Below are 62,221 nucleotides of genomic sequence, written 5' to 3'. Positions count from 1 at the left end.
GGTCACCTGAGTGGTGCAAATGGTTCCTGTAGTCTGCAATTTTTTCCTCTGGAAATTCATTCCTATTCCCACACCATTCGAAGTCTGTTCATCCCAAATTCTATAGCTAAACATCTGTAGAGATTCTCCATCATCCAGGTCATGGTTATCCCAATAGTGCTTTTTCAGGAGGCAACTGGACTTCCTTCTTTGTTCTTCTTTTGAAGATGTTTCGCTTCTCATCCAAGAAGCTTCTTTAGCTCTGACTGGATGGTGGGGAATGGAAGGATTTCTATTCTTTGCAGACAGCTGGTCATTGGCATCCTTTTAGAACATCTTCAAAGAAAACGTTCAAAAAAATCCAGTGGCCTCCTGAAAAAGCACCTTTGGGAATTTCTAGGATACTCACAGTTTTCTAGTTGAAGCTACGGTTAAATTTGTCCACGTGTTGTGAAATTAAAGAGTTTCCATCTTGTCTTCTGCCTGCTAGTTGGTGCTCATGGATGCGCTTAGCTAATCTTCTGTCTGTTTGTCCTACGTAGTGGCTGTTAGAGTCCTCACACTGTGTGTTGTAAATGACTACATTTTCTTCTTCTGGGGCTGCTGAGTCTTTTATGATAGATAAGGGCTGGTTCGTCTCTCCATTACATGTGTTACTTTCTCCTTTGGGACTTCCATGGAGGGCTCAAGAGAGAAAAATATCCCTTCCCTCAGCAGGGGAGGGTCTGTGTGCAAAGAAAGGCGTTGTGTTTTTGTGTACGTGTGTACACAAGGCTTCTCAGCGTTGGGAACAATAGTTTTCTTGAAAGGAAATCCCTTTCCACTGAAACCACAAGAACGCATCAAGAGTTTGCAGAAGTGCAAGTCTCCAGTGGCTTAATCACTTGGTGGTGCAACATTGCATAACATCTGCATGACTATGACAACCAAGCATGTTCTCCTACTGTGTCCAGACCGCACAACACCACAATCTTAGCCCCCCGGTTTGCTCAATCTCCTCACTAACCAAATGCACCTGGGGCCAAGCCATAAAATACTGAGCCAAGGTCCACACCAACTGAAGTTAGCATGTTGTGTTATGGTAGCCTCTACGTTTACCACCAACATAAGCGAGGTTAAGCATGGTACGGATTAACAGGGTTGGAAGGGACCTTGTAGGTCATCTAGTCCAACCCCCCCACGAAAGCAGGAGACCCTACACTATTTCTGATGAATGACAGTCCAGTCTCTTCTTGAAAGCCTCCAGTGATGAAGCTCCAACAACTTCTGAAGGCAATTGGTTGATTGTTCTCATTGTCAGAAAATTTCTCCTTATTTCCAAGTTGAATCTCTCCTTGGTCAGTTTCCATCGATTATTCCTTGTCTGGCCTTCAGGTGCTTTGGAGAATAGCTTGACACCCTCCTCTCTGTGGCAGCCCCTCAAGTATTGGAAGATGCTCCCATGTCTCCCCGGTCCTTTTCTTCACTAGACTAGCCAGGCCCAGTTCCTGCAACCGTTCATCGTATCTTTTAGCCTCCAGTCCCCTCATCATCCTGGCTGCTCTTCTCTGCACTCTTTCTAGAGTCACCACATCTTTTTTTACAGTGTGGTGACCAACACTGGACGCAGGATTCTAGATGGGGTTTTCCTAAGGCTTTATAGAGTGGTATTAGGACCTCCCTTGATCTTGATTGTATCCCTCTGTAAATGCAATTTAGGATTGCATCGGCTTTTTTGGCTGCCACTGCACACTGTTCGCTGTGAATGTAGCCATGTGAATGTGCATGAATGCAGCCACAAGTCCTCATTTCACACACACACACACACACACACACACACACACACACCATTGTGTGTGTGGTCATCCCGATGCAACAACATGCACCCTTTTGCCAAAGAAGTTGTGATGTTTTGTTCCAGCATCTCTACAAGATGCAACTCGTCCAGCAACATCTGCAGGGCACATTCCAGAATTCACAGGTCGATGAGTTATTTATGGGTTCCTTGTAGGGAAACAGCCAGATGAAACCAACTTTTCTCTCTTGACGTTTCTTGCACTTTCCTCCTTCCCTGCAGATTTTTTTTTTGCTGGAGGGGTCTATTTGGGAGCTCCTCTCCCCACTTTCTGAAAATCAGAGGTCCCATTTCCAATGCGTCATCTGAAACACGCCTGTGTTGGGTGCGGTTGACTTCGATCCTTCAACGGATATGTTGCAATATTTTCAGGATCAGACTCAATAATGATAATAAGAGTTAGAGGTTTAAATATATTTCTCTTTAATTATAACAGGCATTCTATATTCACTGAATATTCACAGATAGAAGCAAGGAAAATGGTGAAGGTGGCTCCTTATATATACAAAGGGTGGAGCCAAGAATGGGAGTGGTGAATTATGAATACATTAGGAACCAAAGAATAAGTTAACCCCCGATGTCCCATATATACATTATTTACACATTAGGGAATAAGGCATTTACATCTCACAAATCCCCCTCTAAATGCCGGTTCGCTATACAACACCAATTACATTCAGATTCAGGACAATATAAGACATATAATTTAGAGGTTAAATATTTGTGCTGTTTAGAAGGTAAAGGCTTCGTCAATATGTCAGCTAATTGTTCAGAGGTATCACAATGCACTGCTTTGATAAATCCATCTTGAGACAATTGTCTCACATGCTTAAATTTTATATCTATATGCCTGGACCTTTGTCCAATGGCATCGGATCTGGATATTTCAATGGCTGCTTTATTATCTTCATGCATAACAAAAGGCAAAGCAGGTTTTTTCCAAACATCTGAAATCAAATCATTAAACCATACAAGGTTATTTGCAGCTTTGGACAAACAAACATATTCCGCTTCTGTGGTTGAAGTGGCTACCAGTTCTTGTTTACCAGTGTACCAGTAAACTGGACAGTCATTTAATAGAAAAATATAACCAGAAGTGCTCTTTCTGCATGATATATCTCCAGCCCAATCCGCATCTGCGTAACATGTAAGTTTTGGTTCTTTATCATTACTAGGTTCTAATACTAAGCAAAAGTCTAATGTACTTTTCAGATATCTTAGAATTCTTTTGACAGCTTCCCAATGATACATTGTTGGTTTGCTAACATGTCTTGACAATAAGTTGAGTGGTAATGCAATATCTGGCCTGGTCCAATTAGATATATAAAGAAGTGAACCTATGACTGATCTATAAAATGTATTATCCTTGAATTCAGGGGAAGATTCATCAGTGTTTCTAAGGAAATCAGTTTGCATAGGAGTGTCACAGGGTTTGGCATTGTTTAAATTGCATTTGTTTAGAAGTTCAATGATCTTATCTTTCTGAGTAAGTTTGAATCCCCTTCTAGTTTTGTTAATTTGTACACCAAGGTATTTGTTTACTTTACCTAGAGATTTCAACGAGAAATGTTCGTTTAGCTTATTTACAAAGGTTTCTCTTCTCTCCTTGTGTTTTCCTATATATAAAATATCATCTACATAAATTAATACAAATTCAATGTGATCATCACTCTTTTTTACAAAGAAACAGTTATCAGCAGTGGTAGCGTTGAAATCCATGGTCTTAAGTACTTTTACCAAGCAATCGTACCATCTTTTGCCAGATTGCTTTAATCCGTATAGACTCTTGTTCAATAGCCAAATTTCATTCTTATTAGTGTATTGACTGTGTGGTGCTCTTACATATATTTCCTTATCTAGTTTTGCGTGTAAATACGCAGTCTGTATGTCATATTGAAATACATCAAGATTGAGTGCAGATGCCACTACTAGAGCTGTTTTAACACTCTCTGTTCTCACTGTGGGGGAGTATGTGTCAGTGTAGTCCTCCGGATATTTTTGTGCATAACCTTGTGCAACCAATCTAGCTTTGTATAGAGTATTGCCTCCTTCTAGATTCTTAATTTTATAAATCCACCTGGTACCTATAATTGTTTTATCTTTAGGTGCAATCGCAGGTGTAAACACATTTAATCCTTGCAAACTTTCCATCTCTTTTTTCATAGCTAGTTCCCATTTTTCCTTTTCTTCACGAGGGAGTTTTAATACTTCCTCATATGTATTAGGTGTCATTTGTTCACCATCCATATGCATTATGTAATCTCTGTATTTATTTGGTATTTGATTTCTATTGTTTCTAATAGCTCTTTCAGGTTTGCTATGGTTATCATGCAAATATCTTGCTTCCTTTTTTGTTAATGTGTCTGTCTTTATTTTGTGCTGACTATTTGTCCAAGTTTTGGTTTTGTTTTTATTTTTGTTGATATTTTGATTTTCTATTGTCCCTTCCTCACAAGATTTTGTATCTTTGCATTTATTTGGAAATATTTCATTAAGATGTAATTTAGACCAATTGGCCTGTTCATGGAACACAGCTGTTCTGGAGACTATAAATTTGTTATTATTATCAATGAATCTGTACCCTTTGGTGCCAGTTTCATATCCCATAAATCTTAATCTTCTGGATACGTTTTCTCCCTTTCTTCTCAACTGCTTAGGTATGTGTACGTCTGCAGTGACTCCAAATATGTGCATGTGTGCTAATTTGGGTTTCCTATTATACATCACCTCATATGGTGTTTTATTCACAATACTGGACCAGGTTCTATTTTGAGTGTAATTTGAATAATGTAAGGCTTCTGACCAAAATTGTTTGCCTAAACCAGCATCCTCTAATGTGCACCTAATCATGGTTTGTAGTGTGGAATTCTTTCTCTCTGCAATCCCGTTTTGGAACGCAGAAAATGGACTAGACGTGAAATGTAGCATTCCTCTATCCTTTAACCATTGGGAGAATTCTTTAGACATGAATTCACATCCCCTATCTGTCATAATTTGTTTTATTCTGATATTATGTTGTGTTTCTATGCGTTTGTAGAATTCCTTAAATTTCTGAAAGGTTTCATCCTTGTGTTTTAATGTGTAAACAAAACCATAGCGACTGTAATCGTCTACTATTGTTAGGAAGTAACGTTTTCTATAAGTGATTGATGGAGTTAATGGACCAACTAAGTCCATATGTACTAAGTCAAAAATTTTGTTAGTTGATCTGTTGGATTTTTTTGGTCTGGGACTAGTTTTTAGTTTAGTGGATTTACATACTGAGCATTCCAAATAATTTTCACAATTTTTTATTTTGACACCTTCTGCGTGTTCAGTCATTTTTTGTACTACAGGAAAACTTGCATGTCCTAACTTCCTATGCAAGATGTGAGCACACTCATCATGAATTGGTTTACCTATTCTTGGTTTCTTCTCATTGTGTGTATTTGCGTGATCATGAGATATTTTACATTCATCATTGTCACTGTTACTAACATTTTCATCATCTGCCTCAATATAATCTTCCATATTTGAATCAATGTTATGTAACCATCTTTCTTTTGTTATTAGATAGGGTAGGCCTCCTTTAATCATCACAGTGCCTACATTTGTTTTGTCCTTCTCTAAAGTTGCTTTCCCCTTTGAGAAAACTATATTGATGTCAGAATCTCTGCTTAGTTTTATGGCACTTAGTATGTTATGAGGTATTTCTGGAATTAACAATACCCCCTCTATTTTTCCTAGGCCAGGCAAGGTCACATTTCCTCTGCCTAATACTTGAACCTTTTCTTGATTAGCTACCTTTATTACAAATTTATCTTCTGTAAATGAAGACAATATATTTTTGTTATTAGTGGTGTGGTTGGTTGCCCCAGAATCAATAAGCCAATTATTGTTCTCATTTTGTTGTGTTTTAGTGCTGTCTTGTTTATTTAGTCCATTCAGTGAACCAGATTTTCTCTCTTTTGAATTTTCTCTACCCCCTCTACTTTCTCTGTAATTTGGTGGGCTTCTATATTTATGTCTATCTGTGGAAGACTGTCTATAATTGTATTTGCTCCTATACTCTGACCTATGTCTCTCCTTTGAGATTTTGGGACAGTCTCTTCTATTGTGTTCCCTGGACCCACAATTATGGCATTTAAAAGCTTCATTATATTTTTCTTGGAAAGCTACCTTCCTAAAAGATTTGTGTTCTGTGTGATTGCTGGAACGATTTTTTCTAGAATTGTCTTCTGCTATCAATTTGTTAGATAGACTTTCTATGGATAAATATCCTAGATTGATGGTGTCTAAGTGTGACATAAAACTATCCCATGATGAATCAAGTGAATTGATAATAACACTTTTCATTGTTTGATCTGAAATCACTTCCCCCCTCAAATGCAGCTCAGCTCTTATTTTGTTTAGAGATATCAAATGCTCACTTATGGAAACCCCTGGTTTTACTCTGGAAGAAAAGAAATCCTTAGACATTCTTGTAGTGGTAGCTACACTATCGCTGTGAAACAGATTAAACATGCATTGAATTATTTCTGAAACAGTTAGGTTTGGTTTGATGCTATGATACATTGCAGGAGACACGCTAGATATTATTAAGAAAAATGCTCTATGATGTAAACAATCTATTTTTAAAGTCCAAGGTCTTCTTGGAGGACTAGTGATAAAGAATAGTAAATTTTCTTTCATAAAGACAACCTGGAGCTGTTGATACCATTCTTGCAAATTAATGCCATCAACTCTAAGTTTTGGGAAGTCACTGGGTAAGTTTCCCACATTATTTTGTCCATTACTTACAACCTGAGGTAGTCCGTGGTCTCGCAAGTGCAGGAAATTGCAAAACGGCATGGGGATGCTCGCAACGAGTCTGCGCGGTTCTCTGGCCAGTTCAAGTCTTTCCGGACCGTCTACGTAGTTTCGCACATGCGCGTTGCTCATTTTTTCTTTGGCGTCGTCGTGGAAGGTTCTCTCCATTGCAGCTCGCTCGCTCCGCTCCTCTTCAGACGAGTCGGTTTCTGGCTCGGTTTTAGGAGTTTTGATGGCGGCGACTGCTCTTCTCTTTCTTTTGTGTGCGTTGGTACTTGATCCGGTCTGCGGTGTAGGGCGGAATCGACATGGCTCTCTGGGCTCGGGCGTCGTCGCTCTCGAAGTCAGGATGGGAGCGTGCAGGTCTTGAGGTATCGGCTTGTTCTCTAGCTTCTTCGTTGGCGCTTTGGAAATTTTTAATTTTGGCCCAAATGCAGCAAAAAGCGTCTTCATTGCTGACTTTACTTGGGATTTCGTTAAGTCGTCTTCGCTTTCTGATTCTGGTTCTTCTGAAGAGTTTGAATCTTCCTTTTCACTTTCGTTGTCTGATAACGTTTTTCGCGCCAGAAATTTTGAACTGAGCATTTTGATTGGCTCTGCTTCGCTCACTTTGGAGGCTTGTTGAAACCAAGATGGCTGCCATTCAAAATTTCGCGCGGGATCACATCTTTTCTTTTTCATAACGACTTTCTCTGTAGTCATATCACTCACAGTTTTTTGGTCTTTGGGTTTCTCTTTAGCGATGTTTTTCTCTCTCGCTGCTCCGCTGTTTTTCAGCATTTCTTGGAGATTCGCGATGAGGCTTTCATCATTCTTCTGGCTTTTTAATAGTTTTAATATCTCTGACCTGAGTTCGTTATTTTCTATTTCGATTTCCTCCTGGTCATTATTTTCATTTATTAGTTCTTCTTCTTCAGTGGTGTATTCTTCGGATTCTCTCGAAATCGCGTTTGTGGATTCGTTGATTATTTCTTGTTCAGTTTCTATTTCTTTGCTGTAGGCCCTGGTGTTGGGCCTATCTTTCTTAGACATTTTTAAGTATTTATTGAGTCAATTAACCATCCTCTGCTACCAGCTTGTTGCAATATTTTCAGGATCAGACTCAATAATGATAATAAGAGTTAGAGGTTTAAATATATTTCTCTTTAATTATAACAGGCATTCTATATTCACTGAATATTCACAGATAGAAGCAAGGAAAATGGTGAAGGTGGCTCCTTATATATACAAAGGGTGGAGCCAAGAATGGGAGTGGTGAATTATGAATACATTAGGAACCAAAGAATAAGTTAACCCCCGATGTCCCATATATACATTATTTACACATTAGGGAATAAGGCATTTACATCTCACAGGATAGAAGGGGCTGTCACAGGCTGGAGGGGGTTAACCTGTTTTCCAAAGTACCTGAAGGCCAGACAAGGAATAATGGATGGAAACTTATCAAGATCAGTTTCAATTGACCAGAACTGATCAATACCACTCTATAAAGCCTTGGTAAGGCCACACGTGGAATCCTGCATCCAGTTTTGGTCGCCATGATGTAAAAAAGATGTTGAGACTCTAGAAAAAGTACAGAGAAGAGCAACCAAGATTATGAGGGGACTGGAGGCTGAAATATATGAATAACGGTTGCAGGAACTGGGCATGGCTGGTCTAGTGAAGAGAAGGATTATATGTGACATGATAGCAGTCTTCCAATATTTGAGGGGCTGCCCCAGAGAGGAGGAGGGGGGTCAAGCTATTTTCCAAAGCACCCGAAGGCCAGACAAGGAATAAAGGATGGAAACTGAACAAGGAGAGATTCAACCTGGAAATAAAGAGAAATTTCCTGACAGGGAGAACAATCAATCGATGGAACAGAAGTTGCCTTCGGATGTTGGAAGCTTCATCACTAGAGGCTTTCAAGAAGAGACTGGACTGCCATCTGTCAGAAATAGTGTAGGGTCTCCTGCTTGGGGAGGGGGTTGGACTAAATGACCTACAAGGAGGTCTTGGTAGCACAGTGGTTTAATGCACCTTGTTATTAACACAGCTGCCTGCAATTTCTGCAGGTTCGAATCTTACCAGGCTCAAGGTTGACTCAGCCTTCCATCCTTTCTAAGGTAGGTGAAATGAGGACCCAGTTTGTGGGGGCAATAAGCTGACTTTGTATAAATATACCAAAGTATGAAGGCTGTTGCTTAACGCATTGTAAGCTGCCCTGAGTCTCTGGAGAAGGGCGGCATATAAATCAAATTTAAAAAAAAAAAAAAAAGGTCCCTTCCAACTCTGTTAATCTGTTAAAGGCTAGGACCTCTGGATGAGTCCATTCTCTCCCGATGGAACCAGCTCCAAAAATCTAGTCGGCCTTTTCCAGCTGAGTATCATTTGGCAAATTCTAGAGATGTTTGAAAGTTTGAAAGTTTGAAAGTTTATTAGATTTCTATACCGCCCTTCTCCCGAAGGATTCAGGGCAGTGTACAGCCATATTAAAAACACATAGATTTATAAAATTTAAAACCAATTAAAATCAAATATATAAAATTGGCCCTCAATTTAAAAACACACACATACACCCGTTTAATGTTACTTGACCTCTTCCTGCTCCTGTCCAAAGTTGGAGGTGACTGGAAGCAAGTTGAGATGAGAGGCTCCTGAAGGACTAGGGAGTTGGGTGGGGAGGATTTACAGAAGGAAGTTCCAGGTGTTACGACATGGTCAACCTGGGTCACCACCAGTCATTTAACACAATAACAGAGTTGGAAGTGACCTTGGAGGACTTCTAGTCCACACCCTGCTCAGACAGGAAGCCCTATACTATTTCAGACAATTGATGTCCAATCTCTTCTTGAAAACCTCAAGCGATGGAGCACCCAGAACTTCTGGAGGCAACTTCTGTTCCACTGGTGAATTGTCCTCACTGTTAGGAAGCTTTTCCTTAATTCCAGGTTGCTTCTCTCCTTGGTTAGTTTCCATCCGTTGCTTCTTCTCCTGCCTTCAGGTGCTTTGGAGAACAGGTTGACTCCCCTCTTCTTTGTGGCAGCCCCTCAAATACTGGAAGGCTGCTATCATGTCACCCCTGGTCCTTCTTTTCATTGGACTACTAGACATACCCAATTCCTGCAACCATACTTCGTATGTTTTAGCCTCCAGGCCGCTAAGAAACAGTTCTTGAGGACTGGTGTTTATTTCCGCGTGTTTGTATGTGTCTTTCATTCTCCAATCACGTGGAGTCTCCATGGGAGAATGCTCCTCTCTGAAAGAAAAATAGCACCAAAATCATCTTGTGAGCCAAGATGTCCTTGCACAATGTATTGTGTGCAACAAACACTAATCCCAACGTTTCCAAAGGATGACAAGGAACTCAGGTTTCCTTGGAGAAACTCTGTGAACTTTTGCAAGGGGTTTTCCAGGAAAGTGTCAATCACAAAACCATTCTGGAGTTGGCCGTTGGACAACCTCTTTGTGACTTGAGGGAGGTTAATGCAATCGTGACTGAAGAAATACTACAGTAGTAGGGCAGGGTGACATGATTAGAATGGAATGGTGGACACCCACAACCGCTCTTAAGGGTTTGAAGTCGTTTTTGAAGTTGTCACCAGATGCTTTAAGTCTGTAGAGATTCTCCGTCCTCCAGGGCCTGGTTGTCCCAAAGGCGCTTTTTTTTTCTGGAGGCAACTGGGTTTTTCTTTTGAAGACGTTTCGCTTCTCGTCCGAGAAGCTTCTTCAACTCTGACAGGATACCTGAAGACACAGATAAACCTCCAAGTGCTTCAAAGCAGGGGTGAAATCTAAAATTTGGTACTACCGGTTCTGTGGGCATGGCTTGGTGGGGGGGGGGGGGGGTAATGTGACTGGGTGGGCGTGTCCAACTTTTTTTTTTTTTACTTCTAAAGGCATTTTTTTTCCTACTCTTCGGCTGAGAGGTTGCAGGAAAAAAAATGCTTTTAGAAGCTTCTGACGATCGGGCAAGTCAGCTGGGATCGCCAGAGGCTTTTAAAGGCATTTTTTTTTTCCTACAGCCTCTTCGGCCCGAAGGGGTTGCAGAAAAAAATGCTTTGAAAAGCCTCTGACGATCCCAGCTGAGCCACGCGATCATCAGAGGCTGTTTTTTTTTTTTTTTACTTTTAAAAGCATTTTTTTTTTTTTTTGGCCGAAGCGGTTGTAGAAAAAATGCTTTTAAAAGTAAAAAAAAAAAAAACAGCCTCTGATGATCGCGTGGCTCAGCTGGCCATGGGGGGGGGGGGCAGGGATTTTTGCTACCGGTTCTCCGAACCACCCACCGCCATCACTACTGGATCGGGCGATCCGGTCTGAACCGGGAGCATTTCACCCCTGCTTCAAAGAGCCGCTAAAACAGAGATGTCAAGCCACAGATAGGCGTCACATACTGTAACAACCAGTTCGCCCAGCACCAGAAATGTGAGCGCAGGCGCATGCGTGCAGCATCAAAAACCACAGCGATTCACTCACGCATGGCCTCCGCGCATGCATGCGGAGTCAAAAACCACAGCGATATAGGATGGGATTGCGCCCAGGTGTGTGGGCAAGGGTGGGCACACCCACAGCTCCAACTACCGGTTCTCCCGAACCGGTCGGAACCCAGCAGCAGCCCACCATTGTGTCAAACTTAATTTCATTGAGGGCTGCATCAGGGTTGTGTTTGACCTCAGGATGGGAGGGTGGGTGAATGGGTGTGGCCAGCTCGATGTCACTCATCAAGGCTCCATTCTCAGCCACGACGGCCTCCCGCAGCCCTCTGCCAGTGAAAACAGAGCTCAGGGAGGCCGCTCGTGGGGCGCGATGTGAACCAGTAGTAAAGGTAAGTAGTTAGTCCTGGTTGTAACTTTGAACGGTCACTAAACGAACTCGATAGGTAATCTTCAACTTACGAGTGTAATCAGTTACAATGTCCGTCGTAAGTCAGAGGCAGAACGGACGGAAAAAGGGTGAGAAACGATGCCAAAACGAGGTTGAGGGAGGTCAGTCCCTTGGATGGAACCAGGCAGAGAAGGCAGAAGATTTGACTTCGTCCATCTTGGAAGCCTTTCGGAGCCTGAAACTCTCCTCCTTGTAGGGCTGAACTACAACGCCCATCATCCCCAGCCAGGATAGTCCTCAGATAAGGTGGCTGTGGCAACCGGATCCTCCTCTCCTTTTGTTTGCTGTGGGATTTTAATGTGTTTTCCCAACAGGGCAGCTCCCTGGCGACATGGCCACGCCTGGCGGTTTATGGGTTTCCCCAGTGGCCGTAAGCAGCCAGGGAATGGGCCAGAGGGCAGGGGAGGGGTGGGGGGCCACGGAGGGGCAAAGAGGCATTTCTGAGGGGAGGGGTCACCTGTATAATCCTCCCCCCTGCCTTAGGGCTGCCAGGGCTAGTTCTGCCTTTTAAGAATTCCTTGCGCTTGGAAAGTGGGTTGGTCGAGGAGAAATGTAGCCCAACTTTCTGTTTTCTGCAGTTAAAAACTCAGTTGCACGACTCCTGTCCAGAAGCTTTCCCTTTGCAGCTAGGATTGGGGGTTTATTGGAGGGAGGGAGGGAGGGAGGGAGGGAGGAAATGAGAGGAGGGAGGGAGGAGGAAGGAAATGGAAAGGAGGGAAGGAAGGAAAGAAGGGCGGAAGGAAGGAAGGAAGGAAGGAAAGAGAAGGGAGGGAGGGAGGGAGGAAGGAAGGAATGAAATGAGAGAAGGGAGGGAGGAAGGAGGAAGGAGATGGAAAGGAGGGAAGGAAGGAAAGAAGGGAGGAAGGAAGGAAGGAAAGAGAAGGGAGGAAAGAAGGGAGGAAAGGAGGGGGGAGGGAGGAAGGTGATGGAAATGAGAGAAGGGAGGGAGGGAGGAAGGAGATGGGAAGGAGGGAAGAAAGGAAAGGAGGAAGGAAGGAGATGGGAAGGAGGAAAGGAAAGAAGGGAGGGAGGAGGAGGGAGGAAGGAAAGAAGGGAGGGAGGAGGGAGGAAGGAGGAAGGAGATGGGAAGGAGGGAAGGAAGGAAAGGAGGAAGGAAGGAGATGGGAAGGAGGGAAGGAAAGAAGGGAGGGAGGGAGGGAGGAGGAAGGAAGGAAGGAAGGAAGGAGACGGGAATGACCTTTTTATGATATGACTTTTCTTGTCACATTCACTTGTCACAAGTGAATCCCTGCAGTTCTTCAGTTAGTAACCTGGTTGTTAAGTGAATCTGGCTTCCCCGTGGACTTTGTCAGAAGGTCGCAAAAGGGGATCCCGTGACCCTGGGACACTGCCACCATCCTAAATGCGAACCTATTGTCAAGCATCCGGATGTAAATCACCAGGCCACAGGGATTGTGCAACGGCCGTAAGTGTGAAAAACAGTCGTCAGTCCCATTTTTCAGTGCCGTTGTAATAACTTCGAACGGTCACACTCAGTGAACCATCGTAAGTGGAGGACCCCCCGTATTTAATGAGTGGCATAAACGTGGCAACCGAGGCCAGGGCTTGGAAGGGTGGAGGGAGTAACAGCCGTTGTGATCGAGACGTTTCCTTGCAAGGAACGGACACAAACCTTGTGGGCCAGACCGGAGGGCTTGAGATGGTGTAAGACAGAAAACGCCTCCGTTAATGTCGAGAGGGAAAACAGGGGCAGAGGTTGGGTGAACATCTGGCCAGGGGTGCATTGAGGACAACTTGACATGTTCTTGCCTTCCGGCCATAGTAAGTGGGTGGTGTTTGTACAGCTCCTCTGACACAACTGTTCAAGGAAAAAGTTGTGTATCTTTACGAAGAGACTAAAGGTAAAGGTTCCCCTTGCACATATGTGCTAGTCGTTCCTGCCTCTAGGGGGCAGTGCTCATCTCCGTTTCAAAGCCAAAGAGCCAGCGCTGTCCGAAGACGTCTCCGTGGTCATGTGGCCGGCATGAATCAACACCAAAGGTGCACGGAACGCTGTTACCTTCCCACCAAAGGTGGTCCCTATTTTTCTACTTGCATTTTTTTACCTGCTTTCGAACGGCTAGGTTGGCAGAAGTAAGTTGGACAAGGAGCCTGGTGGCGCAGCAGACTAATAGCCTGTTATTAACATTCAGCTGCCTGCAATTACTGTGAGTTCGAATCTCCCCAGGCTCAAGGTTGACTCAGCCTTCCATCCTTTCTAAGGTAGGTAAAATGAGGACCCAGTTTGTGGGGGCAATAAGCTGACTTTGTATAAAATATACAAAAGAATGAAGGCTATTGCTTAACGCACTGTAAGCCGCCCTGAGTCTCCGGAGAAGGGCGGCATATAAATCAAATTAAAAAAAAAAAAGTCACGGGAGCTCACTAGGGATTCGAACCACTTGCCTGCAGCTTCCAGGTGCTGCATTGCTTGCCGCATCCCACTACCTTCTAGCACTGATGATGTTACCTAGTGGGGTCATGAAATGTCTGTGTCTGCAAGAAAATAATAAAGATCAGAGAGCACCAAGGACCCCACAAATCTGAAAGCGTACCTTATCTATTTATTTATTATCTCTCTCTATCTCTCATATATCTGTCTGTATGTCTGTATCTCTCTCTCTTCCTCCCTATCTCTCTATCTATCTTTTTTTTTTTTTAATTTGATTTATATGCCGCCCTTCTCCGGAGACTCAGGGCGGCTTACAATGTGCTAAGCAATAGCCTTCATACTTTTGTATATTTATACAAAGTCAGCTTATTGCCCCCACAAACTGGGTCCTCAATTTACCTACCTTAGAAAGGATGGAAGGCTGAGTCAACCTTGAGCCTTGGAGAGATTCGAACCAGCAGAAATTGCAGGCAGCTGTGTTAATGACAGGGTGCACTAAACCACTGTACTATCAAGGCTCTATCTATCTATCTATCTATCTATCTATCTATCTATCTATCTATCTATCTATCTATCTATCTAATCTATCTACTATCTCTCTCTGTCTGTCTGTCTGTCTGTCTCTCTCATCTATCTACCATCTTTAATCTGTCTAAACACCTACCCTCTGTCTATCATATCTATCTATCTATCTATCTATCTATCTATCTATCTATCTATCTATCTATCTATGTACCTATTCTCTCTCTCTCTCTCATCTATGCACCTATTTGCGCTCTCTCTCTCTATCTATCATCTATGTACCTATTCTCTCCCTCTCTCTCTCTCGATCATCTGTCCAATCACCTACCTTCTGTCTATCTATCTATCTATCTATCTATCTATCTATCTATCTATCTACTATCTCTCTCTCTTTGTCTGTCTGTCTGTCTCTCTCATCTATCTACCATCTTTAATCTGTCTAAACACCTACCCTCTGTCTATCATATCTATCTATCTATCTATCTATCTATCTATCTATCTATCTATCTATGTACCTATTCTCTCTCTCTCTCTCATCTATGCACCTATTTGCGCTCTCTCTCTCTATCTATCATCTATGTACCTATTCTCTCCCTCTCTCTCTCTCAATCATCTGTCCAATCACCTACCTTCTGTCTGTCTATCTATCTATCTATCTATCTATCTATCTATCTATCTACTATCTATCTATCTATCTATCTATCTATCTATCTATCTATCTACTATCTCTCTCTCTTTGTCTGTCTGTCTCTTTCTCTCATCTATCTACCATCTTTAATCTGTCTAATCACCTACCCTCTACCCTATCTATCTATCATCTATCTATCTACCTATTCTCTCTCTCTATCTATCTATCATCTGTCCAATCTCCTGTCTATCATCTCTATCTATCAAACCTCTCTCTGTCTCTGTCTCTGTTTCTGAGAGAGATGGAGAGAAACCATTAGCAATTAGTGTAGCCATTATTATAGTTGGTGAGCTCCATTTTTGCATGCTCGGTTGATTTTGGATAAAGCTAAGCAAGATTGAACCTCTCTGGAACTTGGGTTGGGAGATAACCCGGATCTCCCAGGCTTGTTGTCTGTGTAAAGCTATTCAGGAAGAAGGAAGAAAACTGTGTTGTAACACTGCCAAGAATCCATGGAAGGCTTCCAGGGGAGTCAAGTTGAACAGGTTCATCTGAATGACTTTTATATGGTTTCACGTCCTGGAATATATATTTACTGGATTGCACAATGCACCGTGAGAGTTCCTTTTACAGGCTGGTATAAAAGTATAGCAAACACATCACTTGGTTTTTGTTTCTTTTTGTTTTTAAATCTCCTGACATTCTTAAAGCACAAAGCTGTTGTTGGTGAATTAAATGGATTTTTTTTTTTTTTTGCAAAGTTACCCAGTATAGAGGTCCCGAGAGGCAACAACGAAGAGCAAGAGGGCTGAGGAAATTACCCACAGGGAAGGGAACGGTTAAAAAAGTCAAGATGACAACCACAGATGTCACCCCTACGAAAGGGTGAAGGCTGTGATAATGAGGTTACTGCTACAATCTTGACTCTGGTGTAGAATTAATCTGTCAATTGCTCTGCATAAGTGTGCAATTTTTCTCAACCTGCAGCACTTAAAAGCCCTCTGGACTTCAACTCCCAAAATTCCCTACTCAGCCATGCTGGCTGGGGAATTCTGGGAGCTGAAGTCCACAGATGCTGGCTGAGGAATTCTGGGAATTAAAATCCATAGATGGTGGCTGGGGAATTCTGGGAATTGAAGTCCATGGATGCTGGCTGGAGAATTCTGGGAATTAAAATCCATAGATGGTGGCTGGGGAATTCTGGGAATTGAAGTCCATGGATGCTGGCTGGAGAATACTGGGAGTGGAAGTCCACTTATTCTGGCTGGAGAATTCTGGGAGTTGGTCCATAGATGGTGGCTGAGGAATTCTGGGAATTGAAGTCCATAGATGCTGGCTAGGGAAATCTGGGAGTTGATCCACAGATGGTGGCTGGAGACTTCTGGGAGTTGAAGTCCACAGCAGGGGTGGGTTCTACTTACCTTTACTACCGGTTCTCAATGGGGCTGCGCGTGCATGCAAGTGCAGAAGCTTCTGTGCATGCGCAGAAGCATTTGATGACATCCGGGTCAGTGGGCAGAGCCTCCCGCCGGTTTTACTATCGGTTCTATAGAACTGGTGCGAACCGGGAGCAACCCACCACTGATCCACAGGTCTTCACATACCCAAGCCTGAGAAACACTGCTCTAGTAACTCAAACATAAATCCACCCTTCTACAGTCTATTCCGGTCCAAGGCTGACACTCGTCTCTTGAATGGGCATCAACATGCCCTCTCTCAGTCCTCCGCCTATCTTGACAGCCTGTATATATTTATTTTACGTATTAATCAAATTGATAGAGCCGCCCATCTCACAGTACATGACTCTGGGCGGTGTCCAGTGATTACCGATGTCAAAATATCTGTCACGTTCAGATTGCCCTATTTCCGAACCGATTCCAAGCAAGCCTCGTCTTGCAAAACGCCTCCTGGGAACACGAGAGACGACCACGAAGGAGATGTTTCACCACCTGAATGTTCACGCTGTTTGGGTTGCTCTCGAGATCAGGCCAACTGGACGAGGGAAGAACAGAAGGAGCCACTTTCTCAGTGTTGGGAGGAGAGTTGTGCGGATGCAACGCAAGAGACACAGCAAAAGATGTTCAGATACTAACTAACAGAGGGATGGACTGGCTATAGCATTCAGCTGTGATTGGCGTAGCTGTCTGGCCTGCATTCATTGATTGAGTAGTATATCCTTATGCACAGTCACTCATGCCCTCGTCACATCTTGCCTGGACTACTGCAACGCTCTCTACATGGGGCTCCCCTTGAGGAGCACCCGGAGGCTCCAACTGGTCTAGAATGCGGTCGCGCGGGTGATGGGAGCAACGTGGTGCTCCCATGTAACACCTCTCCTGCGCGAGCTGCACTGGCTCCCGGTGGTCTTCCGGGTGTGCTTTAAGGTGTTGGTTCTCACCTTTAAAGCGCTCCATGGCTTAAGGCCAGGGTATTTACGAGACCGCCTGCTGCTACCGATAACCTCCCACCGGCCAATACGCTCTCACAGAGAGGGCCTCCTCAGGGTGCCGTCGGTCAAGCAATGTCGGCTGGCGGCCCCCAGGGGGAGAGCCTTCTCTGTGGGGGCACCCGCCCTCTGGAATGAGCTTCCTCCCGGAATACGGCTGATCCCAGATCTCCGCACTTTCCATAAGGCCCTGAAGATGTTTTTATTTTAGCAAGCCAGCCTAGCCTAAATGGTTTTTAATGGGATTTTTAAATTTTATAGACTCGGGGTTTTAAATTGGGAGGCCGATTGATTTAATCTCTTTTAATTATTTTAACTTCTGTATTGTATGTACTTTAATTTTGGCTGTTCACCCCCCTGAGTCCCTTTTGGGAGAAGGGCGGTATACAAATAAAATAAAATAAATACATAAATCTTAGGTAGCCATCATTAAGCCGACCTGGGGAACCTTGGCTGCCACACATCAGAGGACAGAAGAACAGTCGTAGCGCAAGAGAAGCGAGCGCTCCGCAAAGGCAGAGTTGCCAATGTTGCAACAATGGTGCCCATACGTGTCGGCCCAACATGTGGCAGAAGATTTTGTGCCCTTATAGGCCTTACCAGCCACCTGCGGACACATCGTGGATAGCCCACAACCTGTTAGACGTCCAGGGCCTCTTTGAACACGATGGACGAATATCATCAGGTAGCCATCCTATAGCTTCTTGGGCTGTATGAAGAGGCTGTTCTCTCCTGTGGCCGAGATATTACAACCCTCCATTTAGTGACTGTTCAAAATTACAATGGCATTGGAAAAAAAAATGACTCGTGACCATTTTCCATACTTACAACCGTTGCATGTGTGTGGATCCAACTTCCCCAATTTTCTCCATCCCCAGCCATTACTGCCAGTAATAGACCCAGAAAATTGTACTCAAGGAAGGAAGGAAGGAAGGAAGGAAGGAAGGAAGGAAGGAAGGAAGGAAGGAGAGAAAGAGTGAAGAAGGGAGGGAGGGAGGAAGATAGGAGGATGAGAGAGAGGGAGGAAAGGAGGAAGGAAGGAAGGAAGGAAGGAAGGAAGGAAGGAAGGAAGGAAGGAAGGAAGGAAGGAAGGAAGGAAGAGAAAGACAGAGAAAGGGAGACAGGGAGACAGGGTGGGAGGGAGGGAGGGAGGAAGAAAGGAAGGAAGGAAGGAAGGAAGGAAGGAAGGAAGGAAGGAAGGAGAGAAAGAATGAGGAAAGGAGGAAGGAAGGAAGGAAGGAAGGAGAAAGGGAGAGAGAGGGAGGGAGGGAAGATGATGAGAGGGAGGGAAGGAAAGAAAGAAGGAGGGAGGGAGGGAAGGAAGGAAGGCGGGAAGGAGAGAGGGAGGAAGATGAGAGGGTAGAAGAATAGAATAGAATAGAATAGAATAGAATAGAATAGAATAGAATAGAATAGAATAGAATAGAATAGAATAATAACTTTATTGTCACTTTGAATGTGCACTAATTGGCATCCATTAAAAATGAAATTTTAATTTTAATTGCACACAGCTCTCAAAGGGTCACCAATACGCTTCTTGCCCTCCGGTTCCTGTCACTCCTTCCCTCCAGCCCACGGCTGAAGGTGCAGGGCAAGAGGGAGCCAGAGAGACCCCTTGGGCTTAAAGGCCCCTCTCCCATTTCTCCACCCATTGTTGAGGACAGCTGACCTCCATGACCCAGGACCACAATAGCCGGACATTCCCTTCCCATAAGAATCCGGGAGGGATCAAAGGAAGCCACCGAGTTGACCTCTGCTGGCAAAAATAAACTTGTCCTAACCCGAAGAGGATCTGGTAATCCCTGTTGGCAAAACTATTGAACGGGGAAGGAAGCTTGGGGAGAGCACGTTTCAAGTCGCTTGTTTTCTTTCTGTCTTTTGATTTATCTCGCTATAGGAACTTGGGAGTTGTTTACAACACACTCCGTTCTCCAGCAGTTTCCCACAACGACAAGCCCTCTGAGATGGAAGAACTGGGTTAGTCCGGGGTCGGAACGGGTCAACTTGCCGTGGCCAATTCACCACCGATCAACTCTCTGCAGGCCACTTGAACAATTGACTTTCCAAAGTCTCAACCTCTTTTTTTATAATGCGGGGACCAAAAGTGGGTGCAGTATTCCAGGTGTGGCCTTACGAAGACTTTATCAAGCAGTACTAATACTTGACATGATTTTGATTCCGTGCCTCTGTTTAGACGATACCAGACCTCCGGACTTTTCGTCGGGCCCTGAAAACACATTTATTTCATCTAGCCAGGCTGGCTTGATCCCATCCTTTCGGTTTTAATTTGAAATGGGTTTTAACTGGGTTGTTTTAAATTGAGGGCCAAAATTATTTAATGTCTTCGACTTACGACCATTCATTTAGTGACCGTTCAAAGTTACAACTTACTTTTGCACTGAAAAAAAAGGTGACTTATGACTGTTTTTCACACTTTGGGCCATTGCAGTGTCCCCATAGTCATGTGAGGTTTGGTAACTGACTCGTATTTATGACAGTCACAGTGTCCTGTGTTGCTAAGTGAACAGCTGCAGTGATTCACTTAACAACTGTGGCAAGAAAGGTCCTAAAACAGGTCAAAAGCCAAGTAAGAACTGTCTCACTTAGCAATGGAAATTTTGGGCTCTATGGGGGCGTCGTAAGTTGAGAACTACCCATATGTGTGAAAGCTTTGTTTGACTAAATTCAGGATGGGCAGCGTGGAGATCAGTCCCAATGACCTCATTCGGTTATAATTCATAGCAAATTAAAAATTGGAATTTAAGAGGTGTAAAGGGTGAAGGGTGTGAAGGAAAAACAAATGAAAGTAGATAAGAAAAGCTGAAAGGTAGTGACAGGACTAAAAGAATGTAATCAGTCAATAAATGAAGTGGCCTGACCTTGTGGGGGAGAATTGATGAATGCCTGCAGGGAGGCAGAGCTGTAGATACCTGTTAGGAATGAAAGAGCTAAAATGTATGTTGGAAAATAGGAATTGTATTCTAGGTTGGTAGGTATGAACTAAGGAACTGTGGGGTCCTTGTTGCTCTCTGAGCAGGTTGTTTTCTTGCAGATATTTCGTGATCCAACTAGGTAACAACTTCAGGGATAGAAAGGAGGGAGGTTTGCAGAGTGGAGAAGAAGGTGAAAGACGGGAGGAAGAGGAGGAGAGAGGAGGGGGAGGACTTCATACTCTCTGAACCTGGTTGTTTTCTTGCAGACATTTTATGATCAAATTAGATAACATCTTCAGGGATAGAAAGGAGTGAGGTTTGTGGAGAGGAGGAGGACAAGGAGGAGGAGGAGGAGAAGGAGGAGGGAGGGGAGGGAGGGAGGGAGGGAGGAGGGGGAGGACTATGTAGTCCTTGTTACTCTCTGAACCTGGTTGTTTATTTGCAAACATTTCGTGACCCAACTAGGTAACATCTTCAGGGGTAGAAAGGAGAGAGGTTTGCAGAGTGGAGAAGAAGGTGAAGGACAGGAGTGTCAAAGCGTGAATCGGCCTCGTTCCCCCCCCTGGGGAAACTGTAATTAATTGGAGGTGAATGGATCTTGTTTTCCATGGTGTATACTTTCAAAGAAAGAAAACCCGAATGTATTCTAAGAAACATTTTATTATAAAAGTACAAAACTAGCTAACTACATCTTACCGGCAGTCTTATCACACAGACATAAATCAGGAAGTTGGAAAAGAAAGAACGTAGACATGTGCAGTAGCTCAGAAATCACAAGACAATCTTATCTCAGTTGCTACAGATAAGTTCTCTGGCAAGCTACCGTAAGTCTTAGGATGGAAGCTCAGCTGGCAAACACTTAATGCAGTGACAAGGAGGAGGAGGAGGAGGGAGGGAGGAGGAAGGAGGAAGAGGAGGAGGGAGGGAGGGAGGGAGGGAGGAGGGGGAGGACTTCATACTTTCTGAACCTGGTTGTTTTCTTGCAGACATTTCATGATCAAATTAGATAACATCTTCAGGGGTAGAAAGGAGTGAGGTTTGTGGAGAGGAGGAGGACAAGGAGCAGGAGGAGGGAGGGAGGGAGGGAGGGAGGGAGGAGGGGGAGGACTAGGTAGTCCTTGTTACTCTCTGAACCTGGTTGTTTACTTGCAGACATTTCGTGACCCAACTAGGTAACATCTTCAGGGGTAGAAAGGAGTGAGGTTTGAGTAGTGGAGAAGAAGGTGAAGGGAGAAAGGAGGAGGAGGACTGTGGGGTCCTTAATGCTCTCTGAGCTTCCCTGTTTTCTTGCAGACATTTCATGACCCAACTAGGTAACATCTTCACTACGAGAAGGAAGTGGGGTTTCCTCTCTGTTTATATACAAGCGGCTTCCCTGGTCAGCAAGTTTATATACAAGTATTTTACCCTCCCACATCTGGAGGGTATCCATTTTGACCAATAGAAGAGAATGTTTGATTGTGGTAATACGATATCCACAATCTATCAAAAACAAAAGGCTAATATATTACTGAATGGAGAACTAACTAAGGCTTTTCAAATTAGAAAAGGGGTCCGACAAGGATGCCCCCTATCCCCACTTCTATTTATTTTAGCACTAGAAGTATTCTTGAGAAAGATTAGGAACAATAATGAAATAAAGGGTCTGACAGTCAGAAAAGAGATATATAAGACACAGGCATTTGCAGATGATGTGGTATTAATCATGGAAGAACCATTAGAATCAGGCACTAAAATTCTGGAAGAATTGGGCAATTACGGGGAGGTAGCAGGCCTTAAATTAAATAAATCCAAAACTAAATTATTAACAAAAAATATGACGGAGGCAAGGAAAAAAGTACTGGAAGAATCAATGGAGATCCAAATCGCTAAGAAGGTAAAATACCTGGGGGTCTGGATTTCATCAAGGTGCTCGGCCCTCAGAGAGGATAATTATTTACCATTGATTAGAAATATTAAACAGGATCTGGAAAAGTGGGGAAGACTACAGATATCATTATTAGGCAGAATTGCGGCAATAAAAATGAGCATATTACCCAAGTTATTGTATCTATTCCGAACGGTCCCTGTTAAATTAGATAAAAAATTCTTTCTGGAGCTCAATAGCATCATCAGGAAATTTATTTGGGAGGGAAAGAAACCAAGGATAGCAATTAGGAATTTACAGGACAAGAAGGAAAGAGGGGGTTTCAGATTACCTAAATGGGAGTTATATCAAAAAGCTGCAAACCTAGTATGGCTGAAAGAATGGGCAACCCTAAGAAATAAAAGACTGTTAACTCTAGAAGGGTATGATCTCCAGAAGGGTTGGCATGCATATCTCTGGGATACTGGGAAGAAGATAAAAACTTACTTCCATAGACATAAAATAAGGGAGATCTTGATACAAATATGGGGAGAGATGAGACAGAAGCACTATAGGAAAATTCCGAGATGGCTTTCCACCATGGAGGCTATAATATATCCAAATGTATTAGAAATGGGTAAAACATTCAGATACAATGAATTATTAGATGGGGGAGGGAACCTTAAAACAAGGGAAGAATTGATGGAACAAGGTATTTCTATAGACTGGTGGCCATATAACCAAATTAAATCCAGATATAAAAAAGATAAGGAGGAATTTGGCATTGAAATGAGCATAAATGGATTTGACAAGATATGGATGGGTACGGACGACAAAATTTTAGCTAAATTATATAATTACTTATTGGAGTACGATATGGCAGAGGAAGTAGTTAAAGAACCGATGTTAGCATGGGCCAAAAATATAGGACAGAATATAAATTTGAACGAATGGGATTCAATATGGAATAATAACCTTAAAATGACAAAGGCGACGGCTTATAAGGAAAACCAATACAAGCTGTTTTATAGATGGCATATGGCCCCAGCCAGGATAGCGAAGATCTACCCCAATTCGAGCCCTAAATGTTGGAAATGTGACCATCAGCAGGGTACTTTTTATCATTGCTGGTGGACATGTAATCAGGCACAAAAATTCTGGAGGATGATATGGGTGTGGATTAGAGAAATAATAAAAGAAAATTTTGATTTTGACCCAAAAGCTTTTCTCCTGGGAATTTTGAAAACTGAATATGCAAAAAAGAAAAAGTATTTAATTATACATATTCTGACAGCCGCTAGAATTTCCTTTGCCCAGTATTGGAAAGAAAAACAAATACCACCTCAAGAACATGTTATTGGAAAAATATTGGAGTGCGCCGAAATGAACAAATTGACTTCAGAAATTAATGACAGAGAAGATTCAGAAGTTTATAGCGTGTGGGACATGTGGTACGAATGGATGGGGGAAAGAAATAAAGAAGGTAATAGAGATTAAATTTTAACTAATTAACAAAATCTATATGAATAGTATTAGATTTAGTCTTAGGGAGTTGAGCACTATTATTTTTAAGTGTTTGAAATTAAATCTAGCTTCAAGAAACAATATCAACAAAAGACAAGCAATAATGTATGTAGATGTATATATGTATATAACTGCACCAATGAACCGAAAATGTACCGATTGTATCACTATATGTTATAATAAAATCAAATTTAAAAAAAAAAAAAAAAAAAGAAGAGAATGTTTGAACTGTGGGGTCCTTGGTGCTCTCTGACTTTGGTATTTTTCTTGCAGATATTTTATGAGCCAACTAGGTAACATCATCAGTACTAGCTGCCCTGAGTCTCTGGAGAAAGGTGGCATATAAATTGAACGAATAAATAATAAAATAGAAGGGAGGAGGAGGAGGAGGAGGAGGAGGAGGAGGAGGAGGAGGAGGAGGAGGAGGAGGAGGAGGAGGAGGAGAGGAGGACAATGACTGTGGGATATTTAGTGCTCTTCAAGCTTGGTCATTTTCTTGCAGATGTTTCATGACCCAACTACCTAATGCCATCAGTGCTGGAAGGAAATGAGATTTGCTTCTGCTTATATAGAAACTGTCATTGTTGGTGAGAATGGCCTTGATAGTTCCTTTATTGGGGTGCAATTTACTTCTTGATTGCTTGTTTAGAATGAATCTTAGTGTTCCTTTGTGCTTATCTGGGTGTGGTTTGCTGGTGATGAAGTGTTTTGGTCTTTTAGCTTTTTTTGATTGACTCTTTCCAATGGTATGTAGATGTTGCTTATCTCAATTTGCCTGTCAATGGCCAATTTGTCAGAGTGCCAGGCTTCCAGGAATCCTCTGGCATGCTTGGACTTGGCTAGGTCTAGGATGCTCATAGTTTCCCAGTTGAAACTATGGGGAAGTCTGTCCTTGTGTTGTGAAATTAAAGAGGTTTCATCATGTCTTCTGACTGGTAGCTGGTGTTCATGGATGTGTTTTTATTTCTACCCAGAGGATTCCCTTCGCAGGTCAAGTATATTGTGGAAACACAGCCAGTGTTGAGTCAGAAGTAGGAAAAAGCAAAGCCAGTCACCTACCTGTTGAGTTGCAAAGTGGTGCTTAATAAATGGAGTCCTTGTTGCTCACTGAGCTTGGTGGTTTTCCTGCAGACCTTTAATTATCAAACTAGATAGCTAGATTAGTGTACTGATAAAGTTACCTAGTTGGGTAATGAAAGGTCTGCAGGAAAAAAAAAACATTAAGGGCCCCAGTCATTATTGTCTTTCTCCTCTGTATTCGTATTATTAGTATTATTATCTCTTCCTCTTCTTCTTCGTCTTCCTCTCCTCCTCCTCCTCCTCCTCCTCCATATTCGTATTATTATTATCTCTTCTTCTTCTTCTTCTTCTTCTTCTTCTTCTTCTTCTTCTTCTTCTTCTTCTTCTTCTTCTTCTTCTTCTTCTTCTTCTTCTTCTTCTTCTTCTTCTCCTTCTCCTTCTCTTTCTCCTTCTCCTTCTTCATTTATTTATTTATTTATTTATTTATTGGTTCGATTTATATGCCACCCTTTTCTGGAGACTCAGGGCGGCTTACAATGCGTTAAACAATAGCCTTCATACTTTTGTATATACCTGCTTTGTAGGGCTTTCGGGCTCCCCCTAAGCGGTGTTCTTTTTTATACAAAAGTCAGCTTATTGCCCCCACAATCCGGGTCCTCATTTTACCTACCTCGAAAGGATGGAAGGCTGAGTGAGCCTGGTGAGATTTGAACTTGCAGTAACTGCAGGCAGCTGGTGTTACTTAACAGTGCTTTAGTCTGCTGCGCTACCAAGGCTCTCTTCTTCTTCTTCTTCTTCTTCTTCTTCTTCTTCTTCTTCTTCTTCTTCTTCTTCTCTTCTTCTTCTTCTTCTTCTTCTTCTTCCTCTTCTTCCCCTTCCCCTTCCCCTTCTCTTTCTTCTCCACAAACCCCACTTCCTTCTAGCACTGATGATATTACCTAGCTTGGTCGTGAAATGTTTCCAAGAAAACCCCCAAGCTCACAAAAATAGAAATACAAAGGATTCCATTTAATTCGTTCGTATCAAAGTGGCAATTTCAATGCCAGCCTATTTATTACAGACCAGTTTACAAATACTGCAGAACAATAACAGCAATTATACAAGAGATGTATTAATTTCATTTTTTAAAAAAAAAAATACCTGGAAATACAGTACAAATGTTAAACATTACAGATTGTTCAGGAAATCCATAATTTAAGGAAGCTGGCATCACATTGGCAATATAAAGGTTTGTCTGTCTCTGTATGTGTCTTACCTAACTTCAGTGAAAGTGCTTTTTTTTTTTTTTTGAAAGGATGGGTCCAGATAAATTTTTACTGATTTTATTTGTATTCTGCCTTTATTATTTTTACAAACAATTCAAGTTAGCGAATATATCTAATACTCCTTCCTCCTCCTACTTTCCCCACAACAACCCTGTGAGGTGGCTTGGGCTGAAACAGAATGACTGGCCCAAGGTCACTCAATCAGCTTCTGTATCTAAAGTGGAAACTAGAACTCACCGTCTCCTGGTGATTGACCCAAAATCACCCACTCAAATTTCATGCTTAAGGCTGGACTAGAACTCCCAGTCTCCTGGTGATTGGCCCATAGTCACCCAGCTGGCTTTCATAGCTAAGGCCGGACTAGAACTCCCCATCTCCTGGTTTCTAGCCTGGTGCCTTCACCTCTAGACTAAACTGGCTCTCAAATAACTGGAGGTATTGCATGATATTAGTAATCTATGCTTTCTTCCCAGCTCTACCCACTAGGCATTAAAAATAGCCTAGTGTACGTAAGAGACCTGGGCCAAAATTCAACACTCAATCCTGCCACACCAGGATCTGCTTAAGATCTCAACCCTTTGGGTGTGAAGGACACATGGTTGCAGTAACCATCTGAAGATCTTTTCATAAATGCATGTTTAAAACAATGAAGAAATACAAGTTAAAGCAAGCATTAAATGTACGCAGTGGTTTTTCAGAAAGCAAAAGAGGTAAATAATTGGGATGGAGGTTATTTGTCTGCAATAATCTAGACAAATTAGTAGTTGGTCTAGGAAGACAGAATGTGACCCAACTTTTTCGACAATGTTTGGCTTAAGGTCGATCACATTTTCCTCTTGACTGGATTTTTCCCCGTCTATCCATACTCCTGAATTCAATTAATATGGTCAGAGGTTTCCTTTCCTTGCAACTAACGAAGAGAGAAAAGTTGGCGAGATTTAGGTCTTCACCCTGGTTTGCCTCCAGAAGTTGTGATGGCTCCATCAATGGAGGTTTTCAACAAGATATTGGATAACCATTTTTTTCTGGAATGGTGTAGGGTCTCCTGCTTGAGCAGGGGGTTGGACCAGAAGACCTCCAAGGTCCCTTCCACCTCTCTTATTCTGTAACGTTGGCCTTCACCCAAAATGTCTTGCAGAAAATCCAGCCCTATAAATGAGAGGATTGGGACGATCCAGCTGTGCACCACAGCTGCAATAGCTTTTTCCCCCGTCCTTCTCTCAAACCGTGGCCCCAAATTTATTTACAACGATGAATCCATACCCTCCAAACCCATCTCATGCCAAAAGAAGAAGAAGCAACAGACAGGACCCAAGCAGCAAACCTGTTAGGACTTAGTGAAAGGGGAGCCCCAGGTAGCCAAAATATCCCACCTGGGAGCAGAACAATGGGACAGGTGGTCCTTCAAAACAAGCCAAGTTAGATCGTAATCCCCCAACAAGATATGCATATACACAGGCAGTTTCCTCCATCTGGTGACCCCCAGATCTGTTGGCACTGTAATTCTCATTCTTCCCAACCAACATGGTCAAAGAGGAACCTGGGAATTCTAGTTCCAAAACATCTGGAGGGAACTTGATGGGAGAAAACTACCTTACTAGGAACATCAACATGTGTATTCACAGGCAAATTCCCTTCACCTGGTAACCTCCAGATCTGCAATTCCCATTCTCCCCAGCCAACATGATCAAGAAAGGAACCTGGGAATTCTAGTTCCAGAAAGAACTTGATGGGAGAAAGCCGCCTTAGGAAATGTAGACATGGAAATTCCCATGCAGTTCCCTCCATCTGGTGGCCTCCAGATTTGGTGGGCCTCCAATTCCCATCAACCCCAACCAGCATGTTGAAAGAGGAACCTGGGAATTCTAGTTCCAAAACATCTGGAGGGAACCTGATGGGAGAAAGCTGCCTTAACAAAAAAAGAAAACAACCCTATCAAGAGTAGACAAAGAAGTAAGCATGACGAAGACTTCAAAATCCTGTTGTGTGAACATTTTGCTTTCTTCTTCAGTTTTTTTTTTTTCAATTTTTTATCTTTTTTCTTTAAAAAAAATTGTCCAGGGGGCAAGTGCGTAGCTTCAGACATTGTCCCTCTGCTTCACATTGGACAGCTTGACGCTCTCCTCATCGCTGGATTCGGGAGGTGGTTCATCATGGCATCCTATCATCAGCTGGTAGACCAGAACACCTGCGATGGCACCCAAGAAGGGGGCAACGATAGGGATCCACCACCAGTGTCCAGCAGCCCTGTAAGATACAAGAAAGAAGAAACGGTGGGATGAAATGCAGTTGGCCGGGTCAAGAGGAGAGAATATTGCTAGCTCAGGGGTGACTTGTAAGATCCTGGGTAATCTCTGAGCTGGGTGGTTTTCTTGCAGATGTTGCATGACCCAACTATGTAACATCATCAGGGCTAGAAGGGAGTGGAGAGGAGGAGGGGGGAGGAGGAGGAGGAAAACTGTGGGGTCCTTGTTGCTCTCTGAGCTTGATTGTTCATTTAGAGACATTTCATGACCCAACATGGTAACATCATCAGTGCTAGAAGGGAGTAGGGTTTGTGGAAAGAGGAGGGGAGGAGGAGGAGGAGGAGGAGGAGGAGGAGGAGGAGGAGGAGGAGGAGGAGGAGGAGGAGGAAGAAGAGGACGAAGAGGAGGAGGACTGTGAGGTCCTTGGTGCTCTCCAAGCTTGGTTGTTTTCTTGCAGACATTTCACGACCCAACAAGGTCACATCATCAGTGCTACCAGTATCAGTAGTACTACTATCAGTAGCACTGAAGATATTCCCTAGTTGGGTCATGAAATGTCTACAAACCAATCACCAAGCTCAGAGAGCACCAAGGACCCCACAGTTTCCCTCCCCTTTCTCCTCCTCCTCATATAACCACGGCAGGTTAGAGAGCACCAAGGAATTCACAGTTTTGTCTCCTCTCCTCTGAACTCCCTCAATGACTTAATTTCTCTTCATGCTTTTTAAGATCATAGGGGATCAACTTTCCCTTTTTTTTTTCTCGTGTCTTTGGACCATCTCCTCTTTCCACCGAACTGTACAAGTAAAATTGAATTTTAGGATCCCTGCCTATTAACTTTTGGCTGGAATCCAGCAAAACTGAACATCTATGATTCATTGGGCGATCATTATCAATGGAATTGTTCCTCGACTCCACACCCCAGTTCCACACCCCATCTCACTGACTGTGCCTTCTAGAAATTTTCCTTGGCACCAAACATCAATCTATCGATGTCAATCAATCAGAATAGAATTGGGGGGGGACCTTGGAGGTCTTCTAGTCCAACCCCCTGCTCAGGCAGGAGACCCTATGCCATTTCAGACAAAGAGCTGTCCAGTCTCTTCTTAAAAACTTCCTCCAGTGATGGAGCACCCACAACCTCTGGACTACAAGTTGTTCTACTAATTAATTGTTAATTGTCAGGAAAGTTCTCCTTAGTTCTAAGTTGCTTCTCTCCTTGGGTAGTTTCCATCCATTGTTTCTTGTCCTGCCTTCAGGTGCTTTGGAGAATAGAATAGAGTAGAGTAGAGTAGAGTAGAGTAGAGTAGAGTAGAGTAGAGTAGAGTAGAGTAGAGTAGAGTAGAAATATGGAAATAGAATAGAATAGAATAGAATAGAATAGAATAGAATAGAATAGAATAGAATAGAGTAAAGTAGAGTAGAGTAGAGTAGAGTAGAGTAGAGTAGAGTAGAGTAGAGTAGAGTAGAGTAGAGTAGAAATATGGAATTAGAATAGAATAGAATAGAATAGAATAGAATAGAATAGAATAGAATAGAATAGAATAGAATAGAAATATGTAATAGAGTAGAGTAGAGCAGAGTAGAGTAGAGTAGAGTAGAGTAGAAATATGGAATTAGAATAGAATAGAATAGAATAGAATAGAATAGAATAGAATAGAATAGAATAGAATAGAATAGAATAGAATAGAATAGAATAAAATAGAATTATGGAATAGAGTAGAGTAGAGTAGAGTAGAGCAGAGCAGAGCAGAGCAGAGCAGAGTAGAGTAGAGTAGAGTAGGAGTTGGAAGGGACCTTGGAGGTCTTCTAGTTCAACCCCCAGCTTAGGCAGGAAACCCTATACCATATAAGACAAATGGTTAACCAATCTCTTCTTAAAAACTTCCAGTGTTGGAGCATTTACAACTTCTGGTGGCAAGCTGTCCCACTGGTTAATTGTCCTCACTGTTAGGAAGTTTCTCCTTCATTCCAGGTTGCTTCTCTCTTTCATGAGTTTCCATCCATTGTTTCTTGTCAAATTCTGAGAATAACTTGTCCCTCCTGTTCTTCTCTGTGGCAGCCCCTCAAATCCTGAAACCCTGCTATCATGCCCCCCCCCTCTAGTCCTTCTATTCATTAGACTAGCCAAACCCAATCCCTGCAACCATTCTTCACATCTTTTAATGAAGAAGAGAAGAGTTGAAAGGGCACTTTCAACTTTGGAAGTCTTCTTCTCCAACCCCCATTCAAAGTTCGGTCACAGAGACAAAAGCCACTTACGTGAAAACTTCGGTACCCCAGCCAGCAATGGCGGTGAAGAGACGGGGCCCAAAGTCTCGGGCTGGGTTGACGGCATAACCAGAATTGAAGCCCATGGAGGTCCCAATGACCAGGATGACGAAGCCAACTGTGAAGGCCTCCAAACCTCTCGGCACAGGGTTGTTGTACGGATCCACAATGGCCAGCACACAAACAATCAGCGCCGCAGTGCCGATGAACTGAGAAGAAAGAAGATTCAAAGGTGTGTTCCTCAAAGAAATAGGAAGGTATTCTGAGAGTGTCTTCACAACTCCCGTGAGCATCTTGACAATGACACAAAAGCGGTTTGCCATTCCCTTTCCGGGTGGGGGGTGGGGTGGGGGCATTGTTTTTGACTTCCCTGTCTAGTCTGCAGCCCTGGAATTTTGCCTCAAAATGCTAAAAAGACTTAACTGGGCTTAACTTCTCATCCTGGGGAGCTACTGTTGAGATATGCAATCCCAGAATCAAAGGATTGGAAGGGACCTTGGAGGTCTTCTAGTCCAACCTACTGGCAGGCGACCTTATACCACGCAGTTAGACCCTCTGCAGAATGATCTGTCCCCAACCTGCCTTTTAGGAGTCCCGTCTATCACCATCCATCCACCATGATGCTGTTGTGGCTCCGTTACCGGAGCCTGTGTCATTGGCAGGAGAGGACTCCAAGAGTGAAGGAGAGGAGTTGGCAAGGCCTCCCTCTCCAGGACCCTCCTCTCTGGCAATGCCTTCGGTGTCCGCCGAAGGTCAGGAGATAGGGCCGGAGCCAAGCATGTCCACGCAGCCACAGGTGGACAGTAATGAGGGAGATGAGTCTTGGCTGGATCCTCGGCAGCGTCGCAGAGATAAGCACGCGCAACAGAAGAAGAGGCGTGCCAGAGATTAAGCTGAGTCACTGGACCACACCCCACAGGGTATAAAAGGGGGTGAGGTGGCCATTCAGACTCTGTAACGGACAAAACTAACTACTATCAAGTCACATTGCATCTTTGGAAACAACATTATCGGCCTTGGATTTATTTTACGAACTGGACAATTCTTGAACTGTGTGTATTTTGTTTATGAGTAAAGTTCTTGGCAAGCAGCTTATCGGATAAGCTGCCAAGCCTCTTATTGGAAGAATTGGTTGTCTGCCAGTTTATTTAACCCCCAGCTGTCTGTTTGTGTGCGTATGTGAGACAGGGACAGAACAGATGCTATTTGCCTTCTTCTTCTCTTACATTCCACCTTTCCCAATATTATGGTCATCTCAGGAGGCTAAACAGAATAACAAGAGTTGGGAGGGACCTTGGAGGTCTTCTAGTCCAACCATCTGCTCAGGCAGGAAACCCTATACCTGTGATGGCACGTGCCAGAGATGGCACCGCAGCGCCCTTTCTGTGGGCACACGAGCCGTCACCCCAGTTCAGCTCTGCCGTGTATATGCGCATGCCTCTGCTGGCCAGCTGGTCTTTGGGTCTCTGCAGCACATGCACAGAGGGTGGGGCATGTGCGGGGAGCCCGTGCATGCATGTACGGGGGGGGGCAAGGTGCATGTGAGGGTGCTCATACATGGCTTTTGGCACTCGACCCAGAAAAGGTTAGCCATCACTGCCCTATATCATTCCAGACAAATGGTTGTCCAGTTTCTTCTTAAAAACCAAGTGACAAGTTGTTCCACAGATTAATTGTTCTAATCGTCAAGAAATTTCTCCTTAGTTCCATGTTGGTTCTCTTCTGATGAGTTTAGAATAGGCTGACCCATTCTTCTTTGTGTCAACCCCATAGATGTTGGAACTCCCCTATCATGTCACCCTTAGTTCTTCTTTTCATTAAACTAAGCTTTGCTTAATGTGCCCCAAATATCGTCTTGTTGAGCCTGGACATTTGTGCCTTACCTGGTCAAAAAATCCGTTGACGGAATTCAAGTGTTCTGATGGATACGTGGCAAAGATGCCCGCCGTCCCATTGGGGCCCACTACGAAGAGTTGGTTTTCACCGAATGCCCAGATAGCATCTAGAAAATAGGATCAAAACAGAGAATTGAAGGAAGCCACCCAGAATTCCTTTCACCAATCACCCCAAAAGAAGCTTCTTCAATGCCCCCTTTTTATGACCTTTTTGAGGACAAAATTTCATTTTAATGTATGCCGATTAGTGTACATTTACAGTGACAATAAAGTTATTTGAAAAGTCTTTTTGCAAGTATCATGTGTGCAACACAGGTAAAAATGAGACAGATCCTTGATCGTGCAGTTGTGGTCCTCTTCTGATCCTTTTTGACTATCAGACACCCCCGGGCAGAGAATACCCAGGAAGGTACGGTAATTTAGCTTTTTTTACTGTTCCTATCACAATGAGGAGTTTTGAACCTTGCCCTGCTAAACAAACGTGTCCTTTGATGTCCACCAAGATCAGTCTATTATAAAGCTGATAGTTCCATGAGACTTCATTAGTCTGCAATTAACAGCTTAATTGGTCCGCAATCCAATATGAATTCAACATTTCTTTCTCCTAGCCCACACAGATAAGATAGGAGGGACTTTGCAAAAAAAAAAATGCTCTTGTTTCAATAGAAGGGAATATTTGTAGCTTGAGGTCGAACTGTGGGGTCCTTGGTGCTCCCTGAGCTTGGTTGTTTTCTTGCAGACATTTCATGACCCAACTAGGTAACATTATCAGTTCTAGAAGGGAGTGGGGTTTATGGAGAGGAGGAGGAGAAGGATGATGAATGTGGGGGTCCTTAGTGCTACCTAATCTTTGTCGTTTTCTGGAAGACATTTCATGACCCAACTAAGTAACTGCTAGAAGGGAGTGGGATTTATGGAGAGGAGGAGGAGGAGGAGGAGGAGGAGGAGGAGGAGGAGGAGGAGGAGGAGGAGGAGGAGGAGGAGGAGGAGGAGGAGGAGGAGGAGGAGGAGGAGGAGGAGGAGGACTGTGGGGTCCTTAGTACTCTCTAATCTTTGTTGTTTTCTTGCAGACATTTCATGACCCAACTAAGTAATATCATCAGTGCTAGAAGGGAGTGAATTATGCTCTCTGTTTATTTATTTATTTGTGTACACCGCCCTGAGTCCTTCGGGAGAAGGGCGGTATAGAAATAAAATTATTATTATTATTATTATTATTATTATTATTTGAATTTTTGAGCTCATCTGGATCTGATGCTCATTATCAGTAGATCCAGTCAGCAGGAGAAAGGGACTGAAGGATCAATTCAGGATTATTGCAGACACGGTGCAAAATCCTAGCTCTCCATTTTTATGGGGAGATGTATCTCATTAAGATAGACTTCCTTTTCTTCAGATGATGACATGGTTTTCAAGAAATTGGAGGCAAAATCTTCAGGGTTCCTCTGTGTCCTCAGGGTCATCTTAGTAGAACAAATGGTTTCTGGAAATCTGTTCTGGAAATGACTACAGAAATCATTTGCACTACTCAGGTGACCCTGAGGGCATAAATAAACATCCAAGTGGCCTCAATGACCCTCTAAAAGGATGCAAAGGACCAGCTGTCTGCAAGGAATATAAATCCTTCCCTTCCCCACCCTCCAGTCAGAGCTGAAGAAGCTTCTTGGATGAGAAGCGAAACATCTTCAGAGAAAAACCAGAAAGTCCAGTTGCCTCCTGAAAAAGCACCTTTGGGACAATCAGTACATGAATCATAATCATAAGTTTATTTGTCAAGCATATATAAGATAACAGGTAAAAGTATGAACATAATTGGAATACATGAAAAGAGTAAGTAAAAAAGGAATGACTTGAGAATCTCCATAGAACTTTGAAGGAAAGGAAATTGTGGCCATCTTAGTGAAGATGGAGGCCAGCCCATTAACCGAGGAAGAAAGAAGTAATTGACTCACCAAAATATAAGCCGAACACAATGCCCGCTCCGAGAAAAGCTCCAATGGTTTGCGCGAGGGCGTAAATCGGAAGTTTGATCCAAGGTTCCCGGGCCATGAAACACATCGCAAAAGTGACTGCAGGATTCAAATGACCACCTATAAAACAATATCCCATGGGTTAGACTTATGTCAAAAAGTAAAATATATGTGGTTTTTTGTTAGGTTATACCAGAAAACCAGGGGTGAAATGCATCTGATTTGGACCGGATCGCTCGATCCGGTAGCGATGGCTGCGGGTGGTTCGGAGAACCGGTAGCAAAAATCCCTGCCCCCCCCCCCACATGCCCAGCTGAGTCGCACGATCATTAGAGGCTTTTTTTTTTTTACTTTTAAAAGCATTTTTTTCTACAACCTCTTCCGCCGAAAAAATGCTTTTAAAAGTAAAAAAAAAAACGGCTCTGATGATCGCGCAGCTCAGCTGGGATTGTCAGAGGCTTTTCAAAGCATTTTTTTCTGCAACCTCTTGGCCGAAGAAATGGTAAAAAAAATGCTTTGAAAAGTCTCTGACGATCCCAGCTGAGTTGCCTGATCGGCAGAGGCTTTTCAAAGCATTAGAAAAAATGCTTTGAAAAGTCTCTGACGATCCCAGCTGAGTTGCCTGATCGGCAGAGGCTTTTCAAAGCATTAGAAAAAATGCTTTGAAAAGTCTCTGACGATCCCAGCTGAGTTGCCTGATCGGCAGAGGCTTTTCAAAGCATTAGAAAAAATGCTTTGAAAAGTAAAAAAAAAAAAAAAAAAAGTTGGCCACGCCCACCCAGTCACATTACCCCAAACCACCAAGCCACGCCCACAGAACCGGTAGTAACACATTTTACATTTCACCCTTGCAAAAAACTATAACGAAGGGAATACATATTTAATATTACATGTGTTGACAGCGGCGAGAATTGTATTTGCACAATATTGGAAGAATATTGAGAATATAATCAAAAAGATATTAGACTGCAGATAGATTGACACTAAAAATAAAGGACAAATCTGGGATTTTTTTATCAGTGGTTAGAAAATAGAAGTAGAAATTAGAAGATAAAAGATTATTACTGTGTATAAGTAAATGAAGAAAGACTTATTATATACAAGTAAACAATATATTATTATTATTATTATTATTATTATTATCATTAGTGTTATTATTATTAATATTAGCTTGTATAAGCAAAATGGCTCAGACAATGCTCTCTTCATTAAACACTTAACGTTGATTTTAAAAATGTATAAATAATAATAATAATAAAGTAAAATATACAACGATTTATTGAACAACAGTTCAAAGTTACAACAGCCCTTAAAAATAAGTGACTTATGACCATTTTTCACACTTAATGACCGTTGCGACATCCCCGTCGTCACCTGATCATAATTTGGGCAATTACTAACTGTTGTTTGCATTAATTAAGGTATGAGCTGTCTCGTTAAGACAAAGGTCTTCAAATTTGGCAGCTTTAAGACTGGTGGACTTCAACTCCCAGAATTCTCCAGCTGGAGAATTCTGGGAGTTGAAGTCCCCCAGTCTTAAAGCTGCCAAGTTTGGGGACCCCTGCATTAAGACCTCATCCCTCCTTTCCTGGTGGGTAGATTTACATCAGGAGTCTCCAAGGAATTTTTCACAGCTCTACACCGAGTTAATTATGTGCAGCGCATTGTTCAGGGAAAACAGGAGGAAGTTTGCATGATGACATAATCACACAAAAGTTGCAACGGGTGTTCAGGGAGTCCTCGGCTTACGACCATCGCTTAGCAACTGGTCAAAGTTACGACAAATCCGCCCCAAGTGGTACTTACGACAGCCGCCCCCACTTTTTCCCACGGTCCTGTGAATGCATTTTAGGCACTCGGCAACTGGCTCACAGCTGCCCCTCCCTTCCCCACAATCTTGTGGAATGCATTTCGGGCACTAGCAACTGGCCCACACTTGCAGGTAGTCCTCGATTTACGACCGTTTATTTAGTGACGTTCAAAATTACAACGGCACTGAGAAAAATGATTGATGACCGTTTTTTCACACCTACGACCGTTGCAGCATCCCTAGGATCAAAACCGAGATACTTGGCGACCGACTTACATTTATGACGGTTGCAACGTCCCAGGGTCACATGATCCCCTTTTGCGACCTTCTGACAAGCAAAGTCAACGGGGAAGATTCACTTAACAACCGTGTTATTAACTTATCAATTGCAATGATTCACTTAACAACTGTGCAAGAAAGGTCGTAAAACAGGACAAAACTTACTTAACAACTGTCCTGCTTAGCAATGGAAATTTTGGGCTCCGTTGTGGTCATAAATCAAGGACTATCTGTAAAGCCACATGCAACACCCATAGTCACATAACCCTGATTTACAACATTTTTGCCAAAAACATCTTTGACTTCCGTTTTTTGGTAAAAATGCATCAGTAGCGAGCAAGGAGTTCACTTAACGACTGTGTTCACTAAACAAGCACAGTATGCACTCTCTGGCACCCATGTTTGCTTAATGACCGTTGCCACGAAAGGTCGTAGAATTGAGTTGATCACTTGGTGAGCCGCTTTGCAATTGTCGTGACTTACGACCGTAACGGGGAGAGGCTCTGTTAAGGTCGTAATGTGAGGACTACTGAACTCACGTCAGACTCTGGCACACAAGGATGAAAGCCCAAGCCTTGGCATAACCCTTGAACCCGTGTTTTGGTGTCATGGTGGTTTGCCGTGAAAGCCAAGCTACGCCCCAATTCAGCCATCCAAGCAAAAGAGGCCACAAGGAATTTCATTTTTCCAACACCCTGAACTGGATTCGTGAATGAGCCCACTGTCTGGATGCTCTCAAGCCTCCCCTCTGCAAACACCCCACTTTCGGTGCCTGCTAAAAGGAGACGTTTGTCTGAACCCTCCCCTTGCGAGCCAGACTAAGAATGGGGTTCAAAAGGGTCAGGCATGGACGAGCAATTAATACATTGCTCGTTTTTAATCATTGCATTTAAATGGGGGGGAGGGAATGTTTCTGCGTTGCCTGTGGAAGAAGAAGAAACAAGAAACAATGAAAAGAAAGAGGAGAGGAAGGGGAGGGGAGGGGAGGGGAGAATGGTAGGGAAGGGATGGGGGAGGGAAGAGGAGAGGAGGGAAGGGAAGGGAAGGGATGGGGGAGGGAGGGAAGGGAAGAGGAGAGGAGGGAAGGGAAGGGAGGAGGGGAGAGGAGGGGAGGGGAGGGGGAGGGGAGGGGAGGGGAGGAGAAGAGAAGAGAAGAGAAGAGAAGAGAAGAGAAGAGAAGAGAAGAGAAGAGAAGAGAAGAGAAGAGAAGAGAAGAGAAGAGAAGAGAAGTAGGGAAGGAAAGGAAAGGAAAAGAAAGGAAAGGAAAGGAAAGGAAAGGAAAGGAAAGGAAAGGAAAGGAAAGGAAAGGAAAGGAAAGGAAAGGAATATAGAAGGAGGAAGAGAAGAGAAGGGAAAGGAAAGGAAAGGAAAGGAAAGGAAAGGAAAGGAAAGGAAAGGAAAGGAAAGGAAAGGAAAGGAAAGGAAGATGGAAGAAAGGAAGGAAGAGAAGAGAAGAGAAGAGAAGAGAAGAGAAGAGAAGAGAAGAGAAGAGAAGAGAAGAGAAGAGAAGAGAAGTAGGGAAGGAAAGGAAAGGAAAAGAAAGGAAAGGAAAAGAAAGGAAAGGAAAGGAAAGGAAAGGAAAGGAAAGGAAAGGAAAGGAAAGGAAAGGAAAGGAAAGGAAAGGAAAGGAAAGGAATATAGAAGGAGGAAGAGAAGAGAAGAGAAGGGAAAGGAAAGGAAAGGAAAGGAAAGGAAAGGAAAGGAAAGGAAAGGAAAGGAAAGGAAGATGGAAGAAAGGAAGGAAGAGAAGAGAAGAGAAGAGAAGAGAAGAGAAGAGAAGAGAAGAGAAGAGAAGAGAAGAGAAGAGAAGAGAAGAGAAGAGAAGTATTGTAGGGAAGGGAAGGGAAGGGAAGGGAAGGGAAAAGAAAGGAAAGGAAGAAGGAAAGGAAGAAGGGAAGGGGAAGGAAGGGGAAGGGAAGGGGAAAAAGCAAAGTCTGCATTGCTGCAGATGTGAGCTGCCAGTCTTATGGTACATACAATGGGGGGGGGGGGCATCTATGTCTTTGAGATGAATTAAAGCCGCCATACCTGAGATTTGTCCAGCAATGAGAATTCCAAGCGTCACAGCAAACCCGAAGGCCAAGTTGACTGTCAGAAAACGGGCGTGACTCCCTTTGCTGAGCACCAGCTGGGCCACCGAACCACAACCGAACATCTGGCAAGGAGGAAGAAGACTCGGTGAAGCATCGGAAAAGGGGACGGATGGTTTTTGCAATCAATAGGAGGCGAAGTCAAGAACCCGCTTAGTAGGATTCAGATTGGACAGATCTTCTTAAGATCGATCGTCTCGTTTACAAAGAAATCTCCTCCGCCCCACTGGATATGATATTTTCAAGCTGGATCATTTTGCGGTTAATTCCCTTTAATTAATTAAATTAAATTAATTTAATTGGTTAATTCCAAATATGGACTTCTTATTGCGAAATGTGCCACATATGTTCCTACAGGTAGTCCTTGACTTACGACTAATCCCCTTACGCGACCGTTGAAACTTACAACGGGCCCCTCGAACGGTACTTGTGACCTGGTTCTGAAGTTACGACGGCTGCCCCCACCCCCACCCCCACGGTCATGTGACCACATTTCCACTGAATTACAACTGTTGGCAGAGTCCTCTTGTCATGTGACCGCAATTTACAAAGTTTTTGCTGACAACCGGCAAAAGCTCCCTGTGGCAAACAATGGGTTCGTTTAATGACCGCTGATTCACTTAACAACCATGGTGATTCCCTTAACAACCGGTGTTAAAAAACGGTCATAAAATCAGTTCGCTCGCATGGGTGACCTGCCTCACGATGCTCACTGATTTACAACTGTAATAAGTAGGCTTCTTTATGGTCATAAGTTGAGGATTACCTGAAGTTGAAAAACAATGTAATAACAGTTGAAGTTTTGTTTCCAGATCAGGGGACTGTATATTCCTTGCTGAAGAATATCATTACATGATGCAAATATCTGATATTTATATTAAAGCAGAGCAGTAGTACGTATGCAGAGAGTCCTCGACTTACAACAGTTCATTTAGTGACCATTGAAAGATACAACAGCCCTGAAAAAGCGACTTATGACCGTTTTTCACAGTTACGATATTTCCAGCATCCCCATGGTCACTTGATCAACATTTCTGACACTTGGCAACTGTCTCATATTTATGACGGTTGCCCCGGGGTCCCATAATCTCCTTTTGCGACCTTCTGACGAGTCAAGTCAATGCGTAAGCCGGATTCACTTAACAACCATTTTACTAATTTGACAGCCGCAGTGATTCACTTAACAACGGTGTCAAGAAACGACGTACAATGGGGCAAAATTCACTGAACCAATGTCTCGCTCAGCAACATAAATATTGGGCTCCATTGTGGTCGTAAATCGAGGACTACCCGCCTAGCATTTACGGAGAGTTTCTAAGTAACCAAGAAACCAGGAGAAAAAAAAAAAGTTTCCATTTTAGTTCAGGTTCTTATGCAATCAAATCTTGTTTGCTCTCAGATTACTTTCTTCCTCCTTCCTCTGACAAGCTGATTAAATTTCACTCCTTAGCAGAGGATTAAAAAAAATAGTTGCTTGTCCTTGAGCTTTAAACAAAACTCGGACTTTGAATCGTATTCTTTGCCACTTTTATGTCAGACAATCCTATTCTCTTTCAAAGAAGGGCTTTCTTGCACAGGGCGTGAACAGGATAAGATTTCTTGTGGGCAACCTTCCGTAAGTTTGGCTTCGGTCCGAAAACTGCCAAAGGAGTTGAGTTATTCAAAACTCCCGTCGTGTTTGGGGATGTCAGAAACAATGGCTGTAATCTGAGAAAGGCTGAAGAAGAATGGCCTGCAAAATTGAGCAATAAATCAACCGCAGGTCTGAATTTGAGATCTGGGACTGAAATAGAAGAGAACTGAATAACAAGAGTTGGAAGGGACCTTGGAGGTCTTCTAGTCCAACCCCCTGCTTAGGCAGGAAACCCTACACCACTTCAGACAAATGGCTGAAATGAGTGATTTCAAGTGATTGTGCAATCTCTTCTTTAAAATCTCCACTGTTGGAGCACACACAATTCCTAGTGGCAAGCAGTTCCACAGGTTAATTGTCCTCACTGTCAGAAAATTTCTCCTGAGTTCTAAGTTGCTTCTCTCCCTGATTAGTTCCCATCCGTTGCTTCTTGTCCTCCCTTCAAGAGCTTTGGAGAATAGCTTGATTCCCTCTTCTTTGTGGCAGCCCCTCAAATATTGGAAGACTGCTATCATGTTTCCTCAATCCTTCTCTTCGTTAGTCTAGACGTACCCAATTCCTGCAACCGTTCTTCATATATTTTAGCCTCCAGTCCCCTCATCATCTTAGTTGCTCTTCTCTGCACTTTTTTTCCAAAGTCTCGACATCTTCCTTATAATCTGGAAACCAAAACTGGATGCCAGGTGTGATCTTACTAAGGTTCCTGGCCCATAATTCATTTCTCCCTACCCTAATTAATTCACTGCTTTCCTCTTGATTTCCTGCTTTGCAAAATACACATCAATGCAAGGGTGAAATGCTCCCGGTTCGGACCGGATCGCCCGATCCAGTAGCTATGGAGGTGGGTGGTTCGGAGAACCGGTAACAAAAATCCCTGCCCACCCCCCATGCCCAGCTGAGCCGCGCAATCATCAGAGGCTTTTTTTTTTTACTTTTAAAAGCATTTTTTCTACAACCTCTGCGGCCGAAAAAATGCTTTTAAAAGTAAAAGAAAAAAAAAAAAACTTTGATGATTGCGCGGCTCAGCTTGGATCATCAGAGGCATTTAAAAGAAAAAAAACCCTTTCTCTTTTAAATGCCTCTGACGATCCAAGCTGAGTTGCCTGATCATCAGAGGCTTTTTTTCTTTTAAAAGCCTCTGACGATCCAAGCTCAGTAAAAAAAAAAAAAAATGGCCACGCCCACCCAGTCACATTACCCCCCCCACCAAGCCACGCCCACAGAACCAGTAGTAACAAATTTTAGATTTCACCGCTGCATCAATTCCCGACGTTCTGCATTTCCACCAAAGCTACCGGTAATAAGTTTTGTGGGAAGACAGTCTCTTCCCTTTTTCTGAGCCATCTTCACCTGGAAATCTTTTCAGGACCTTCTGACAACATAAGAAGCAGAACATTGTTGTGGAGTCACTGCTAGGTTCAATATTCTGATTTTGCATCATTAAAAGGGCTTTTAAAAGAAATAGTTGGTCCGTGGCAGGAAAATTAAAATCAGTCCTGCTTCTTCTGATCTCATCTCCGTGTTAGTTTTGCGCTCAGGTGGCTTTTTGAGACCAATTAAAAGAAAGTGTAGATCCTGGGTAGAAACAAAGTTATACTAAATCGATTTACGCAGCTCCTGGGAAAAGGCTAGGAATGACCGTCATTTCTGCCCTCCTGGCTTCTTGACTCCAATTTCTTCACCTCCCAGCATACAGACTTTCACAGTACCCATTATCCACCATCTGAGACAGCCATCTTTGTTGGTGTGACTTCTTCTGAACCAGTGGTGAAATCCAATTTTTTTTACTACCAGTTCTGTGGGCGTGTCTTGGTGGGCGTGGTGTGTCTTGATGGGCGTGGCTTGGGCATGCAGGGGAAGGATACTACAAAATCCCCATTCCCCTCCCCACTCCAAGGGAAGGATACTGTGAAATCCCCATTCCCACCCCACTCTGGGGCCAGCCAGAGGTGGTATTTGCCGGTTCTCTGAACTACTCAAAATTTCTGCTACTGGTTCTTCAGAACCTGTCAGAACCTGCTGGATTTCACCCCTGCTCTGAACCCACCTACCTCAAAGACTCAAGGTTTTGTAGTGTACCACACTGGTTCAACATTTCCAAGATTTGCCATGCTGTGGGACATTATTATTGCAGACAACACACGTGTGACTTTTCACATGGAGTTGCCACCACCACCTCATTGTCTAAGCTGGTGATTCTCAACTTCAACAACTTTAAGATGTGTGGATTTCAACTCCCAGAATTCTCCAACCAGCATGCCAGTTTCACCATGTCCTTCAAACACTCCTATTCCAAAATATTTTATTTCTGAACTTCACTAAGCAACAGCCTTGGGATCTTCTGAAGATCTACCATGGAAGTCCTGATCAACTCAAACACGTCAAGTTTCTTAAGGTGAGCTAGTTTTGGAGGCCTAGTTCCAGGTTCCCAAAGTTATCCTTCAGTCCTTCATCTCAAGAAGACATCTAGTTTAACCTTCTAACTTTTCACCTAAAGGGACTTACCTTCAATATAGTTAAGGTAAAGGTTCCCCTCGCACTTGTGTGCTAGTCGTTCCCGACTCTAGGGGGCGGTGCTCATCTCCGTTTCAAAGCCGAAGAGCCAGCGCTGTCTGAAGATGTCTCCGTGGTCATGTGGCTGGCATGACTCAATGCCAAAGGCGCACGGAACGTTGTTCGCTTCCCACCAAAGGTGGTCCCTATTTTTCTACTTACATTTTTTACATACTAGGTTGGCAGAAGCTGGGACAAGTAACAGGAGCTCAACCCGTTACGCGGCACTAGGGATTCGAACCGCTGAACTGCCAACCTTTCGATTGACAAGCTCAGCATCTTAGCCACTGAGCCACCGCATCCCGTGTCCCTCAATATAGTATAATGTTTGTAAAACAGTTCTAGAAAAGGGAGATTCAAAGTCAAGATCCCAGCAGATCCCTCAAGGCTTTGGCCCAGGGGTGTCCAACCTTGGCAACTTTTAAGACTTGTGGATTTCAACTCCAGATTTCAACCTGTGGAGTTGGAAGTCCACAGGTCTTAAAGTGGCCAAGGTTGGACAATCCTGCTGTAGCCCAACCCACTCTGGATTCTCCAGCATGTTCTCCACCCATCAGGTCTCGCTGCTGTTTTTCTGCAGGCTCCAAAACGAAGCAAAATCAAAACTGGAGTTTGCTAAACCAACTTTAGGTCCCACCCTCGTCCTGATCCAGGTTGAACTCTTCCTGGTGACACCGCCCTTCCCAAAAACTAAGAATAATAAGGCGCAAGGAAAGAGGGGAGCATGTACCCACACGAACCCCGGGAACTCTGCTTGTAACACCTCCATTAAATCATCTTTTTTTTTTCCATCTCCCCTTCCAACAGCTGCCCCACCTTGCCTAGGGGATGCAGTGGGGAACACAAACAAAACACCTGCAGAATTCAGCTTGTGTTCCCTGCCTTGGAAATAGATTGTAAATGCCAAAGAATCCCAGTTGGGTTCCTCCCAAAATTAATCTTCTAGTATTCCAGCTCTCCCAAATTCATTAAAGCTGTTAATAGATTTCAACTCCACTGTTCCAAGAGGCGGAGCGGGGAGGGGTCCTTTTCAAGTCTAGCATCGGGCGCTCCCCAAAAATTTCTGCTTTTTCTTTTTCCCCTCTCCAAGCTTTCAAGAGTTTCTTTTGTTCTCCTGGGGACGCGATAGGGATCTTCCCGTGTGCAGCTTCGTTAATTAAACTTGGCACCAGGGAAATCTTTCTAGAGACAGGATAATTGTGCCAGGGCTGGGCAAGAAAGCAGGCGTTCTCTAGGGGTTTTGCAGTGTTGTGTTTTCCAACACAACACCACACATACAGGCTCCAAAAAGAAGCTTGGTTTGTGTCAAATAAGCACAATGAGGACTTGAAATCTGATTTTGCAAAAAAAAAAAAAAAATGTGCAAACTTAGAGGAACGTTAACTCCTAACTTGGTATTTCTTAACCGTAGCATTTTTAAAATGCATGGACTTTGACTCCCAGCTGGCTGGGGAATTCTGGGAGTTGAAGTCCACACAACTTAAAAGTGCTTGAGAAATATTGCCCTAATGGATTCAACATATCTTCCTTTCTGAGTAGACTCAGAAGCAACGTCAGGCTGCAATCCTGTTTGAAGTCTCTTTCCAAACAGATCTATCCGCGTAGATCCATCCAATTAATATTGTTATAGTCTACGTGTCACAAAGACAAACAGGTTGCCCCAACTCATTGCAAAACTTTTTCAATTAAATTGTGTTTTTCATGGATCGATTGATTGATTCAATCAACCAGTTGATTAAAATCTCAAGCCTAATCCTCCCCCAATTGATTAACTCTTTTAAAACCTTCTTGGGCTCAAACCAACGTTATTGCTGTTGACAGAAACGCTCAAGGCCTCTTGAAATCTCGGCTGAGATTTCCTTTATTTTTGCATTTTAAATTCCCTGTCTTCGCTTGTTGCAATTCCCACTTCTTGTTCTTTTATACATGCAGGTCAGGTAAAATTTGGTAATTTCTCGTTTTACGACTTTTCTTGCTACGTTTGTTAAGCCAGTCGAGGCAATTGTTAAATGAGTACTTTTTTCAGTGTTGTCATAATTTCGAATGGTCACTAAATGAACTGTTGTAAGTCTGTTGTTCATTCGTTCAATTTTTTTTTTTGGAGGGGGGGGGTTCTGCCCATTACAATTGAGAGGTTGAATTTTTTTTTAGACTACTTTAAGATGTATGGAGTTCAACTCCCAGAATTCCTCAGCTAATTCTGGTAACTAAAATTCATATATTTTAAAGTTGCTGAGATTAAAAATCTCTGTTTTAGACTCTTCTCCAAAAAGATCCCCTATCCTTCCTTTCAGCTATTCAGACTTGGACAAATATAAACTCTTTGCTCTTCCAATGTCCATTTTTTTAAAAAAAAAAAATCTATTTATCCTTCCTTCTTTGACTTCCTTGAAATATCTTCTTGCAGTCCAACACACCCAATTGAATACCAAACTCTAAGGAACGTACCTCATTTTCCTCTCCTACCACCACGGAGAGGGCTCGCAACTTGGGCGTCCTCCTGGATTCACGGCTGTCTTTAGAAGAGCACTTGACGGCCGTGACCGGGAGGATTTTTCATCAGGTTCGCCTGATTCGCCAGTTGCGTCCCTTTCTGGATCGGGACTCGTTACGCAAGGTCACTCATGCCCTCGTCACCTCCCTCCTGGACTATTGTAATGCTCTCTACATGGGGCTCCCCTTGAGGAGCACCCGGAGGCTCCAACTGGCGCAGAGTGCGGCCGCGCGGGTGGTAATAGGAGCATCATGGCACTCCCATGTGACACCTCTCCTGCGCGAGCTGCACTGGCTCCCGGTGGTCTTCTGGGTGCGCTTCAAGGTTTTGGTTACCACCTTTAAAGCGCTCCATGGCTTAGGACCTGGTTATTTACGGGACCGCCTACTACCACCAATAGCCTCCCACCGGCCAGTACGCTCTCATAGAGAGGGACTCCTCCAGGTGCCGTCAGCTAAACAGTGTCGGCTGGCGGCCCCTAGGGGGAGAACCTTCTCTGTGGGGGCACCTACCGTCTGGAATGAGCTCCCCCCGGAGATACGGAGGATCCCGGATCTGCGCACCTTCCGCCGCGCTGTGAAGACCTTTTTATTCCATCAGGCGGGCTTGGCCTAATCTCCTCCCTCTTTTAATATGTAAATTTTAATCTGTTTTTAAATTATTGGGGTGTTTTAATCTGTCCGGGCCAAAATGATTTAATTTGATTTTATATGGTTTTTAAATTTTGTGTATTTATGTATTTTATTGCTTGGCTGTTCACCGCCCTGAGTCCTTCGGGAGTAGGGCGGTATACAAATCAAATAAACTAAACTAAACTAAAATTCTCCTGCAAGTTCTCAAAACTACTTAAAAACATTTTTAAAACGGCAACTTAGAACATAGAATCATAGGGGTGGGAGAGACCTTAGAGATCTTCTAGTCCAACCCACTGACCAAGAATTCCATCCTGGTCGAATGGTTGTCCAATCTGTTCTTCAAAGCCTCCAGCGATGGAGCATCCACAACTCCAGAAGGAAGCTGTTCCATAGTTTGCTGGTTATATAACAGAATACAGAATAACAGAATAACACAGTTGGAAGGGGCCTTGGAGGTCTTCTAGTCCAACCCCACGCTCAGGCAGGAAACCCTTATACCATTTCAGACAAATGGTTGCCCAATCTCTTCTTAAAAACTTCCAGTGTTGGAGCACCCACAACTTCTGGAGGCAATCTGTTCCACTGGTTAATTGTTCTCACTGTCAGGAAATTTCTCCTTAGTCCTAGGTTGCTTCTCTTCTTGATTAGTTTCCACCCGTTGCTTCTTGTCCTGCCCTCAGGTGCTTTAGGAAATAGTTTGACTCCTTCAATCCTTTGTAGCAGCCCCTCAAATATTGTATAATTATTGTATAATAACTAATCATCTATTATGATTTTTATTGTCTAATAAGTATAGGCACTCTGCATATGGGCTGGAAGAATTCTCACTTAGCCCGGAGGAACATATTGCGTGGAATTCTGGGGAGCGATGCCCAGCCCTTGCAATATATGCCCCTGACATCATTCTCAAGTTGATTTGATGCATACCTTAGCTGTCCTGAGCTTTCACCCTCGATAATTAACTGGCAATCTGACAAAGAAAGAAATATTTGGCCAGCAACGGTGGTAATAAAATTATCTCCTATCTTCCCCCAAGGCCAAATTCCTAAAGGGTAATAGGGTTACTCCATGCCAAGCGACTTAAGTAATTTCTTAGATCTTTGCAAGACATCGTGTTCTCTTGCTGAAGCCCTCAGCAAACCTCTCTTTGCTTCTGGGTTTGCCCTAAATATTTTTTTGAACCCCTTTTGGTCTTCAGCTACGTCAGTTTTGTGGTCTTTAAGGGTCTGTGCAGGTTAAAATATCCATTAGGGGACTGGAGGCTAAAGGATATCAAGAACGGTTGCTGGAAATGGGAATCTCTGGTTTAACAAAGAGAAGGTAGAAATCTTCCAATATTTGAGGGGCTGCCCCAAAGAAGAGGGGGTCAAGCTGTTCCCCAAAGCACTGGAGGGCAGGACAAGAAACAATGGATGGAAACTAATCAAGGAGAGAATTAACTAAGAGAAATTTTCTAACCATGAGAACAATTAACCAGTGGGACAGCTTGCCTCCAGAAGTTGTGAGTACTCCATCACTGGAGATTTTCAAGAAGAGATTGGACAACCATTTTTTCTGAAATGGTATAAGGGTTTCCTGCCTGAGCGTGGGGTTGGACTAGAAGACCTCCAAGGCCCCTTCCAACTCTATTATTCTATGTTCTAACTAGGCAATGCCTTCAGTGATAGAAGGGGGTTTGCTCTCTGTTCTTGGCTGCTTACCATCTCAGTAAAGAACAGCTGAATCAAGAAATTACCAAGAACATTCACACCGATGCTGACAGGAGAAGCCACTAGTATATAAACAGAGAGCAACGCACCCAGCCCTTCTAGCACTGATGAAGTTGCCTAGCTGGATAATGAAACATCTGCAAGAAAAGAACCAAGCTTTGCAAACCTCACTCCCTTCAACTACCGGTGGTGTTCCCTAGTTGGGTCATGAAACATCTGCAAGAAAACAAGCAAGCTCAGAGAGCACCAAGGACTCCATAGTTGTCCTCCTCCTCCTCATCTCCCTTCTAGCATTGATGATGTTCCCTAGTTGGGTCATGAAACATCTGCAAGAAAACAAGCAAGTTCAGAGAGCACCAAGGACTCCATAGTTGTCCTCCTCCTCCTCATCTCCCTTCTAGCATTGATGATGTTCCCTAGTTGGGTCATGAAACATCTGCAAGAAAACAAGCAAGCTCAGAGAGCACCAAGGACTCCATAGCTGTCCTCCTCCTCCTCATCTCCCTTCTAGCATTGATGATGTTACCTAGTTGGGTAATGAAACGTTGGTGAGAAAACCACCAAACTCAGAGAGCACCAAGGACCCCATAGTTCTCATCATCATCATCATCATCATCTGTATCCTCCTCCTCCCCTTCTCTGCAAACCCCACTCCCTTCCAGCAGTTGGGTTATGAAATATCTACAAGGAAACCGCCAACTCAGAAAGCACCAAGGACCCCACAGTTTTCCTCCTCTTCCTCTTCCTTCTCCTCCTCCTCCTCCTCTTCCTCCTCTGCAAACCCCACTCCTTTCTAGTCCTGATGATGTTCCCCTGTTGGGTCATGAAACATCTGCAAGCCAACCACCCAGCTGAGAGAGAGAGAGAGAGCACCAAGGGCTCCACAGTTATAAATCTTCGCGTAGATTTATCTACGAGATTTATACCGCCGCCTATCTTATACCAGACTCTGGGCGGCTCCCAATAGGATCCCAATAATGGGCTCCATTAATTTCCAGGAATGGCTCTGCACAAGGGAACAGCGGGTGGATGAAAGAAACAATGCGTTAACGGCACGGGTACATCGGTGCAAACGGGCATGGCTGAGATTGCAACGCCCTGCTATTTTCTCGCTGCAGTTGCTTTTCAGCTTTTGCAAACGTCTCAGCAGCTCTTTGAGTAGAGGAAGGGGAGACCTCCCCCTCCTCACCTTCTTCTCCCAATGGTGCTAGGGAGTTGTGATCCGAAACCTTGGGAAAAGCAAATCAAATGGTCGTGGTTGTGTAAATATTGTTGCGCCTCTCTCCAAAGGTTCCCAGAAAAGTTTACTTAAAATAGAAAAACAAAGAATCATCCTTCCTTCGTCACCTCACTCATGTTGCAAGGGAGGGGTTGAAATACTCAAAGGATTCCCAGATCCTTTGCTAGAGAAGTTGGGTTGAGTTTGGCCAACGAGTCTGGCCAACGAGACTCAAAGCCCATAGGTAGTCCTCGACTTACAACACTTCGCGTAGTGACCGTTGGAAGTTAACAAAGGCCCTGAAAATAGGGGGAAACGGTAGTTTTTCACGCTATTGCAGCGTCCCCGTGGTCACGTGATCAAAATTCAGACGCTTGCCAACTGACTTGTATTTATGACGGCTGCAATGTCCCAGGGTCACACGCTCCCCTTTTGCAACCTTCAAAGTCAATGGGGAAACCAGATTCGCTTAACAACCGGGTTGCTAACTTAACTACTGCGGTGATTCGCTTAAGAACCGTGGCAAGGAGAGGTCATAAAACAGGGTGAAATTTGCTCGTCTCGCTTAGCGACGGAAATGTCGGGCTCGGTTGTGGTCGTAAGTCGAGGACTCCCTGTAGCTTGTGGCTGATCATTGGTTCCGTGAATTGAGCCCATTGAATGACTTTGACCAAATTCTACTTATCCAGGGAGAGATGCAACATGAACCCTAACTTTGGGGGAACTGCAAAATGTGTATCCTTTAAGTAAGTAGCTAAACAACAGTGTAGGTACTGTCAGACAGGAGGCTCACCCTAATTGTCCGTAAGCAGCTGCTCAGTTACAACCTCCATAAAGGATCCGGAGTAAGAGAAACACGGCTGAAGTGGTGCAAAACGTGGCACAGGTTTGCCAAGATCGTGCCGTGGTACCAAGGTGATTTGCTCTCAACCAAAACTTCAACAGAAGGATCCGTGATTTATGCACGGGAATTAACTTGCGAAGTTAGCAGTGTTTCTCTTTCTTCTCCCTTTCTCTCTCCTCTTCCTCTCTCTTACTTTCCTTCCGTTCCCTTCCTCTCTCTCTTTCCTCTCCCTTCCCTTTTGCTCTCTCTTTTCCCTTCCCTACCCTTCTCTCTCCTTCCTTCCCTTCCTCTCTCTTTCCTCTTCTTTTCCTTTCCTTTCCTATCTCTCGCTCTTCTTCCTTCCCTTTCCTTTCTTTCTCTTTCCTCCCTTCCCAACCTTCTCTCTTCTTCCTTCGCTTCCTCTCTTTCTTTCCTCTCCTTTTCCTTTCCTTTCTCTCTTATTCCTTCCCTTTCACTCTCTCTCCTCCCTTCCCTTGCTCTCTCCCCTTCCCTTCATTTCCATTCTTCTCTTTCTCTTTCTCCTTCCTTCCCTTCCTCTCTCTCTCTTTCTTCTCCTTTCCCTTTCCTTTCTTTCTCTCTTCTTCCTTCCCTTCCCTTTCCCTCTCTCTCCTCCCTTCCCAACCTTCTCTCTTCTTCCTTCATTTCCCTTCTTCTCTTTCTCTCCTTCCTTCCTTTCCTCTCTCTCTTTCCTCTCCTTTTCCTTTCCTTTCTCTCTCCTCCCTTCCCTTGCTCTCTCCCCTTCCTTTCCTTCCTTTCCCTTCTTTCTCTCTCTCTCTCTCTTCTTCTTCTTTCCCTTCTTCTCTCTCCTTCCCTTCCTCTCTCTCTTTTTCCTTCCCTTCTCTCCTCCCATTCCTCCCTCCCTCCCTTCCTTTTTCAAGCTTAGCAACTATAATATGTGTGGTGGACTTCAACGCCCAGAATTCCAAAGGTACTCAATTCCCATGGAGTTGAAGTACACACTTCTTAAGTGGCCACGGTTAAGAACTACTGAGTTATGAAGAGTATTGTCAACAACAATCCTGAGAGAGAGAGGGTGGGGGGGGGGGGGGCTGGGCCAAAGTCACCCACCCAATTTGGCCAAAGTCATGGCTAAGGTGGGACTTGAACTCACAAAACCTGTGGACTTCAACCCCCAGCATGGCTGGCTGGGGAATTCTGGGAATTGAAGTCCAATTGTTTTAAAGTTGCCAAGGTTGGGATACCCCCGCCCTAAATATTAACTATACAAAGCAAACCCCGAAGCAATTCTGGAAAAAGTTGGAAAGTCCCTTCCTAGAAATTTAAACTTGGTCTATTTTGGTTTTGACACTCAATGTGCAAACTTTCCAATTAGACAGAACACTTCAACAGTGCTTTAACTGAGCTCTGTGAAACCCCAAAATCCTCAGTTGTAGAAAGGATTTTCAATTCTTCCTCCCTTCTGGAAGCAAATCCGTAATGGGCACAACTAGTGAGAAAACTTCAGCGGTGATTTTCAGTCACCGGCTCCATTCACACAACAGCCTGAACCTGGTTCCTAAACAAGCCCATTTCCTAGGTTAGAACAGTACTTTCCACCAATGTTAATCAAAGAGATTGGACCTCACTTGGATAGATATTCAGCCAGAGTAAAAACAGACCAAGATTAACATTAACCAAGGTTCTTGCCTTGTGTGAACAGAGCAAATAGATCTTTAGTGAATTATTTCAGAGTACATTTACTATACGCCATCAGGGCATTTCATTGTGCCAAAGAGAGTAAAGCCTTCCTCCTCCTCCTCCTCTTCCTCCTCCTCCTCTCCTTCCCATTCTTCTCCTTCTCCTCCTTCTCTTTCTCATCTCCTCTTCCTCCTTCTCCTCCTCTTCCTCCAATACCACCCTCCTTTCTCCCCTCCTTTCTCCCTTTCTTCTCCTTTTCCTCCTTTCTCTCTTTCTCTTTCTCCTCTTCTCATTCTCCTCCTACTCCTCCATCCTCATTTCTCCTTCTCCCTCGCCTTCTCCTTTCTTTCTTGCCTTCTCCTTTCCCTCTTTCTTCTCCTTCTCTTTCTCCCCTCTCCTCCTCCTTCTCCTTCTCCTCCTCCTCATTCTCCACTACTACCATCATTTCTCCTCCTCCTATTCCTTTTCTCTTCCTTTTCTCCTTCTTGTTCTCCTCCTCTTCCTCTTCTCTTTTTTCTCCTTCTCCTCCTCCTCCTTTTCTCTTTTTTCTTCTCCTCCTCTTCTCCTTTTTCTCATTCTCCTCCTCCTCATTCTCTTTTTCTTCTTGTTCTCCTCCTCCTCCTTTTCTCCCTTTTCTCCTCTTCCTCCTCTTCTCTCCTTTTTCCCCTTCTTGTTCTTTTCCTCCTCCTTCCCCTTCTCTCTCCTTTTTCTCCTTCTCGCTTCTCTTCCTCCTTCTCCTCCCTTCTTCCCCACCCCAGTCCCCGACCAGTTACGTACCACCAAGATCAGGGTGCCCAGGCATTCAGCCAGGGCCTGCCGGAGCAGCTTATTCCTGATCCGCAGCCTCCGTCCGACAGCTGACAGCACTTCCTTCTGCCTCCCCATGGCTCCTGGAGCTGACAATACAGGTGTGGAAGAAGCCTAGAAGATGCCTGGCTCTGAACTTGTCAGCCACAACTCTCTGGAGCTCATGTTCAGAATCCAAACCTTCCCCAGCTTATAAGCAGGTGGAGAGATCCTGGATCCGCCCCAGATCCTCCTCTGCCCTGTGGCTGCCGTTTGTGCACACCCACGCCCTGACACACCCACTGCACAGCCTTGCACAGAGTGTGTGGTTTTCTCCCTTCCTTTTCTCTTCTTCTTCAGCTACGTCACACACGGAGAGAGACACTAAGGTCACTGCCCTGTTCGAGCAGGCTGTTTGGACTGTTGCCAAATTTAATTCCCAACCTTCCCAACCTGGTTGAAGGTCTCAGGCCCAGGATAAACCAGGGTCGCCTAGGATAAACTCAACCTGCCTTAACACTAATCAGGATGACGTGAAGTGTTAAGCTTTTCTCAGGAATCGGAACGAGAAATCAGTTTGGGGGCAGCTCAGAGTTCAACGGTGATAAAGAGCCTTGATAGTACAGTGGTCTATGCACCCTGTTATTAACACAGCTGCCTGCAATTAATGCAGGTTCGAATCTCGCCTAGGCTCAAGGTTGACTCAGCCTTCCATCCTTTCTAAGGTAGGTGAAATGAGGACCCAGTTTGTGGGGGCAATAAGCTGACTTTGTATAAATATACAAAAGGATGAAAGCTATTGCTTAACGCATTGTAAGCCGCCCTGAGTCTCCGGAGAAGGGCAGCATATAAATCAAATTTAAAAAAAAAACAACGGTGGAATTCATTCTGGCTGGAGGTTGACAATGCAATTCTAAATAGCACGAACAAGGATAGAATCAAGATTATAGGGAACGTTAAGGCCAGAGGTGGGATTCAGCAGGTTCTGACCAGTTCTGGAGAACCCGTAGCGGAAATTTTGAGTAGTCCGGAGAACCGGTAGTAAAAATTCTGACTGGCTCCACCCCCATCTATTCTCTGCCTCCCGAGTCCCAGCTGATCGGGAGGAAATGGGGATTTTGCAATAACCTTCCCCCTGGAGTGGGGAGGGAATGGAGATTTTACAGTATCCTTCCCCTGCCACACCCACCAAGCCATGCCACACCCACAGAACCAGTAGTAAAAAAATTTAAAACCCACCACTGGTTAAGGCCACTTTATAAGACCATACATGGAATCCTGCATCCAATTTTGGTCGCCACAATGTAAAAAAGATGTGGAGACTCTAGAAAGAGTGCAGAGAAGAGCAACAAAGATGATTAGGGGACTGGAGGCTGAAACATATGAAGAACGGTTGCAGGAACTGGGCATGGCTAGATTAATGAAAAGAAGGACTAGGGGGGACATGATAGCAGTCTTCCAATATCTCAGGGGTTGCCACAAAGAAGAAGAGGGCGGTCTACCTATTCTCCAAAGCACCAGAAGGCAGGAGAAGAAACAACAGATGGAAACTAATCAAGGAGAGAAGCAGCCTGGAACTAAGGAGAAACTTCCTTACAGTGAGAACAATTTAACCAGTGGAACAACTGGCCACCACAAGTTGTGGGTGCTCCATCACTGGAGATTTTTAAGAAGAGATTGGACAACCATTTCTCTGAAATGGGGTAGGGTCTCCTGCTTGAGTAGGGGGTTGGACTAGAAGACCTCCAGTGTCCAATGTTATTCTGTTACAAAGATGTTCCATGTTAGGAACCATGTGCTTCCTGATTTTTTTTCCAGGAGAAACATCTGGATATGCCTGGAGGAATATTGTTCCAGCCAACACCTTCTGCTCCCGGAGGATCAAAACAGCAGGTTGTTATGTTGACTGATCAGATGCGAAGATCGAGGAGTCTCTCAGCCGGGAAGAAAAACAACCTTCTCCCAACTAAGTTTGTCATGAGTTATGGAAATCGTTCCCTTGAGGATGTCCCTTTCCTGACTTTTAGGGGAGACGGTGTGGGAGCTGGACTTCCAAGGTGGGCTTGTGTGGTCAAGGGCTGGAGTAGCTATGCAAACAGGGCAAGAGTGGACTAGAAGGTCCACTCTTTTTTTGAGGAGAGGGCTGTCAAAGACGAAACGATGAGGGAACCATCTCTCTGTAAGTCTTGGGACATTTGTGTTCACTCTCTCTCACAAACACGCCTAAACCTTAGGGCATGAAAGAAAATTTGCTGAGAAGTCTGAATGACAAGAGTTGGAAGGGACCTTGGAGATCTTCTAGTCCAACCCCCTGCTCAGGCAAGAAACCCTATAGCATTTGAGATTACCATTGTGCAATCTCTTCTTTAAAAACTCCAGTTTTGGAGCAACCACAACTTCTAGAGGCAAGCTGTTCCACCGATTCATTGTTCTCACTATCAGGAAACTCTTCCTTAGTTCTAGGTTGCTTCTCTCCTTCATTAATAGAATAGAATAGAATAACAGAGTTGGAAGGGACCTTGGAGGTCTTCTAGTCCAACCCCCTGCCCAGGCAGGAGACGCTATGCCACTTCAGACAAATGGTTATCCGATCTCCTCTTAAAAATTTCCAGTGTTGGAGCATTCACAACTTCTGGAGGCAAGTTGTTCCACTGATTAATTGTTCTCACTGTCAGGAAATTTCTCCTTAGTTCTAAGTTGCTTCTCTCCTTGATTAGTTTCCACCCATTGCTTCTTTTTCCTACCCTCAGGTGCTTTGGAGAATAACCTGACTCCCTCTTCTTTGGGGCAACCTCTGAGATATTGGAACACTGCTATCATGTCTCCTCTAGTCCTTCTTTCCACCCGTTGCTTCTTGTCCTACCCTCAAATGTTTTGGAGGGGAGGTTGAGCCCCTCTTCTAGTCCAGATGTCTACATCAATTTCACATCTCTTTAAACCATTGTTTATAAGCCAGGAGGCTTGAGTTCACCCATAACACAAAATCATCAGTTCTGATTTACAAACTAGGATGGTTGACCTCTTCCATATCATAAAGCCCATTGACCATGGTTTACAACAATGATAGCTGAGCTCACATTAACACAAAGATCTTTGCGGTGCGCTAAACCCAACTCAACCCAACCCAACCCAAACCACATGAAGGGGTGGCCTCTCTGTGGAACCATTCCACTTTCTTGACGCCACTTCTTAGCCCCCCACTGACTTCCCCATGTCTCTAACTCTAACTGATGCCTTCTAGACATGGCACAACCCCAACTCCCAGCATTCCCCAAACATGGGAATGGGTTGTGAAGGATTCTGGGAGTTGTGATGTAAAGGATCGTTTCCACAAGGTTGAATGGAAAAACCGTTGAGAAACTAAGTATACACAACAACAGGACAACTTTTCAACAAAATTCATAGAGATTAAGGCACAGGAAGTCCTCAATTTACCATTCAAAGTTACAATGGACCTACTGATGATTCGAAGTTCCAACAATTGGACTTTCCCCACGGTCACATAAGTAAACTTTAGAGGCTCGACAGATAACATGGTTCTGGCTGTTTACGGTTGGTTGTAGCATCTCACAGTTACGCAACCACACTTTATGACAATTTTGCCCCCCCCCCCGAAAAAGGCAGTTATTTCTGGTTATCAGCTAAACCACATCCATACAGAATGGCTTTAGGACGGCAGCGTTAAACAACCGCTACTAAAAAGGACGTAAAATTGGACCATTTGTGTGTCGTTTTACAACCGTCGTGGCTTACAACCAGAAGGAACAGTCTCCATTAACAGTCATAAGTCGAGGACTATCTTGGGTCTCAAAATTTCTTCATTTTCAGTATTAAGAGCTGGCACGTCTTCTATCTTCAGAGGTTCCTCCATGGCTGGTGAGAAACTCCCCTCTAAGCAAAGCAGTGGATCAGAAAATATGCCTTTAGGTAGTCCTCGAATTACAACAGTTCATTTAGTGACCGTTTTTCATATTTACAACCGTTGCAGCCTCCCCATGGTCACGTGATCAAAATTCAGATGCTCGGCCACTGACTCACATTTATGACGGTTGGTGTGTCCCTGGAGGGGGTGTCACATGATCCCCTTTTTTGACCTTCAGATAAGCAAAGTCCATGGGGGAAAGCCGGATTGACTTAACAACTAGGTGAATAACTTTTTACTATATTAATCTATTCTGTGACTCTTCTTTCATTAGTTGTGTTGTTTTTATACGAGGTTTTATATTCTGTAAGCCGCCTTGAGTTCGGCATGTGCGAACAGGCGGCAATATAAAGTCCCTAAAATAAATATTAATTAATTAATTAACTGCGATTATTCGCTTAATGACCGTGGTGTCAGGCCCCCCGTCGGAGTCTGAATCTGCGGCGGAAGATGAGCTGGAACAAGAACTGACAGCGAGCGAGATGGCAGACTGAGCAGGCTACTCGGGAGGAGAGTGCCCCGCCCAGCTTCACCAGGCACACCTGGGGAATGAGACTTAAGGAGACACCGTGGGGAAGGGCATTTGTCGGGAACAAACGTTGAGTTCCTGTAGTGTTGTGGACCGGACGTTTGAACTTGCCAAGAGTCCTTGCATTCCTTGTTGGCGTTCTGGACTAATTATCTGAATCTTTTGCTCCCCGAACTCCTTGCTTGACTCTTGTTTTGCCAAAGACATTTGGGATTTATTGCCATGCAGCCTTGGTGCAGACAGTGCTGGGCTGGATTAATTGCAGTCAGAGGCTGCTTGAGGTTTGTGTGGGGGCTTGTTCTCACTCTGCTCTGGGACTTGCCAGAAACGTGGGAGCATTTGGGGAGCTTTGGAGCAATAAAGGGGCGGTTTGAACTGCCAGCTGTTTGTGTTATCTCTGTGCCGTGCCCTGGGTCATCATCACATGTGGCAAGGAAAGTTGTAAAAGAGGGCCAGACTCACATATCCAATATCTCGCAACCTAAATTCTAGGGGCTCGATTGTGGTCATAATTTGAGAACTCCCTGCGTTTAGGGTGAAAAGCCCACTTCCTGTTTCCTGCCTGTTGAATGCCACGAAAGAGGAAAGGAAAGCCAAGAATTCTGAAGAAGAAAAGAAAAAAAGGCCTTAACAGTTCTGAGGAATTTAGTCAATTTAGTGTTTCTCAATCTTTGCAACTTGGACATGTGTGGACTTCACACCTGGCTGGTAAATTCGGGGAGTTAAGTCCAGTCCTGAAAAAAGGAGGGAAAAAAAATGACTTAGCCCAAGAACTACAACTCCATCACAACTCCAGCTTACAACTATCTGTTTAGTGACCGTTCAAAGTTACAACAGCCATGACTTACGACCTGTTTTCACACTTACAACCGTTGCAGCAATCCCCATGGTCCCATGAGCAAAATTCAGACGATTGGCAAATGGTTTCATACTTATGACGGTTGCAACATCCCAGGATCACGTGATCCCCTTTTGCGACCTTCGGACAAGCAAAGTCCATGGCGAAGCCCGATTCACTTAACAACCGGGTTACTAACAATGGCAATGATTCACTTAACAACGGAGGCAAGAAAGGTCGTAAACTGAGGCAAAACTCACTCAACAGCGGTCTTGCTTAGCAATTTATTTTATTATTTCTCACGGCGTAAAAAGAATGCAGCATTCGTGCATCAGATTCACAGAAAAACACCCATAAGTTTAGCCACGCTAGTAACTGCCCACACGTAATTTAATTTTATTCATCGTTTTTATTGTGCGTTTTTAAACCAATTCACTGCATTGGTGTTTATATTTTCTCAGCATTTCAAATTTTGGGGTCAGTTGGGATCGTACATTGTAGCTTACCTGTTACGCCAAATCCAGATGACGCAAAGCTGAATCAAACCCCAAAAGAGAAGTAAATTGTAAACAACCATCCTAGTAGAATAGAATAGAATAGAATAGAATAGAATAGAATAGAATAGAATAGAATAGAATAGAATAGAATAGAATAGAATAGAATAGAATTCTTTTTTTTTCAATTTTAAAAACAAACTTTATTCAATATAAAAAGATAAAAGATTGTACAAAACGTTCTTAACTCTAAAAAAGAAGGTACAATTCTAAATTATATATATATACTAAAACTAACAAACAGAATTATCTATCTATATTTGAACATGTAAGTACATATATACATTAACCTTGATTTCTTAATGACGGTGTAAATTTGTTATCCTTAATTTCTTAACTGTATTTGACTTTAATTTTTTTTCTTTCGATTGATCCATTCATACCATCTGTTCCATATTTTGTAATACTGTGAGTCTTCCTTGTTGTTTAATTTTAAAGTTAATCTATCCATGTGAATAGTTTTTGAATTATTTGTTGTTCTGTTGGCAACTGTTCTAATTTCCAGGATAGGGCTAGGGTTAGTCTGGCCGCCATAATTATATGTAGTGTGATGTATTTTATTTCTTTTCTACTACTTTTTTTGAATATGCCTAATAAGAAAATTTCAGGTTTTAGGTCGATCTCTTCTTCTGTTATTTCTGATATCCATATTCTGATTTTCATCCAAATTTTTTTAATTTTGGGGCAAAGCCACCAAAGATGATAAAAAATTGAATTGAATTCTTTATTGGCCAAGTGTGATCGGACACACCAGGAATATGTCTTGGTGCATACGCTCTCAGTGTACATAAAAGAAAAGATACGTTCGTCAAGAATCATAAGGTACAACACTTAATGATAGTCATAGGGTACAAATAAGCAATCAGGAAACAATATCAATATAAATTGTAAGGATCCAAGCAACAAAATTACAGTCATGCAGTCATAAGTGGAAGAAGATGGGTGGTGGGAACGATGAGAAGATTAATAGTAGTGCAGACTTAGTAACTAGTTTGACAGTGTTGAGGGAATCAAAGGCGAAGGAAAACTGCATGTTACATCGACGTTTTTAGGAGGCCGCCTTGAAGAAACCCTGCCATTTACGTCTGACTCAACGCCAGCTGAACATCCGTGGGCCTTGCCTTCGTGGGCTTGGACCCATTCAACTCTAACTCAAATTAGAGCGTGACACAACTGCAAGGTGTTGTGCTGACAAATCACCCCAGGAACAAGCAGGAAAACCACCACATCATGAGTCACCCACTCAAGTGCCCTGAAGTTGTGGAGTTGTGCAAGTTTTGCTGAGCTTCTATCGTCCATACGTGACTCATTGGGGCTGTGTTCCTATAGTTGCCTCCGTACAATCAAATCTACAAAATGCAAGAAACGCAGATTGAAAGGACCGGCTAGCACCGGTTGAAACAGATTTGGGTGATCTCAACCCTGGCCAGACTGGAGTTTGCCTCTTTCCTGCTGACCGGCACAGCGGCTGCAGAATCTTAAGTTTCTGGTTTTTTAAACCAAGGGTGGTTGAAGAAGACACAGTACTTGGGTTCACAAGTCTCCCTAAGCCTTAAGCGAACACCAGTTTTGAGAAAGTTACCGCAACACTGTCGTTTTTTTCCTGGATAATAACCCCATCAGATTTGACTCTGTCACTATACTATATATAGATGTGTCGACTTCAGTTCCCAGTTGGCTGGGGAATTCTGGGAGTTGAAGTTCATCCATCCATCCATCCATCCATCCATCCATCCATCCATCCCTATCTATCTATCTATCTATCTATCTATCTATCTATCTATCTATCTTCTATATATTATATCTATTATATCTATCAATCATCAATCTATCCATCCATCATCTGTCTATCTAATCCGTGTATCATCTATCTGTCTGTCTGTCTGCCTGTCTATCTATCTATCTATCTATCTATCTATCTATCTATCTATCCCTATCTATCTATCTATCTATCTATCTATCTCTATCCATTATCTATCTCTATCTATCTCTATCTATCTATCTATCTATCTATCTCTTTTTTTTAATATCTTTAAAATATCTCTATATATTAAATATTTACAGTAAAATTAACACATAATAATGATTGGAAAACAATATAAGAAATGAAATGTAGGAACACATAAACACAAGACTAAAATGAAACAACAAACATGACTAGCCAAGAGTTAAACTCACTCTCCAATTAATATTAACTAATATCTATCTATCTATCTATCTATCTATCTATCTATCTATCTATCTATCTATCTATCATCTATCTATCTATCTATTGTATCTATCTACTCTATCTATCTATCTATCTATCTATCTATCGTATCTATCTATCTACTCTATCTATCTATCTATCTATCTATCTATCTATCTATCTATCTATCTATTGTATCTATCTATCTATCTATCTATCTATCTATCTATTGTATCTATCTATCTATCTATCTATCTATCTATCTATCTATTGTATCTATCTATCTATCTATCTATCTATCTATCTATCTATTGTATCTATCTATCTATCTATCTCTCTATCTATCTATCTATCTATCTATCTATTGTATCTATCTATCTACTCTATCTATCTATCTATCTATCTATCTAATTATCTTTACTGATTTTCAAAACATACAAAGAGAAACAAGGAGAAATAGAAAAGAATGTTAAAAGTCTCAGGAAAGAATAAAAGGAGAACCTCAGTGATCCAATTGTATATTATATCTGAAATGTTTTGCCTCTTTTATCACACAAAATGTAAGTTGTTCACCTTCTGTTTCCATTTTCAATAAAGTTTAGTAATAATAGGATCATCATTTGTCCAGAGCTCTTTATCAGTTTCCATTTTAACTTTTTCAGATTCATTTTTTTTTTCCTCATCCAATTTAAATCTTTCCATTAGCTGAATCTAAGGAAGACAGCACAGATATATTTAAAGAAATATTTAAAAAGTATGTTTGGGGCTAATTCATCCAGCTAGCATTTTTCATTTCTTCCATAAATGTAAAATTTATCCAAGAACTTTGGTGAGAGGTGCAGTCAAAAGCTTTTAGAAATTAAAGACCTTCTACTGGAAACTTCTCTCTGATGATAGATTTCTTGGTGCTTTTAAATAACGCCAGTAAATTAGCAAGACAACACTTCCCAGAAATTGAAAATTGTTTCTCAGCAAAAGATGTTTCTCTTATCTGCTTGGCAATTTGTGGTTGATAACAACCATTTGCTCAAGAGAAAGTAATTTTCTTTCATGTTCTGGTATTACACCTTTTGGGGGGAAGGAACGATTCTTCAGCCCAGCCTATCCATAAAATTCCAGATAGTGTCTATGACAATCACAATCAATGCACCATAGGAACTTTTTTTGGACAGATATCCTTGCCAGAACAGTTCACCAGTCATCTGCCACCGAAAATATTTCTCCAGGTGAGGTATATTTTTGCTAGATGATAGCGAAGAAATTATAAAGGGGAATATGTTCCTTTTGAATTTCTAGCAAGCTAGAATCTAACTTCAAATGGATCTGGGCTATTACTTGCAATTAAGGCAAGAAACTACTAGTACCTTGACTTATAACCATTCATTTAGTGACCATTTGAAGCAGGGGTGAAATCCAGCAGGTTCTGACAGGTTCCAGAGAACCGGTAGCGGAAATTTTGAGTAGTTCAGAGAACCACCACCTCTGGCTGGCCCCAGAGTGGGGTGGGAATGGAGATTTTGCAGTATCCTTCCCCTGCCATGCCTACCACGCCACGCCCACAGAACCGGTAGTAAAACAATTGGATTTCACCACTGATTTGATGTTACCACAGCATTGAAAAGTGACTGATGACAGTTTTCACACTTACAAGAGTTGCCACATCCCCATGGTCATGTGATCAAAATTCAAACGCTTGGCAACTGGCATGTACTTATGACAGTTGCAGTGTCCCAGGGACACATGATCCCCTTTTACGACCTTCTGACGAGCAAAGTCAATGAAGAAGCCAGATTCACTTAACAGCTGTGTAACTGACTTAGCAACAGCAGTGATTCAATGAACAACTGGGTCAAGGAAGGTCGCAAAATGGGGAGAAATTCACTTCACGTTTCACTTAGCAATGGGCTCCGTTGTGGTCGTAAAACAAGGATGACTTGTACGTATTGCAGAATCTTTCCAGATTCGATAGAATTGCTGGATCCGTGAAGTATTAGTACCACTTTATAAAGCCTTAGTAAGGCCACATCTGGAATGCTGCATCCATTTTTGGCCACCACATTACAAAAAAAGATGTTGAG

General features: G+C 43.2%; 1 protein-coding gene across 1 annotated transcript; it reads right to left on the bottom strand.

Annotated features, from left to right (window-relative positions):
• Positions 1–25,920: 25,920 nt before the first annotated feature.
• Positions 25,921–52,277, bottom strand: AQP3 (aquaporin 3 (Gill blood group)). Its single transcript, XM_070936025.1, has 6 exons — positions 52,104–52,277; positions 38,540–38,666; positions 34,405–34,542; positions 32,441–32,559; positions 30,549–30,766; positions 25,921–28,287 (listed from the first exon to the last, which is right to left on the bottom strand). Exons 1-6 carry the CDS (start codon positions 52,209–52,211, stop codon positions 28,119–28,121), a joined length of 879 nt encoding a protein of 292 aa, XP_070792126.1. The 5' UTR covers positions 52,212–52,277; the 3' UTR covers positions 25,921–28,118.
• Between the last annotated feature and the right edge of the window lie 9,944 nt (positions 52,278–62,221).

The sequence above is a fragment of the Pituophis catenifer genome, unplaced genomic scaffold (assembly GCF_029215685.1).
Source record: "Pituophis catenifer annectens isolate HBS135680 unplaced genomic scaffold, rPitCat1.0.hap2 SCAF_2, whole genome shotgun sequence".
Lineage (NCBI taxonomy): Eukaryota > Metazoa > Chordata > Lepidosauria > Squamata > Colubridae > Pituophis > Pituophis catenifer.
Note: the sequence above shows the minus strand (reverse complement) of the source record. Positions and strands in the feature narration are given on the sequence as shown.

What these genes read in the sequence shown, in the direction of transcription:
- AQP3 (XM_070936025.1), bottom strand. Translation starts at nt 52,211, where the DNA reads ATGGGGAGGCAGAAGGAAGTGCTGTCAGCTGTCGGACGGAGGCTGCGG. An exon ending in CATTGCTGGACAAATCTCAG is followed by an intron (nt 34,543 to 38,539) that starts GTATGGCGGCTT and finishes ATTGTTTTATAG; the next exon opens with GTGGTCATTTGAATCCTGCA. An exon ending in TGTGTTCGGCTTATATTTTG is followed by an intron (nt 32,560 to 34,404) that starts GTGAGTCAATTA and finishes CCTATTTTCTAG; the next exon opens with ATGCTATCTGGGCATTCGGT.